At 36.2% G+C, this 72,089-nt stretch overlaps 1 protein-coding gene, 1 long non-coding RNA gene and 1 pseudogene across 2 annotated transcripts in view; 2 read left to right on the top strand and 1 right to left on the bottom strand.

Annotated features, from left to right (window-relative positions):
- LOC130954301 (uncharacterized) overlaps nt 1–818 on the top strand; it is a 1,938-nt gene extending 1,120 nt beyond the window's left edge. Inside the window, exon 3 of the long non-coding RNA XR_009076246.1 lies at nt 585–818. This is a non-coding gene — a long non-coding RNA (uncharacterized LOC130954301). The remainder of the gene's footprint in view (nt 1–584) is intronic.
- Nucleotides 819–34,574: 33,756 nt separating this feature from the next.
- LOC130956889 (uncharacterized) lies at nt 34,575–35,387 on the top strand. Its single transcript, XM_057883833.1, has one exon. It carries the CDS (start codon nt 34,575–34,577, stop codon nt 35,385–35,387), a length of 813 nt encoding a protein of 270 aa, XP_057739816.1.
- A 13,599-nt stretch (nt 35,388–48,986) lies between these two features.
- Nucleotides 48,987–63,004, bottom strand: LOC130956887 (pentatricopeptide repeat-containing protein At4g33990-like; annotated as a pseudogene).
- Nucleotides 63,005–72,089: the final 9,085 nt, after the last annotated feature.

The raw sequence follows: 72,089 nt of genomic DNA, 5'->3' as shown, positions 1-72,089 counted from the left end.
GTAAGTGTGACCGGGCACTATATAAATTCCCGGGAATGTTACCCCCATTGAGCAATATTGATTATTTGAGATAAAGCTATGCATAGACTCTTGGGGATGCACGTCGGGGGACAGTCTAAGGACAATTCAGACTTGTCGGGTTGGCTGGATAACCGACAGATGAGCCTCATCAGCCATAGGACAGGCATGCATCATATGCATACTATTTGAACTACTTGCTTGTGCATTAACTGGGTGTGCCTGAATGTATCTGCCATGCTAAATGTATATTTGTTACTTGCAGTACTTGTAACCTTCATGTGCTTGCTTTATCTGTTTGTTTGTTTGTGAAATCCTGATGGAGATGGAGGTTTGGAGGAATGGCAATATGAGATTTAGGTTTAAGATTAAGTTAAATCAGGTTTACATATTCTTAGAAAACCACCTTATATGGCTTCTATTTAATACTTTAAGCTCTATAAACTGAGTGTCGGCGTTCTAGGATTGCCTCTGGCATTCCCAGGACCTTATATATTATGTGTGTGGCACCTTTACCATACTGAGAACCTCTGGTTCTCATTCCATACTATGTTGTTGTTTTTCAGATGCAGGTCGAGAGGCATCTCGTTAGGCGTCTGGACTCTTGAAGCGGAGTGGTTACTGGGTTATTTTGTTATGTTATGATGTATATATATGTACTTAGCTTTCTCTCCACATAACTTATTCTTTTTGATCCTCCTAGAGGTGTATGGAGAGGCAGAATTTTGTTTATGTACATTTGGGTTTTGGATATGTATATATATGTATATATGTATGTATATTCTCCGGCCAGTCTTGACTTCGCAGGCTGAGTCAGGAGCTTGTTATTTTGTATCTTTGACTCTCTGTTCTTGTTTTGGGTTTCTTTACACTTGACAGCTGTAGCTTTCTTAGCATGCAAGTTAACTCATTTCTCGAGTGTTGCGCTTTTATATTCGCGATTTTTATTTCCTCTATTCTTCAAGGCTCCTAGCATATTATAATTCTTCTGCTATTATAAATATACATTTTATTTTAGAGGTCGTAATACCACACCACCTCTGCTTTACGACTTAAGCGTAAAGCTTAGTGTGGTAGGGTGTTACAATTTTCAATTCTCCATTCGTTACTAATAAATCACCCAACGCTTTCTCAATCTCTTTCCAACAATTTTAAATGCAAGTATTCCTTACTTTAGAAATATAAATCAAACCTTTTAATATAAAATTATTTTTTTATATGTGTAAATATATAAACCTACTATTTTCTCAACATAGAAACATTTCTCAAAATAAGCTTATAAGTCAAATTTTCAAATCAAAATCACCTTTTTGTATATCTTTATAAAAACTTGAACAGGACCTCCCTTAATATTCTAATTCACCACTCTTACGGGCTCCTTCATTCTCTCAACAATTCTCAAATCATTGCAACAGTACTTACTATTATCAAACAAATCTCAATCATCAATCAAGCTAAGAAATTAACATGACTAGAAATTCCAGCAACATTTACAGCCTCAATCCAAAATCAATTAATATCTCAGTTTAACAAACAACACCAATTAAACACCATTCACAATCACAATTCAACAAATTCACATCAATTAGTAATATTAGATACTCGTAAATTATTTGCAATTATTCAATAAGTTTTATAGGCACTCTTAAATTAAAAAAATTAACTTTAAAAACAAACCCCCTACCTTCGTATGAAATCAAAATCAACGATAGCTTTGGAGAAGCTTTCTGACCGAGTTGCTGAAGAAGAAAACGTCAGAAATCATCTGTACCTTCTAAAACTCCAATTGACCGAACTTAAGGGAAAGAGGAATTACATCACCGTCAACTTCTACCGGACAAAAATAACACCAATGTGTAGAGGAGAAAGATACGAATATTTCTACCGAACTGAATTTTTAATTGGAGTTACGAATCTCAAGAAATCGAAACCAGAAGTTTTACGGTGCCATAGTTTCTCTCATTCTCTCTCACGGTTTTCTTTCTCTCTCGGTGCTTTCTTTTCTTTCTTAACGCTAAAAGGGAGAAATGAGATTCTGAAGATGATGATTAATGAAGATTAGGAAGCTTAGGTATCGTTAGTTTATATATATATATAAACAAATATGTGTCATAGAAGGAATATCATTGGTTTTATAATATACATGTATGCATGCATAAGCCATGTGTTGGCTTTTCTTAACTTTACTTTATTAATGGCTTCGGTCATTAATAATAATAATAATAATAATAATAATAATAATAATAATAATAATAATAATAATAATAATAATAATAATAATAATAATTTATCTTTATTTTTTTAAAAAAAATATTTTATGTTAATAAAAATTATTTAAAAATTTTAATAGATTTTAAATTTAAAGTATTATAAAATTTAATTTAATTACTTTTAAAAGAATAATTTTCTTTAAATAAAATAATAAATTATAAATAACTACTTATTTAGTTTTTCAAAAACTCGGGGTGTTATAGCAGCTAGCAGATTACTCAGAGGTTTGGCGATTTTTGAAAAATCCTTTATAAACCTCCTATAAAATTCTGCATGCCCCAGAAAGCTTCTGATTGCCTTAACATTGGCAGGTGGTGGTAATTTTTCAATTACCTCTACCTTAGCTTGATCCACTTCTATTCCTTTGTTCAAAATTTTGTGCCCAAGGACAATTTCTTCAGTCACCATAAAGTGACATTTCTCCCAGTTTAAAACCAGGTTAGTCTCTTGGCACCTCTTTAGAACAAGTGCTAGATGGTCAAGACAGGAGCTGAATGAGTCTCCAAATACTGAAAAGTCATCCATGAAGACTTTCAGAAATTTTTCCACCATATCAGAGAAAATTGAGAGCATGCACCTTTGAAAGGTTGTAGGTGCATTGCACAAACCAAATGGCATCCTTCTGTATGCAAATACTTCAGATGGACATGTGAATGCAGTTTTCTCTTGATCCCAGGGATCTACTGCAATTTGATTATAACCTGAATATCCATCCAGGAAGCAGTAGTATTCATGACCTGCTAATCTTTCTAGCATCTGGTCTATGAAGGGTAAAGGAAAATGATCCTTTCTGGTAGCTATATTGAGCCTTCTATAATCAATACACATATGCCACCCTGTAACTGTTCTTGTAGGAACTAGTTAATTTTTTTCATTATGAATCACTGTCATGTCACCCTTCTTAGGGACGACTTGGACAGGACTTACCCAGGGACTATCAGAAATAGGATAAATAATCCCAGCCTCTAGTAATTTAGTGACCTCTTTCTGCACCACCTCCTTCATAGCTGGATTTAGCCGCCTCTGTGGTTGAACCACTGGCTTAGCGTCACCTTCCAATAGGATTTTGTGCATGCATCTGGCTGGGCTAATGCCCTTAAGATCACTAATGGACCACCCAAGGGCTGTCTTGTGTGTCCTTAGCACTTGAATTAGTGCTTCCTCTTCCTGTGGCTCTAAGGTAGAGCTTATGATCATAGGAAAGGTATCACCTTCTCCCAGAAATGCATATTTCAGGGATGGTGGTAATGGTTTGAGCTCGGGTTTAGGGGGTTTCTCCTCTTCCTAAGGGATTTTCAGAGGTTCTATTATTCTCTCTGATTCCTCCAGATTAGGCTAAACATCTTTAAAGATATCCTCTAGCTCTGATTCGAGACTCTCAGTCATATTGACCTCTTTTACCAAAGAGTCAATAATATCAATGCTCATGCAGTCATTTGGGGTGTCTGGATGTTGCATAGCTGGTGCACGAAATTGTGATCATCAATGGCGCCATCAACATGGTACGCTCAATTGCAATCTCAACCCTTTATCACAACTTCGCACAACTAACCAGCAAGTGTACTGGGTTGTCCAAGTAATAAACCTTACGCGAGTAAGGGTCGATCCCACGGAGATTGTTGGTATAAAGCAAGCTATGGTCATCTTGTAAATCTCAGTCAGGCGAATTCAAATTGTTATGGATGATTTATGAATAAAACATAAAATAAAGATAGAGATACTTATGTAATTCATTGGTGAGAATTTCAGATAAGCGTATGGAGATGCTTTGTCCCTTCTTTCTCTCTGCTTTCCTACTGTCTTCATCCAATCCTTCTTACTCCTTTCCATGGCAAGCTATATGTTGGGCATCACCGTTGTCAATGGCTACAGTCCCGTCCTCTCAGTGAAAATGTTCAACGCGCTCTGTCACAGCACGGCTATTCAGCTGTCGGTTCTCGATCATGTCGGAATAGAATCCAGTGATTCTTTTGCGTCTGTCACTAACGCCCCACAATCGCGAGTTTGAAGCTCGTCACAGTCATTCAATCCTTGAATCCTACTCAGAATACCACAGATAAGGTTTAGACTTTCCGGATTCCCAAGAATGCCGCCATCAATTCTAGTTTATACCACGAAGATTCTGATTAAGGAATCCAATAGATAAACATTCAAGCCTTGTTTGCTTGTAGAACGGAAGTGGTTGTCAGGCACGCGTTCATAAGTGAGAATGATGATGAGCGTCACATAATCATCACATTCATCATGTTCTTGGGTGCGAATGAATATCTTAGAACAAAAATAAGCTGAATGAATAGAAGAACAATAGTAATTGCATTAATACTCGAGGTACAGCAGAGCTCCACACCTTAATCTATGGTGTGTAGAAACTCCACCGTTGAAAATACACAAGTGATAATGGTGATCATTGGCTTCGGCCCCAGAGAGAGAACCAGAAGAACCAAGATGAAAATACAATAGCAAAAGGTCCTATTTGTAGAGAACTAGTAGCTTAGGGTTTACAAAGATGAGTAAATGACATAAAAATCCACTTCCGGGCCCACTTGGTGTGTGCTTGGGCTGAGCATTGAAGCTTTCATGTGTAGAGACTTTTCTTGGAGTTAAACGCCAGCTTTTGTGCCAGTTTGGGCGTTTAACTCCCATTCTTGTGCCAGTTCCGGCGTTAAACGCCAGAATTCTTGAGCTGACTTGGAACGCCTGTTTGGGCCATCAAATCTCGGGAAAAGCCCAGGATGTCTACTTTCCAACGCAATTGAGAGCGAGCCAATTGGGCTTCTGTAGCTCCAGAAAGTTTACTTCGAGTGCAGGGAGGTCAGAATCCAACAGCATCTGCAGTCCTTTTCAGCCTCTGAATCAGATTTTTGCTCAGGTCCCTCAATTTCAGCCAGAAAATACCTGAAATCACAGAAAAACACACAAACTCATAGTAAAATCCAGAAAAGTGAATTTTAACTAAAAACTAATAAAAATATAATAAAAACTAACTAAAACATACTAAAAACATACTAAAAACAATGCCAAAAAGCGTATAAATTATCCGTTCATCACAACACCAAACTTAAATTGTTGCTTGTCCCCAAGCAACTGAAAATCAAATAAGATAAAGAGAAGAAAATATGCAATGAATTCCAAAAACATCTGTGAAGATCAGTATTAATTAGATGAGCAGGGCTTTTAGCTTTTTGCCTCTGAACAGTTTTGGCATCTCACTTTATCCTTTGAAATTCAGAATAATTGGCTTCTATAGGAACTCAGAATCCAGATAGTGTTATTGATTCTCCTAGTTAAGTATGATGATTCTTGAACACAGCTACTTTATGAGTCTTGGCCGTGGCCCAAAGCACTCTGTCTTCCAGTATTACCACCGGATACATACATGCCACAGACACATAACTGGGTGAACCTTTTCAGATTGTGACTCAGCTTTGCTAGAGTCTCCAATTAGAGGTGTCCAGGGTTCTTAAGCACACTCTTTTTCCCTTGAATCACAACTTCATTATTTTTTTTTCTTTTTCTTTTTCCCCCTTTTTTTCATTTTTTTTTTCACTGCTTTTTCTTGCTTTAAGAATCATTTTTATGATTTTTCAGATCCTCAGTAACATGTCTCCTTTTTCATCATTCTTTCAAGAGCCAACATTCATGAACAAAAAATTCAAAAGACATATGCACTGTTTAAGCATACATTCAGAAGTCAAAGTATTGCCACCACATCAAAATAATTAATCTGTTATAAAATTCAAAATTCATGCAATTCTTCTCTTTTTCAATTAAGAACATTTTTCATTTAAGAAAGGTGATGGATTCATAGGACATTCATAACTTTAAGGCATAGACACTAAGACACTAATGATCATAAGACACAAACATAGATAAACATAAGCGTGAAAATTCGAAAAACAAAAAAATAAAGAACAAGGAGATTAAAGAATGGGTCCACCTTAGTGATGATGGCTTGTTCTTCCTCTTGAAGATCTTATGGAGTGCTTGAGCTCCTCAATGTCTCTTCCTTGCCTTTGTTGCTTCTCTCTCATGATTCTTTGATCTTCTCTAATTTCATGGAGGAGAATGGAATGTTCTTGGTGCTCCACCCTTAGTTGTCCCATGTTGGAACTCAATTCTCCTAGGGAGGTGTTGATTTGATCCCAGTAGTTTTATGGAGGAAAGTGCATCCCTTGAGGCATCTCAGGGATTTCATGATGAGTGAGATCTCTTGTTTGCTCCATCCTTTTCTTAGTGATGGGCTTGTCCTCATCAATGAGGATGTCTCCCTCTATGTCAATTCCAACTGAATAACAGAGGTGACAAATGAGATGAGGAAAGGCTAACCTTGCCAAGGTAGAGGACTTGGTCCAACCTTTGATCAAAGCTGACCCTTTTTGAGTTTGAAAGGGACCTCGGGGATCACCTTCTTCTTGGCCACAACTTTATAGAAGTGGTCTTGATGCACCCTTGAGATGAATCTCTCCATCTCCCATGACTCAGAGGTGGAAGCTTTTGCCTTCCCTTTCCTCTTTCTAGAGGTTTCTCCGGCCTTAGATGCCATAAATGGTTATGGAAAAACAAAAAGCAATGCTTTTACCACACCAAATATAGAAGGTTTGCTCGTCCTCGAGCAAAAGAAGAAAGAAAAAAGTAGAAGAAGAAGAAAATGGAGGAGATGGAGGGGGCTTTTATGGTTCGGCTGAGGGGGAGAAGTAGTGTTTAGGTTGTGTGAAAATGAAGGAGTGAAGAGGAGTTTATATAGGGGTAGAGAGGGGGTGTATGGGTCGGCCATTATGGGTGGGTTTAGGAGGGAAAGTGGTTTAAATTTGAATGGTAGGGTAGGTGGGGTTTTATGAAGGATGGATGTGAGTGGTGAAGAGAATAGTAGGATTTGATAGGTGAGGGGTTTTTGGGGAAGAGGTGTTGAGGTGATTGGTGAATGGGTGAAAAAGAGAGAGAGATTGTGGGGAACCTGTGGGGTCCACAGATCCTGAGGTGTCAAGGATAGTTTATCCCTGCATCAAGTGGCGAGCAAAATTGCTCTTTCTGCCAATCCTGGCGTTAAACGCCGGGCTGGTGCCCATTTCTGGCGTTTAACGCCAGCTTGATGCCCATTCCTGGCGTTAAACGCCAGTCTGGTGCCCTTTTCTGGCGTTAAATGCCCAGAATGGTGCCAGATTGGGCATTAAACGCCCAATTGCTGCCCTTACTGGCGTTTAAACGCCAGCAAGATTTTCCTCCAGGGTGTGCTATTTTTCTTTCTGTTTTTCATTCTGTTTTCGCTTTTTCAATTGATTTTGTGACTTCCCATGATCATCAACTAACCTATAGAAAACATAAAATAACAAAGGAAAATAGATAAATATAACATTGGGTTACCTCCCAACAAGCGCTTCTTTAATGTCAGTAGCTTGACAGTGGGCTCTTATGGAGCCTCACAGATGCTCAGAGCAATGTTGGAACCTCCCAACACCAAACTTAGAGTTTGACTGTGGGAACTCTGTTTGACTCTGTTTTGAGAGAAGCTCTTCATGCTTCCTCTCCATGGTTATAGAGGGATATCCTTGAGCCTTAAACACTACGGATTCTTCATTCACTTGAATGATCAATTCTCCTCTGTCCACATCAATCACAGCCTTTGCTGTGGCTAGGAAGGGTCTGCCAAGGATGATGGATTCATCCATGCACTTCCCAGTCTCTAGGACTATGAAATCAGCAGGGATGTAATGGTCTTCAACCTTTACCAGAACATCCTCTACAAGTCCATAAGCTTGTTTTCTTGAATTGTCTGCCATCTCTAGTGAGATTCTTGTAGCTTGCACCTCAAAGATCCCTAGCTTCTCCATTATAGAGAGAGGCATAAGGTTTATGCTTGACCCCAGGTCACACAGAGCCTTCTTAAAGGTCATGGTGCCTATGGTACAAGGTATCGAGAACTTTCCAGGGTCCTGTCTCTTTTGAGGTAATTTCTGCCTAGACAAGTCATCCAGTTCTTTGGTGAGCAAAGGGGGTTCATCCTCCCAAGTCTCATTACCAAATAACTTGTCATTTAGCTTCATGATTGCTCGAAGGTATTTAGCAACTTGCTCTTTAGTGACATCTTCATCCTCTTCAGAGGAAGATTACTCATCCGAGCTCATGAATGGCAGAAGTAAATCCAATGGAATCTCTATGGTCTCATTATGAGCCTTAGATTCCCATGGTTCCTCATTAGGGAACTCATTGGAGGCCAGTGGACGTCCATTGAAGTCTTCCTCAATGGCGTTCACTGCCTCTTCCTCCTCTCCAAGTTCGGCCATGTGGGTCATGTTAATGGCCTTGCATTCTCCTTTTGGATTCTCTTCTGTATTGCTTGGAAGAGTACTAGGAGGGAGTTCAGTAACTTTCTTACTCAGCTAACCCACTTGTGCCTCCAAGTTTCTAATGGAGGACCTAGTTTCAATCATAAAACTTTGAGTGGTTTTGATTAGATCAGAGACCATGGTTGCTAAGTCAGAGTGGCTCTGCTTAGAATTCTCTGTCTGTTGCTGAGAAGATGATGGAAAAGGCTTGCCATTGCTAAACCTGTTTCTTCCACCATTATTGTTGTTGAAACCTTGTTGAGGTCTCTGTTGATCCTTCCATGAGAGATTTGGATGATTTCTCCATGAAGGATTATAGGTGTTTCCATAGGGTTCTCCCATGTAATTCACCTCTTCCATTGAAGGGTTCTCAGGATCATAAGCTTCTTCTTCAGATGAAGTGTCCTTAGTACTGCCTGGTGCAGCTTGCATTCCAGACAGACTTTGAGAAATCATATTGACTTGCTGAGTCAATATTTTGTTCTGGGCCAATATGACATTCAGAGTATCAATTTCAAGAACTCCTTTCTTCTGATTCGTCCCATTGTTCACAGGATTCCTTTCAGAAATGTACATGAATTGGTTATTTGTAACCATTTCAATGAGTTCTTGAGCTTCTGCAGGCGTCTTCTTCAGATGAAGAGATCCTCCAGCAGAGCTGTCCAATGACATCTTGGACAGTTCAGACAGACCATCATAGAAGATACCTATGATGCTCTATTCAGAAAGCATGTCAGAGGGACACTTTCTGATCAATTGTTTGTATCTTTCCCAAGCTTCATAGAGGGATTCACCTTCCTTCTGTCTGAAGGTTTGGACTTCCACTCTAAGCTTACTCAATTTTTGAGGTGGAAAGAACTTTGCCAAGAAGGCATTGACTAGCTTTTCTCAAGAGTTCAGGCTTTCTTTAGGTTGTGAGTCCAACCATGTCCTAGCTCTGTCTCTTATAGCAAAAGGGAATAGCATAAGCCTGTAGACCTCAGGGTCAACCCCATTAGTCTTGACGGTGTCACAGATTTGTAAGAACTCAGCTAAAAACTGATGAGGATCTTCCAATGGAAGTCCATGGAACTTGCAATTCTGTTGCATTAGAGAAACTAATTGAGGCTTAAGCTCAAAGTTGTTTGCTCCAATGGCAGGGATAGAGATGCTTCTCCCATAGAAGTCGGGAGTAGGTGCAGTAAAGTCACCCGGTACCTTCCTTGCATTGTTGACATTATTGTTGTTTTCAGCTGCCATGGGTTTTTCTTCTTTGAAGATTTCTGTTAGGTCCTCTACAGAGAGTTGTGCTTTAGCTTCTCTTAGCTTTCGCTTCAAGGTCCTTTCAGGTTCAAGGTCAGCCTCAACAAGAATGCTTTTGTCTTTGCTCCTGCTCATATGAAAGAGAAGAGAACAAGAAAATATGGAATCCTCTATGTCACAGTATAGAGATTCCTTGAGGTGTCAGAGGAAAAGAAAAATAGAAGGAAGAGGTAGAATAATTCGAACTTATCAAGAAAGATAGAGTTCGAATTGTGCATTGAGGAGGAGTGTTAGTCCATAAATAGAAGGATGTGAAAAGAGGGGAAGAAATTTTAGAAAATTAAAGTGAATTAATTAAAAGAAATTTTGAAAAAAAAAATAGTAATTGATTTTCAAAAATTAAGACTGGGAAAGAAGTTAAGTGATTTTTGAAAAAGATTTTGAAATTAGAAATCAAAAAGATATGATTGAAAACTATTTTGAAAAAAATGTGATTAAGAGATATGATTGAAAAGATATAGTTTTAAAAAGATATGATTGAGAAGATGTGATTTGAAAAACAATTTAAAAAGATTTGATTTTGAAAAATTGATGACCTGCCTAACAAGAAAGATATGATTCAGACATTAAACCTTTCTCAACAGAAAAGGCAACATACTTGAAATGTTGAATCAAATCATCAATTGTTAGTAAGTATTTTTGAAGATGGAAAGAAATTGATTTTGAAAATATATGATTGAAAAGATATGATTTGAAAAAGATTTGATTTTGAAAAAATTTTGAAAACTTAAAAAAAATTTGAATTAAAAACAAAATCTTCCCTCTTGTGCCATCCTGGCGTTAAACGCCCAGAATGGTATACATTCTGGCGTTTAACCCCAAAACTCACCCCTTTTGGGCATTAAACGCCCAACCAGGCGCCCTGGCTGGCGTTTAAACGCCAGTTTTCCTTCTTCACTGGGCGTTTTGAACGCCCAGCTTTTTCTGTGTAATTTCTCTGCTGTATGTTCTGAATCTTCAATTCTCTGTATTATTGACTTGAAAAGACACAAATTAAAAATTTTTTGGATTTTTAATAATGAGGAATAGTCAAAATGCAACTAAAATCAAATAAACAATGCATGCAAGATACCAAACTTAGAAGTTTGTATACTATCGACACTAACAAAATGAGAATGCATATGAGAAACAACAAAACACTCAAGACAAGAGAATTTAAAGATCAGAACAAGGAAATCATCAAGAACAACTTAAAGATCAATTAAGACACATGAATGAATTCGAAAAATGCAAGAAGAAAAGAAACATGCAATTGACACCAAACTTAAAATGAGACACTAGACTCAACAAGAAACATAAAATATTTTTGGTTTTTATGATTTTGTAATTTTTTTAGATTTTTTTTTTGAAAATTGAGTGAAAAAGAAAATAAGGATATCAAAATTCTTAATGAGAATTCCAGGAATCATGCAATGTTAGTCTAAAGCTTTAGTCTAAAGAAATTAGACATGGCTAGCCAAGCTTCAGCAGGACATTACATTCAAGAGCTAAATTGATGAGAATCAATCAGCTTTGGTGATGATAAGAACATCACATTGAAACACTAGAATTCATTCTTAAGAACTCTGAAGAAAAATACCTAATCTAAGTAACAAGATAAACCGTCAGTTGTCCAAACTCAAACAATCCCCGGAAACGGCGCCAAAAACTTGGTGCACGAAATTGTGATCATCAATGGCACCATCAACATGGTACGCTCAATTGCAATCTCAACTCTTTATCACAACATCGCACAACTAACCAGCAAGTGTACTAGGTCGTCCAAGTAATAAACCTTACGTGAGTAAGGGTCGATCCCATAGAGATTGTTGGTATGAAGCAAGCTATGGTCATCTTGTAAATCTCAGTCAGGCGAATTCAAATGGTTATGGATGATTTATGAATAAAACATAAAATAAAGATAGAGATACTTATGTAATTCATTAGTGAGAATTTCAGATAAGCGTATGGAGATGCTTTGTCCTTTCCGTCTCTCTACTTTCCTACTGTCTTCATCCAATCCTTCTTACTCCTTTCCATGGCAAGCTGTATGTTGGGCATCACCGTTGTCAATGGCTACAGTCCCGTCCTCTCAGTGAAAATGTTCAACGCGCTCTGTCACAGCATGGCTATTCAGCTGTCGGTTCTCGATCATGTCGGAATAGAATCCAGTGATTCTTTTGCGTCTGTCACTAACGCCCCACAATCGTGAGTTTGAAGCTCGTCACAGTCATTCAAACCTTGAATCCTACTCGGAATACCACAGACAAGGTTTAGACTTTCAGGATTCTCAAGAATGCCGCCATCAATTCTAGCTTATACCACGAAGATTCTGATTAAGGAATCCAAGAGATAAACATTCAAGCCTTGTTTGCTTGTAGAACGGAAGTGGTTGTCAGGCACGCGGTCATAAGTGAGAATGATGATGAGCGTTACATAATCATCACATTCATCATGTTCTTGGGTGCGAATGAATATCTTAGAACAAGAATAAGCTGAATTGAATAGAAGAACAATAGTAATTGCATTAATACTCGAGGTACAGCAGAGCTCCACACCTTAATCTATGGTGTGTAGAAACTCCACCGTTGAAAATACATAAGTGATAATGGTGATCATTGGCTTCGGCCCCAGAGAGGGAACCAGAAGAACCAAGATGAAAATACAATAGCAAAAGGTCCTATTTATAGAGAACTAGTAGCTTAGGGTTTACAAAGATGAGTAAATGACATAAAAATCCACTTCCGGGCCCACTTGGTGTGTGCTTGTGCTGAGCATTGAAGCTTTCATGTGTAGAGACTTTTCTTGGAGTTAAACGCCAGCTTTTGTGCCAGTTTGGGCGTTTAACTCCCATTCTTGTGCCAGTTCCAGCGTTAAACGCCAGAATTCTTGAGCTGACTTGGAACGCCTGTTTGGGCCATCAAATCTCAGGCAAAGTATGGACTATTACATATTGCTGGAAAGCCCAGGATGTCTACTTTCTAACGCATTTGAGAGCACGCAATTGGGCTTCTGTAGCTCCAAAAAATCCACTTCGAGTGCAGGGAGGTCAGAATCCAACAGCATCTGCAGTCCTTTTCAGCCTCTAAATCAGATTTTTGCTCAGGTCCCTAAATTTCAGCCAGAAAATACATGAAATCACAGAAAAACACACAAACTCATAGTAAAGTCCAAAAAAGTGAATTTTAACTAAAAATTAATAAAAATATAATTAAAACTAACTAAAACATACTAAAAACATACTAAAAACAATGCCAAAAAGCGTATAAATTATCCGCTCATCAATAGCTTTGACAACATTCAACTTGAACTCATCCTCATTGACTCTCAGTGTTTCTTCCCCTTTTTGAACGTCAATAAGGGTTCGGCCAGTTGCTAGGAAAGGTCTTCCTAGAATGAGAGTTGCACTCTTGTGCTCCTCAATTATGCCTGATGGGTATTTAATGGAGCCATCAGCATTTTGGAGACATATCCGGGTTGGTTTGACTTCTTCAGTCAAACCAAGCTTTCTGATAGTAGATGCAGGTATTAGGTTGTTACTTGCCCCAAGGTCACATAGAGCTTGCTTGGTACAAGTACCCTCTAATGTGCATGGTATCATAAAGCTTCCGGGATCTTTAAGCTTTTTTGGGAAGCTTTTTAGAATGACTACACTGCATTCTTTAGTGAGGAAAACTTTTTCAGTTTCTCTCCAGTCCTTCTTATGACTTAAGATTTCTTTCATAAACTTAGCATAAGAGGGTATTTGCTCAAGTGCCTCTGCAAACGGAATCTTTATTTCAAGAGTCCTGAGATAGTCTGCAAAGCGGGCAAATTGCTTATCCTGTTTCGCTTGGTGGAGTTTCTGAGGATAAGGCATTTTGGCTTTGTATTCCTCAACCTTAGTTACTGCAGTTTTATTACCTACAGATGTGGGTTGAGAAGCCTTTTTAGAGGGGTTACTATCAGTACTTGTATGTGTGTGATCTCCCACTGGCGTTTGAATGCCAGGGGTGGAAGCTGGAGTGGCGTTAGACGCCAACTCCTCACCTGTTTCTGGCGTCTGAACGCCAGAACTGTGCTTCCTTTGGGAGTTCAACGCCAATTCCTTGCTTGTTTCTGGCGTTGAACGCCAGGATTGAGCATGGTTTGGGCGTTCAACGCCAGCTTTCCACCCATTTTCTGGCGTTTGAGCGCCAGAATTATTCCTCTCTGGGCTCTTACTATCCTCAGATGGATTTTGGGTAGTTTTCTCATTTCTTGGCTTCCTGCTATCTTGAAGTGAGGTATTTAATATTTTTCCACTTCTTAATTGAACTGCTTGGCACTCTTCTATTATTTGTTTTGATAACTGCTGTTTTGTTTGCTTCAACTGGACTTCCATATTCATATTAGCCATTCTTGTTTCTTGTAATATCTCCTTGAATTCGGCTGACTGTTTTGTTAGAAAATCTAATTGCTGATTGAATTCAGTAGCTTGATCTGCAGGACTGAGTTCAGCAGTTACTGTTTTAGCCTCTTCGTTGATGGAAGGTTCACTGCTTAGGTACAGATGCTGATTTCTGGAAACTGTATCAATAAGCTCTTGAGCTTCTTCAATTGTCTTTCTCATGTGTATAGATCCACCAGATGAGTGGTCTAGAGAAATCTGAGCTTTCTCTGTAAGCCCATAATAAAATATGTCTAACTGCACCCACTCTGAAAACATTTCAGAGGGACATTTTCTTAGCATCTCTCTGTATCTCTCCCATGCATCATAAAGGGATTCATTATCTCCTTGTTTGAAGCCTTGGATGCTCAGCCTTAGCTGTGTCATCCGTTTTGGAGAAAAATAGTGATTCAGAAATTTTTCTGACAGCTGTTTCTATGTCTTTATGATGTCCTTAGGTTGGTTATTTAACCACCTCTTAGCTTGGTCTTTTACAGCAAATAGAAATAGTAACAATCTGTAGACATCCTGATCTACTTCCTTATCATGTACTGTGTCAGCAATTTGTAAAAACTGTGCCAGAAACTCTGTAGGTTCTTCCCGTGGAAGACCGGAATACTGAGCACTTTGCTGCACCATGATAATGAGCTGAGGGTTCAACTCAAAACTACTAACTCCAATGGAGGATATACAGATACTACTCCCGTATGAAGCAGTAGTGGGGTTAGCATATGACCCCAGAGTCTTTCTGGACTGTTCATTTCCACTTAAGTCCATAATGGAGAAAGGGGGATGATGTGAATTTATTTTATTTATTTTATTATATATAAAAATTTTGAAATAATAAAATAAAATAAAATAAAATAAAGACGACAATAAAATTAAAAATAAATAAAAATAAAAATAAAATAAAAAAGGAATTAAAAAATATTTTATGAAGATTTTCGAAAAAGTGAGGAGAGAGAAAGTGGTTGGGATATTTTCGAAAAAGATATAAATTTTTTTTAAGAGGATAAGATTTTGAAAATTTTTGAAATTGAAATCTGAATTTTTATAGAAAATTTCAAAAAATTTGCTTGAAAATAGTTTGAGAAGATAATAATTTTTTTTTTAATTTTGAATTTTATGATGAAAGAGAAAAACACACAAAAGACATAAGACGTAAAATTTTTAGATCTAATGCTCCTTGTTTTTGAAAATTTTGGAGGGAAAACACCAAGGAACACCAAACTTAAAAATTTTAAGATCAAAACACAAAGAAGACTCAAGAACACCTTGAAGACTCACAAGAACAACAAGAACAAAAGATAGAACACCAAACTTAAAATTTTTAGAAGACCACAATAAAATTTTCGAAAATTTAAAGAAAGATTAACAAGAAAACACCAAACTTAAAGTTTGGCACAAGATTTAATCAAAGAAAATTATTTTTAAAAAAGTTTTAAAAAGAAGATACCCAATTGCCAAGAACATAAGCCAACGCTCTAGCCAACTGAGCTATAAATGTAACGCGTTTTAATATTGTATATAAAAAATATATTTTTGAAAACTAATATTTTGAAAAAGCACAAGGAACACACGAAAAATACACAAAATAGGAAAAATCAAAGATCAAACAAGAAAATTTGACAAGAACAATTTGAAGATCAAGGAAAAATAAAGAACACAAATTCGAAAATTTAAAGGAAAATATAAAATATGCAATTGACACTAAACTTAAAATATAAAACTAAACTCACATAAAAATTAAAAATTAATAAGGAAAAATAATATTTTTGAAAAAAAATCTTTGAAAAGAAAATAAAGGACTCAGATTTAATGACTCTATAGCAACAAAAATAAATTATTCCTAATCTAAACAACAAAATAAACCTTTAGTTGTTCAAACTCGAACAATCCCCAGCAACGGCGCCAAAAACTTGGTGCACGAAATTGCAATCACACCTTTGCAATCCGCACAACTAACCAGCAAGTGCACTGGGTCATCCAAGTAATACCTTACGTGAGTAAGGGTCGATCCCACGGAGATTATTGGTATGAAGCGAGCTATGGTTATCTTATTAATCTTAGTCAGGATGCCAATAAGGTTCTTTGAATTTAATTGTAAAAAGTGAAAGTGTTTGGAATAAGTAATTGTTACTCAATAATGGAGAATATGTTGGAGTTTTGGAGATGCTTTGTCCTCTAAATTTCAGCTTTTCTCTTGTCCTCCTCTTCACACACGCAAGGCTCCTTCCATGGAAAACTGTATGTAGGGCGTCACTGTTGTCAATGGCTACTTCCCATCCTCTCAGTGAAAATGGTCCAAATGCTCTGTCACAGCACGACTAATCATCTGTTGGTTCTCGATCATGTCGGATTAGGATCCATTGATCCTTTTGCGTCTGTCACTACGCCCAACAATCACGAGTTTAAAGCTCGTCACAGCCATTCAATCATTGAATCCTACTCGGAATAACACAGACAAGGTTTAGACTTTCTGGATTCTCATGAATGTCGCCATAAATTCTAGCTTATACCACGAAGATTCTGATTAAGAAATCTAAGAGATACTCATTCAATCTTATGTAGAACGGAGGTGGTTGTTAGGCACACGTTCATAGATTGAGGAAGGTGATGAGTGTCACGGATCATCACCTTCTTCATAGTGAAGCGCGAATGAACATCTTAGATAGGAACAAGCATGTTTGAATAGAAAACAGAAATAATTGCATTAATTCATCGAGACACTGCAGAGCTCCTCACCCCCAACAATGGAGTTTAGAGACTCATGCCGTCAAAGAATATAAAAATTTAGATCTAAAAATGTCATGAGATATAAAATAAGTCTCTAAAAGTTGTTTAAATACTAAACTAGTAACCTAGGTTTACAGAAAATGAGTAAACTAAGATGCATAGTGCAGAAATTCACTTCTGGGGCCCACTTGGTGTGTGCTGGGGCTGAGACTTAAGTTTTTCACGTGACTGGGCTATTTTTGGAGTTGAACGCCAGGTTGTAACCTGTTTCTGGCGTTGAACTCTAACTTGCAACATGTTTCTGGCGCTGAACGCCAGACTGCAATATGGAACTGGCGTTCAATGCCAGTTTATGTCATCTATCTTCGCGCAAAGTATGGACTATTATATATTGCTTGAAAGCCCTGGATGTCTAATTTCCAACCCAATTGAGAACGCGCCAATTAGATTCCTGTAGCCCCAAAAAATCTATTCCGAGTGCAGGGAGGTTAGAATCCAACAGCATCAGCAGTCCTTTTTCAGCCTAAATCAGATTTTTGCTCAGCTCCCTCAATTTCAGTCAGAAAATACCTAAAATCACAGAAAAACACACAAACTCATAGTAAAGTCCAGAAATATGATTTTTGCTTAAAAACTAATAAAATTCTATTAAAATCTAACTAAAACATACTAAAATCTACATGAAATTATCCCCAAAAAGCGTATAAAATATCCGCTCATCAGGAACCATATTCGGAGTTCACTCTGAGTAACGTCGGATTGTGGGTAGACAACCGACTCATGAGTTCATGGCTTGCACTAGGAAAAGGCATGCACCATGAATTATTTGCACATTTGCATTTGATTGTGTTTGATTATCTTGTTTCTCTGTGATTGTGATGTTTGTCTTATTGAAAATTATTTGTGTGTTGATCTATTTCTTGTACTATTAGTTGGAGTATTGAGGTGACTGAGAACTGAGGTTGTGATTGAGATTTGTTTTATGTTCGAAAAGTTAAAGAAGGTAATTAATTATATGAAGTAAAAGTAAAAAGTATTTCCAAAGGTTTAACAAAATAGTTTTATTGAGTAAGTTAACTATTTGTATTATATCCATTACTTTTATGGCATTCCTATTCCCTACTGAAAATATATGGTTTGTTCTCACCCCCAAAATCTTTCACCCTTTCAGTGACACAGGTTCGAAGACTCAATTTGAAGCTGCGGGCGATTATTAGTCTTATTTGAATTAAGTTTATGTGTTGAATTGCTTTCATAAAATTCCCTCGCTTTTGATATTTAAGATTTTATTTTATACAGAGGGATAGAAATTGTATCTGAGTTTTCTTTGAATTCTTTCGTATAATATTTATTAATATTAATAATTATGTGATTATTATTACTTGGTGTTCTTTGATATATGATTTTAATTAATAGAAACAAAATTTTCCAGCATTTTCTTAAAAAATTGAAACGCGGTATCGAACTAAAGGCTCAATATTAAATAGTAAATAAGGAAAAACGGGTAGTAACACCTCACTTTTGGTACGATCATGACGTGCTAAAATTAGGATGTTACATACACAACCCTAATACACATATATCATACATACATACTCAAAATTCAATATTTAGCATATTAAATTCAAGAATTGGCTAGGGTTAGTGATCCTCACTGCACCCATAGACCAAGAAAGTCAAAATCAACAAATTCTCAACTTGGATACTCACAATTTTTGAAATTTAAGGGATAGAGAAACTGGGATGATAGAGTGGCTTACCTATGAAATTGTTCCGATAGATTTGTAGAGCTTGACACGGTGGTCGCGTGGCCACAAACAATGCGACGATCAGAGTTCGGAGCGAAAAGTTGTGGTGGTTTGAATTTCGGTGTTAGCGTTTATCTTTTTTCTCCCTCACCTTGTATTGCTTCTATAAGATCCCAACTTTTAAAAATTAAATAATGAGTAATTTACGATTTATTATTTTTATTGAAAATTTTATTTAAAAAAATTATTTTCTTAAAAGTAATTAAATTAAATTTTATGCTACTCTGAATTTAAAATCTGTTACAATTTTTAAATAATTTTTATTATAATAAGATATTTTAAAAAAATAAATTATTATTATTATTATTATTATTATTAGAATTTAAAAGAAAAAAAAAAAAAAAGTGGCCGAAGCCATTTAAGGAAAGAAAGAAATGAAAAATGAATTATATAGAGGAAGTCTAGTGCGCCATGCCTGTGAACCATTAAGATATAATATAAAATAGGAAAACTTTCACATGTGCCAGACAACTTTATTGGTACATTGCTATGTCATAATGCAGAGCCGTTGAGATATATATTAAAAAATTATAAGGGTGGAGATGGATTAGTAGAGTTATGCGGTAGAGTAAGGAGATAGAGGGTGTTGGCTGGTCTTCTAACAGGTTGAAGCGGGAACCAAATTAGAGTTGGTGAAAATTACATGGTGGGCAGTTGAATGCATTTTTTTGTCTTTTTATGAAGCCATTGTTTGGAACCAAGTCGCGGGAGTGCATGGGAGCCGATGCAAAGATTGGGTCAAGGAGTAACACTATTACTATATACCAGCAAGAATGTGAGATGGACCATTAAATGTATGTGGCAACAATAATATAATGTGACTATTTTAACAAATAAAATTTATATTCCAGCCAAAAAACAAATAAAATTTATATTAAGATATTTTTTTATTGCAACAAATAAAATATAAAATAAATAAATTTTATATTAATTCGCGATATATGATAAATTATTTCATATAACTATTAAAAATATGTTAAATAACTATATTTGTTAAAAATATTATTAAAATAGATTTTTATTTAAAATATTACATGTATAATTATATACAGAAATTGATCCTTTTTATGAAAAAAAAAAACAGTAAAACTTTTTAGTTGTTTCATTTATACCTAAGATTAGTAATAGAAATAAAAAATAAATAATATTATTATTTTTTTAAAATTTTTAAATATAAAAAAAATTAGGTACGTCAAAATGATATGTATCTAACGGTATATACATATATATCTCATAATGAATTTATAATTATGTTATTTTTTATTTGTTTATAAGAGCAGGTAAAAAAAAAGTGAATTTCACTTGATGAATTCGAATTATTTTTAATATATATAAATAAAATAATTATTTTTTATTATTATTTTATATGTTACTTATTTATTTATATTTTAATATATTCTATTATTAAGAATTTGAATAATTTTTTAAAAAAATATATTTATATTTATTAAAATTCAATGATTTATAAAATGTGCTACCTTCAATGTGCACAAGTTATTTTGACTCATTTAGACACTCGTTGCTTATAATTTGTCTTAATCGAATCAATTGATTATCAACTTAATTTTTTTAAGTATTTGAATTTGGTAGAAATTATACACTCTAAATTTAACTTATTCAAAAGAATTGTTCATAAGATTAAATGCTAAGTCGATACTAAAATGAATCGAATTTAAAAACCTTTGTTTACATCAACAAAGACTTGCAAAAACATGTCTGCCACACGAAGTTAATATGTTTCGTGTTGCTCATAAGTGAGTATTCAAGTCGAAATAAATGTGGTGTTAATTGTATAATATTATTGTAAAATTCAATTTATTTGAATTTGTAGAAGTTTATAAGTTGATCAGAAACAATATTAGGATAGTTTTTGTTCATACCCTAACCCAAAACATAAGTTAGACCCAATAAAGTTAAAAGGGCCAATCAAGAAGAGTGGCCTTATCCACTTATCCAACCTCTTTTAAGAGGTCGGAACAGACTGAAGCAGGCAGCTCATACTTATCTAAGTGAGTAACTGCTTCCGTAAATCTCTACCCCATTTCTAGAAGGGAGACCTCAACAACCCCTAGATAAAAGGGACGGTTATCCACTAATGATTTTCAGTGGCTAAGAGAAGGGGGTTGAATCTTAGCCCCTTTTCGCTTAGTTACACTTGCTGGTCTTTGAGGAGACTTTTTTATTTTTGTCTCGTCCCTAGCCACGAGACTTTTATTTTTGTCTCGTCACTTGGCACGAGATATTTTTCAGTTTTAGCTCCTGTGCAGTAGAAACAGAAATGGAGTAGAAAAAAGAGAATATTACACCCAGATATATCCTGGTTCAGCTGCTAAGTGTAGTGCAGCCTACATCCAGTCTCCATCACAACAATGATGGAATTTCACTATACATAACTCGGACGGAGGCTCCCAGACGTAAAACAAGTCGGAGGCCACCATCCTTTAGCGCTTGAGCCTTACAAACAAGCCCAACCACCATCCTGCTCTAGGTAAGCCCCGGAACAGTTCTCCATCTGATGATGATGAACGTACAGATTTTTATATATTCTTAAATAAAAAATGTTATTTATACATTTACACGAGCTATTATGTATTTTTTATATTTTTATCCATATAAAGATCGAATACAAATCAACCTCTCTTATTCGGATTTGGATCTTCTAAATTTTGAATTTTACTTTAGATGATAAAATATGATCTATCACCATTTATTTTATAGGTGGGATCAAGAAAAAACATAAGAGAAAAAACATTCAATAATAAAAGATCTCACTTTATTTTAGAGAATCCAAATTTTTTTTATTCGATCTCTCTCTTCATCGAACACCAGTGGCGGAACCGAGGAGCCCAGCGTGGACCATGGTCTCCTTTCCAAAAAAAAAACTTTTAATTACATATGTGTGTTAAATTATTAATTATTTATTTCTAAATTTTTTAATTTATTAAACAGTTTTAGTAAAAATGTATATTGTAATTTTATCGATTATACCAATTTTTTAATGAGTGATTGAATAATTATTATATAAAATATAGAGTAAAGTATCAGTTTTTTTCTCAACGTTTGGGATAAGTTTTAAAGTTGTCCCTAATGTTTTAATTGTGTCCTATTTAAGTCCCTAACGTTTTAAAATTGACTCAATGTTGTTCTGCCCGTTAGGGACCGTTAACAGAATTGACGGCGAGACAAAATTGAGACAATTTTGAAACATTAGAGACTTAAATAGGACAAAAACGTTGGGAACAAAAATAATACATAAAAATAAATTTTAGTTTTATCCTTCAACAATATCAATTTTTTACTATACATAGTATTCAATTATTTTTTAATCACATCTAAGTAAATTACACTTAATCATATTACTTTCATTCTAAATAACTTTGTTTTTTTTTTATAATTTTACACTTAAAGTTATAAGTTAATATAAAAATATAAAAAAAATTATTTGGAATGAAAGTAGTGTGATTAAGTGTAATTTACTTAGATGTGATTAAAAATAATTAAATATTATATACAGTAAAAAATTGAAATTATTGAAAGATAAAATTAAAATTTATTCCTATCTATCGTTTTTGTCCCCAACATTTTCGTTCTATTTAAGTATCTAACGTTTCAAAATCGTCTCAATTTGTCCCGCCGTCAATTCTGTTAACGGATCTCTAACGGTAGGTTAACGTTGAGCCAATTTTGAAACGTTAGGGATTTAAATATGACGATTCAAAACAACTTTAGAACTTACCCTAAACGTTGGAAACAAAAATAATACTTTACTCTAAAATATATTATTTTGTTTTTGTCAATTTTTAAAATAAGATTAAGTACTCTTCTTTGTTTTATGTATGCAAAAAACATTTTAATTAAAATTGGACAAAAAATATATTTCATTAAAAGTTATCGAAAATATAATTTATTTTATATTTTTAATGTGTTAAATACATAAAAAATTAATATTTTTATTATTATACGAATATAAAGTGCTCTTAGAATAAGTTCATTATAATAAAAAATTAAAATTAAAAATATTATAGATTTAATATATTAATTATAAGTAGTACCAAAATTTTAATTTTTTGTCATTTACTGCACCTTGGCTCTATGAAGGCACAGTCCAGTAACTTTGATCCTCTCCATCTTAGCTACCTATCCTAGCGGCTACTATTTCTGAGTATTTTCTTCTTTTCATCCACCATTTTAAGGGTTCTTTTGTAATTCTCATGCTTGCTACAAGACAAACTATAAACCTACTAAGTGTGTGTTTGGATTTCAGTTTGCAAACGAGAGTTTGCATAAAAGTGATTTTGCAAACTTGTTTTTGATGAAAAGTAAGTTTGTGTTAACGTGATTTATGTTTGACAATTTTTATATCAAAATTGATTGTAGTAAAATAAATGTTGTTTGGGTTATACTATTTAAAATCACTTTTAGATGAAAAATTACTAAAAGAGACATCAATTAAAATAATTTTTTATATTATTCTATTATTTTTATTTTAAATATTTGAATGTATCTTATTAATTTATTTTATAATAAAGTTAATATTTACTTATTAATTCATTGTTATTCATTATTCTATTAAAAAAAATATAAATTATATATATATATATATATATATATATATATATATATATATATATATATATATAAGAGTATTTAATCAAATATGTTACCTTTTTATATCATACTTTCAATAATTTTATTTTTATAAGACTTTTTTGACATCCAACATTCATAATTTTATTAATACTTATGAATATTTTTTATTTAGTTTGTCTTTTTTTATGGGATCAATAATCTATATTATAAAAAAAGTTACAATAAAATATAATATCTGAAAATTATAATTATAAATTTTACATAGTTGAATAAAAAATAAAAAATTTCAGCCAAAACAAAAATAAAGTATAATAAAATATAAAACGAGAATTCATGTATAAAAATTCATAAGAACAATATATATAAAACCAACAATATATATCATATGAATAAAAGAAATATAATAAAAGAGAAAAAATAAAATTCATATGAACAATATATATCAACGATATATATCATATAAAACCAACAATATAAATACAGGGCATAAAAAAAAGAAAAATAAAATTTATATGAACAAGAAATAAAAAAAATATCACAAAAAAATATCATATGAACTAAAAAATAATAAGAAATAAAAATATAAAAAAAAGTACTATACATTTTATAATGTTAAACAAGAAGAAAAGATTTTATAATTTATTTTAGTTCTGTGAGTACTATTTAATTTAATATATTTTGGACTATAAATTTTTATTATTTATGACTCTTTTATTACTTATAATTACTATATAATAAAAACAAATAAAGTACAATAAAAATAAAAGACAAAAACAAAAAAAAAATTATACAAACATAGTATATAATAATTACAACCAACAATATATATCATATGAACAAAAAAATTATAATAAAAAGTAAATAAAATTTATATGAATATAATCAAATAAAAAAATAAAAAATTTTATACATAACATAAATATAGTACAATAAAGAATAGAAAAAATAATTTATATAAACAAAACATAATAAAAATTAATAAAAATAAAATTTATATCAACAATAGTTGTCATATAAATAAAAAAATAAAAATATAACAATAGAAAATTAAAAAAATAACATCAGAACACTAAAAAAATAATATAAAAAATATTTATCATATAAATAAAAAATACAATAAAAAACATAAAAATTAAAATATGAAAGAAAGAACTAAAAAATATTAAAAAGAAAATTAAAATCTTTACCTTGGCAGTGATAGAAACAAATCTGAAAAAGAGTTTGATAAAAAAAAATTTCTGTAACGAAAAACATAGAGAGAACTACTACTGTGTGAAATTATGTGGTTATAGACATCCTTTTTATAGAAGAAAGAAGGGTACAATTGGTAGATATAAAATAGATTTGTTACTTAACTCTTGCAATGTCATTAATTTTCCTAACGTGAACGCAGAAGCTTGAATTTTTAGCTTCTCATGAACGTACGTTCACAGGTGAAAGCAATTCTGGGTTAGAGGTTACAAAAAATTGCCAAACATAACAATGTAGCGTTCAAGACGTTCAAACGAGCTTTTTTGTTCCTCAACGTGAACCCCAAACACACCCGCCGTACATGGCATAGCAATGTGACAGTAAAGTTGCCTGGTACATGTGAAAGTCTTCCTATAACTTATTAATGCCCTTAGTTTTATATGTTTTGCCTTAGTTTTATATGTTTCTGAACTTACAAATTAGTTTTTTTTTTTACTTACATAGGTTACGATCTTTCTTATTTTTCAGGTATAAAAATTTAATTTTAATGTATTGTCAGTGTAAAGTAGTTTTATACGTATATTCAATTACATAACACTACATCGATAAAAATAATTATCTTTCATATTAATCACGTAAATAATCATCCAAAATAACGAATGTAATTACATAACTGTATAAAACTCTTTTACACAATTGGTGTATTAAAATTAAACTCTTAGTATAAAGTTATGACTATAGTGATTAAGTTAACCATAATTATAATAGCTAAGAGTTTATCTACTAATAAAAAATTGGATAGATTTTATAGTCTAAAATAAGGGTGTTCATGGATTGGATCCGATCCGCATATCCACTGTGTTTATCCAAATTCGATCCGAAAATTGTGGATATGAATCTAATCCGCAAGTCTATCGAATCGGATCAGATTGCGGATTTTGTATAGATATCCGCATATCCGCGTATCCGCAAAAATAAAGAAATAAATAAATAAATATTCTTTTTATGTTTTATTTCAACTAATAATTATCATATATGTTGTATTATTTTAATTTATTATTTAAGAAAAATATGTTTAATATTATTTTAAGAGTAAACATATTTAAAAAAATAGAAAAAATGAATTTTATTGATATTTTTTAATAAAAATAAACTTTTAAAAATATTTTTGTGTTTTAAAAATAAACTCTTTTCCTTGCACTAACCTCCCTCCATGGACCATTTCATCACGGGCTTCAGTTTCTTTTCCTAACTGCATCACTATAACCATCACCATTCCAACAATCCAACAATAATAAAAAGGCCCATAATAGAAAATCAATCCAAAATTTAATACAAGCCTAAATTCAGCCAATTATATTCTTGCGGACCCAAAGGATACAACTTTTCATCCAAGTGGCTCAGCTGCAACTTAGCTTCCTTTATGCTTTAAGCTGATCATGGATCACTGTCCCTATCTTCAATTTTTACTTTATTGCAGGGATATTTACGATATTTCACTGCATGCTACAAGACAAAAATAACACCTGTTACCTTACCGTACATGGATCATCAGAGTTCTAAAAAAGTGGTATGCACCATTTGAAAACTTTCCTATAAAATATATAAAGAAATGAGATCATGGGAGAGAGGAATGTTGTGAAAATGAGATAAATGGGTACATGGTGGACCATTAACCTGTTTTTTTATTTTTTTCATTGTCAAGTTCCTAGGTATGGAAAAAGTCCATAATATCCACTACGGTGTGATGATGTGGACTAGCTTATGACTTATGTCATGTGCCCTGTAGTTGGCTTACAATGAAATGGTGAGCCAAAATTTATTTGGTTGTAATTAAATTGTTAAATAAAAATATTTTTTAATAATTTTTAATATATTTAATAAATTTTTAACAATAAAAATTAAAAAACTTTAAAAATATTTTTTAAATTATAATTTATAATTTTTAAAAATGACTTAAAAAATATTTTAATTTTAATATTATAAATAAATAAAAAATATTTTTATATTATTGTATCAAATAATGAATAAAATATTTTTGCACAAAATATTTATATATAAAATTATTTTTACCTTTTAAAAAAATCACTAAATTTTTTTTTCTAAAAACATACAAAAAGAAAATCTGTAATTTTGTCCATTTAAGCCAATTTTCGATTATATCTATCACAAATTTCATATTCATCTAATTTCCATTACTCTTGCATCTTTACTCAATTTATTATACACATATATTGACAATTTATCAACTAATAATAACACTTTCAATTGATAAACTATTCAAAATTTGCATAACACAATAAAAAAATAACATTGGCTTATATTAGAAAACATTAATTTTAAGACTTTAATTCGTTTATTTATTTTTTAGTAATACTTCAATTGGTTTTTAATAATTTTTGTCTGTACAAAGTAGTTTTTAATAAAAAAAATAAATTAGTTTTTAATCTTTTAGAATACCAAACATCTTAGGAGTTTTTATTTAAAAAAGAATATTTTTTAATTTGTGTTAAAAAGAACAAATTTACTATAGTCTTATGCATATTATTTGTTAATTTTGTGGGTAACTTTATTTAACAAATGGTCTTATTTTGTTGAGATATATTGATAAATTAAAAAATATATATTTCATAAGTAGTATTTTCTGCAAAATTAAAAACCAAAACAAAAAATTCATCTTTATTTCACAGACTATGCATGTAAAATCACATAAAAAAAATTAATTATATTAAAATATTATTTTAAATTAAACATTTATTTTTCATAACTTTTAAAATATAAATATCAATAAAAAAAATATATACTTCTATTTGAATTAAATAAAATATAAAAATAAAATATAATAAAAAGCTAAATTTTTTGTTTTAATTCAAATTCATTAAAAATGATACTTTTTATAAGTTTATCAATTTAAAACAAATTCATAATGATTTTTTAAGTTTTATTATAAATCATCATTTAATTTATCATCATCCATGGAATCATTACCAAAATTTTTTATTTTAAATAGATACACCTAACATATAATACTATATATGACATATAAATTTAAAGTTAAAATTTCTAGAGTTTGAACTAACATATAATAATATCTAAACATTTGTTATACTATATTTATTTTACAAATTAAATAGTAATTTAACTAATGTTATGCTTTAATAATTATTTTCAAAATCATAATTGCATAAATTTAACTAGTATTCTTACTTTATTTTATTATAATTATTTGTTATTCTAAACTCTTAAGTTTAAATTCCCTTGCCACCTTAAAAAATTATATATTATTAGATAAATTATTTTAAAATCAAAATGTGTAATTTAAAGTTATAAATTTATAAAAAAAAAACAATTTTATAAATAAATTTGATTTAAAAAAATAGATTTCAATTTGTATTAGTTTTTACTTTTTTATTTTATTTAAATACAAACGGAAATATTTTTTATTAAAATTTATTATTAGAATATCTTTTACTATATGATTTTACTTACATAACATGCAAAAATAAAAATGATTTCTTTTGTTGTTTTATAATTTTGTAGTTTGTGTTTTTGAAATACTCATTTCTTTCTTAATTTGTTAGTCTGTACAATAAAATTAATAAATAATATAGATAAATATAAATTAACTTTTTATAATACAAATTTAAAAATTAAGATTTTTATTTTAAAAAATAATCTGTTGTAAAATTTTATAAAGTATAAATTAATTCTCATTTTTTAAAAAAAATAATATTATTGAGGAATTAAATTATTTATAATTTTAAAACAAAAAAGATTTTATTTTATTAGAAATAATTTGCTATTTTTCTAATAGAATTTTTTTTATGATAATTTCAATGAAGTGTTATTCTTAATTTAGATATTTTAACGTACAAAAACTTATAGAATTTAACTATTTTAACTATGTTCATTAATCTTAGCATTTAAAAGAAAAAATATAATATTTAAATTACACTACTTAATATTTCATATATAAAATCATTTCGACACTTCTACATTAGTCTTGCTATTTTTATAAAAATATTAATATTAATATAGAAGTAAGATTTTTTTAATTTATTTTTTTATAAGCAAACAATAAATTTTTGTTGGCATAACTCTTTTAAAATCTCTTTTCTCATCATTCTTAATAATAGAGTCTTTTTTTTTTTGTTATTTCCTCTTATAACTAATTATTCATTCAGTGAGAAAATATATATATGAACCTATATATAAATATACATAAATATACAATGGTTAATTTAATAGCTAATTTTTAGTATATACAATAATATTTTTATCTAAATAATGCATAAAAAAATAAATAATAATGGTTCTTCTATTTTTGATAATGTCATTTCACACATAATTTTTTATATTGTATATTTGTATTTTTTTAAATGATATTATTAAAATAAAAATGTTCATATTCATTTTTTTATAGAAAATATAGTTATATATATGAATACTTAAATTTAATACTCAATAAATCTGATAAAAAATAAGGTTCTCAACTTTTTTTTATTTGAATTTAACTAAAATTCACAAATTTTATTTTTCAAAGAAAAACTAAAGAAAAAAAAAAGTATTTTTCCTTTTTTATTCATAGTAGATTTGATGTTGAAATAGATTTTTTTTTCTTTTAAAAAAAATGTGGTGATAAAATAGATGAATTTAAAATTTTTTTCTCTCTCTGTCTCCTATAGCAACTGCCCCCTTATTGTCCTTTTCATTCACTTTTCAAGGATAAACTGGTCATTTCCTGTATCACTCTAAGACAAAATAAAACTTGCAACATAACTGTACTTGGCATAATGATCTTTAAAAAAATACCCTGGAGCACTTGAAACGTTTCCCAACTTATAAACTTTAACCCCACAAATAATTATTCCTCACCGTCAGGACTATTAGGTAGCATTTGGTGGAGAGACATATACTAAAAGACTGAGACTGAGAGATAGAGACTAAGAGACAGAGATGAAAATAAGTTTTAGTATTCTGTTTGGTGCCAAGTGCGAGACAAAAATTGAAACAAGAATAAAATTCTAATTTAATTTGCACAAAGGATAAAATTGGAATTAATTAATTAAAATGAGAGTATTTTAGGTATAAAATGCTATTAAAGTTTCAGTCTCTATTTTTAAAAATATCAGTCCCCTGTGTCCCTACATTTTAGAGGTATTGAAATACTGAAATTTTGGGGACAAAAACAAAAATTTTAGTACCAGTCTCTGAGCCAACAAACATGATACTGTGTCTCAGTCTCTCAGTCTCTGTCCTAATACTGCAAAACAAACGCTACCTTAAGAAAGAAAAAGGAGAAATAAGGAGTGTGGCTAATACGTATACATATGTACATATATAATGGTGGAATCCATTGAAGCAAGACACCTACCCATTTGCTATTATACTAATCGTTATCATCTAGCTTCATTTAAATTCATTGCATGCACGTACTCCGTACTCAGAGAGAATGAGAGAAGGAGAGAGCGAGAACGAGTGTTTGAGGGCGAAACACAGTGAGGATGGCGGCCATGCCGTCGGAAGAGATAAGGGGGAGAGTGTGGGTGGGGGTGCATCCGGTGCCAAGGAGGGTTTTTCACGGGAGGGTTTTTCAAAGTCTACAAAGATCTCCTTTAGAGATAAAGTCATTGGTCCAGAGAAATCGAAAGCCTTTGCACTTGCAGGATCGCTATTTGGGGATAGTATAGCGACAGTGGTGGGCAAGCAGGGTGATCCCCAAACTCCATGTGTAAACTTCACTGAAGAAGCCAAGCTTTGTTTGGCAGAGCCTTATCGAGAAGCTTTGGTGATAAAGGTTCTTGATAAAAATTATAGTTACACAGCTCTTTCACACAAGCATCGGATGGTTTGGCGCATCAAAGGTGGCTTTGATCTGCTTGATGTGGGGTTTGGGTACTTCATGGTAAAATTCGATGCAGGTGAAGATCGTGAGAAGGTCATGCTTGGTGGCCCGTGGTTGATTGAGGGACACTATGTTGCTGTAAAGCCGTGGGATATAGATTTTTGGCCATGTGAGGAATCCTTCGGGTCTACACTTGTATGGGTTCGGATTTCGGGGCTCCCAATCTGGTGCTATCAGGAACAAGCCATGATGCGTATTGCTTCTGCAATAGAAGTTCCCATCAAAGTAGACTTAGCCACTAAGTTGGTTGAGAGAGGACGATATGCCCGAGTATGTGTTCAAATAAATTTAGGACTGCCAGTGATCAAACATATCATTGTGGAAGGCGTAACTCATGTAGTGGAGTATGAAAGTTTAAATTTAATTTGTAACTCTTGTGCACGTTATGGTCACGATATGGCACAGTGCTTGGGTAGAGACTCTAGGGAAGGAAAGAGTGCTGATTTCGATGCCACCAAGCCACGAGACGGTACAAAGGCAGTGCCACATCCTGAGACCAAAATTCACAATTCAAATGAAGTAGAACCTGATGTGGTAGGTGGCGTTACTGGCGAGAATCCTGCACCGAGTTTACAAAAGGATTTAGAGGCTAATAATTTGGAAGGAAATAATGTTGAGGAGGTTTGCATGCATGATGAACCAGGCTGGGAGCAAGTTGTGAGGAAAGGTAAAACCAAGCTGGGCCAGAAGCAATCTAACAAGGTCTAAAGAGGCACTCAATCCAGAACCGATTCGGATAGAGTAATCAGGCCCACCATCCACTTCTCTCACACGAGTAGATCCAGCTCTTATCGTGCCAGGGTCGGGTCACGAGTCAAGGTCGGACACAGTGCTTTCTGTGTTGGTGAGACGTCGATCTCCTCAACCCGACACACCCCAGTGCCTTGCGGGTCCTCTCTCTGGAAACGACCAAGGCCGGGGTCCCTACAGAGCTCGCCAGTTGAGAAGAATGGAGGCACGGTGGTGGAAGCATCGTCATGTCTTCCTGCAACCGTGAAGGAGGATGTTACCGTGGCGGTTCCATTGGTGAAGGAAGGCGCATTGCCGGCTGTTATTGCGTCGGTATGCGGGAATAAGGAGACATTCCATGGAGATCCGGAAAACCTGAAGGTCACGGGAGTCACTTCTGCTGGGCAAGCCTCGGTTTGAGGTTGGTGAAGCACTTTGATTTCCTTGTTTTATAATTTTATATTTTATATTATGGATAGCTTAAATATAATAGTTTGGAATATTAGGGGTGCTTCTAATAAGTTAGCCCGGGTGAATTGTAAAGAGCTGGTTAGGAAATTTAAACCTGTAATTTTTATTGTGGTTGAAACTCATTGTCCTTTTCAACACTTGAAACTGTTTTGGGAAAGACTTGGTTATCACCCTATTGGTATAGTGGAGGCGTCAGGACATAAGCGGGGGTATCTGGTTCCTTTCTGCAATGCAGGGTGTTCACTGCAAATGGGTTGATGCTTTCGATCAGTGTGTTACAGTTGAGGTTCAAGTAAATAATGTGATTTGGAGGTGCAGTGGTATCTATGGTAGTCCTCAATTTAATACCAGAGTTCTGCTTTGGGATTATCTTGTTACTCAGTCTTCGTCTTTCTGCGGACCATGGATTGTTCTTGGTGATTTTAATGAAGTACTATTCTCTCATGAATCTAAGGGTTGCCTCTTCTCGAGTCGTCATGCAGCTCGGCTTGCTACATCTCTAGGGGATAGTAATCTGTTTGACTTGAAGACTATTGGAAGACGGTTTTCTTGGTACAGAAGGGTTAAAAATGGTGTTGAGGTGGCAAAAAAATTTGACCGGGTCTGTATCAATAGTGGCTGGCTATCTCTCTTTACAGAGGCTTACGCAAAAATTTTAAATAGGCTTTAGTCTGATCATTGTCCTATCCTAGTGCGCTGTGCAGGTCGTCCCCAACCAAAAAAGAATAGACCTTTTCGGTTTATTGCGGCTTGGGCAACTCATCCAGAGTACAGAAATATTGTGAACCAGTCATGGTAGGCTGGCTACAGAGAGATGCATGGCAAGCTTTCAGAAGTGCAGAAGAACTCTTTGGAGTTTAATTCTAAAGTATTTGGCAACATTTTCGTTAGGAAATGCAAATTGGAGAGACAGATTAATTTCCTTCAGAAGCGACTTGAAGTAATGGAGGATTTGTCTATGCGGCAAAAAGAAAAACAACTGATTGAGGAATTTAATAACACGCTTGTGCAGGAGGAACTTCTATGATTTCAAAAATCCAGAGAGCAGTGGGTAAAATTTGGGGATAGAAATACCAAATTCTTTCATGTCCAGACTCTTGTGCGGAGAAAACATAATAAGATTCATGGTCTCTTTCTTCAAGATGGGGTATGGGAAACGGACCCGGATGTCCTTAGAAGGGAAGTTGAATCCTTTTATAAACACCTATTCTGCCAGTCGGAGGATGTAGACTTAGGTTATCTTGGTGATGTGCCGCTACCTTCCCTGAATGATGAAGCCTGTTGTAGCCTCACAGCGCCAGTTACTCTCGGCCGTTTTCAGTATGCATTCTTTTAAGGCGCCGGGCCCTGATGGGTTTCAAGCTTTATTCTTTAAAGAATACTGGGAGATTGTTGGTTTTGATGTTTGGACTATGGTTCGTCATGCGTTCTCTGGTTTGGATATGGATCCAAGGATGATGGAAACTCTTGTGGTTCTTATTCCGAAGGTAGAAAACCCGGTTTCCTTGAAGGATTTCCGACCAATTAGTCTCTGTAATGTGGTTTACAAAGTTATAACGAAGGTTCTGGTCAATAGACTTCGTCCCCATCTCAAAGAGATTATTGGGCCCCTTCAAGGAGGGTTTATCCCGGGGAGAGGAACCCCAGACAACATCATTGTAGCACAAGAGGTTCTCCATTTCATGAAGAAGACAAAGTCAAAGAAAGGCACCTTGGCCTTTAAGATTGATCTGGAGAAAGCGTACGATAGAGTGGATTGCGGATTCCTGAAACAAACCCTGGTGAGTTTTGGCTTTCCTCCTCCGACAGTCAATCTGATTATGCGTTGTGTCACTGCTTCCTTACTGTCTATCCTCTGGAATGGGGATAGATTAAATAGCTTCACTCCGAGCAGGGGTCTTAGGCAAGGAGATCCTATATCACCGTATCTGTTTGTGCTGTGTATGGAGAGATTGTCTTGTTCTATTAATCAGCAAGTTGATAAGGGCTTGTGGAAGCCGGTTGCGGTTTCTAGAGGGGGTCCAAGAATTTCTCATTTGATGTTTGCCGATGATTTGCTTCTTTTCTGTAAAGCTGAAAAATAGCAAGTTCAAACTGTAATGGTAGCTTTGGAAAATTTCTGCAGAGCCTCTGGGATGAAGGTTAATGTGGAGAAATCTAAAGCGCTATGCTCTAGGAATGTTTCAACAACAAGAAAAGAGATTTTCACTGGAGTCTCCTCCATCAGATTTGTCCAGAACTTGGGCAAGTATTTAGGGGTGAACCTTAATCACTCTCGGGTGACACGCACAACTTTCAATGATGTTCTGGACAAGATTCGGGGAAGGCTAGCCAGTTGGAAAGGGAGATTGCTTAATAAGGCAGGTAGACTCTGTTTGCTCAACTCGGTAGTGACTGCGATTCCTACTTATCGTATGCAAGTATCTCTCTTCCCTAAAGGGGTAACTAATAAGATAGAATCCATGATGCAAAACTTTCTATGGAAGGGTCAAGCTGATGGTAGAGGCCTGAATCTAGTTAACTAGAAAGTGTTGGTCACCCCTAAGAAGTTTGGAGGTCTGGGAATTAGAGATCCTTTTTGTGCCAATATTGCTCTTCTTGGAAAACTAGTTTGGCAACTTTTTCACCATCCCGATAAGCTATGGGTTCAACTGTTGACAGAGAAATACCATTCTTCTAAGGATGATTGTCTTAGTCGGTCTCGAGAAAGGGGATCTTATGTTTAGAAGAGTATATGTCGAGCTTGGGATATCCTGAAGGAAGGTTTTATTTGGTGCATTGGGGATTTGGAACAGAACTTTTGGTTTTCTAAATGGAGAAGAGAGGGGCGACTGTGTCAGGAGATGGATTATGTTCACATTTCTGATTCGGATCTCAGGATCTTGGACCTTTGGTCATCTGGACAGTGGAACCTTGAGAATATCTATTCTCCTCTGAATCAGTCTCTGCAGAGCAACATTAATTCTTACAACCCAGATGTTCAAGCTGGTTCAGAGGTCGGTTGGTGTTGGACTGGTGCGGTTTCAAAGGTTTATAATGCTCATAGTGGTTATTTGTGGCTCAGTAAGAAGATGTTTAGTTGGGAGGATAGGGGTAATTGGCTTTGGCTTTGGCGTCAACATGTTCTGGAAAAGCACAAATTTTTGGCCTGGCTATGTCTTCGGGAGGCTCTTCCTACTGCTGCATTTCGTTTTAGGAGGGGCATTTCGCACACGAATAGCTGTCCACGATGCTTCTCAGGTCAGGAATCGGTATTACATTGTATTCGGGATTGTCCAAAAGCCCAACTTGTTTGGCAAGCTTTAGAGATCTCTGATCAACCAGTGGATTTGATGAGTTGGTTCTTACATAATAGCAAACAGCGCCCCTTTAGATTCTTTTCTGGTCTCTGGTGGATTTGGCGTTCGAGGAATAACGAGATCTTTCATCCTCACGACCATTGGACCACAGACAAGGTGATTGGTATGGCTTTGTCCTTGGAAAAGGAGCTCCGAAATATTTTTGAGTTGCAACGACTGTCTATCCCCTCAACCATTAGTGGCTCTTGGATTCCCCCCTCAGTGGGTACCTTTAAGATTAATTGTGATGCTAGCTATCCTGGCAGTGGTGATCGAGTTGATTTTGCTTGTGTTAGCAGAGATTGGAAAGGAAGGTAGAAACGAGGCTGTCTGGGAACAATTGAGAGTCGTAGCATTTTGCAAGGAGAGTTGTTTGCTATTTGGAGAGGCTTTCTTTTAGCATGGGACTCGGGACAAAGAGACATTATATGTGAGACAGATTGTGTGGAGGCTTTTACTATTGTCAATAATTTACAAGATTGCTCTGGGTTTATTGATCATTTGGTGTTAAAAATTCGAGATATCATGTCTTGGAAATGGCATGCTGATCTTCGGTTGATCTTGAGAGATGCAAATACAGTAGCAGACATCATGGCAAAGACCGCAATGAGGACCCTTTCTCCCCAAGTGGAGCTTCCGTTGCCTTGGAAAGAATTTGAGAGTAGTATTCAGCGAGATTGCCTTTCTTAAGCAGTTTCTTATTTTTTTTCTTGTTCTTAGTTTTTGTTTATTTTCTTTTAAGTCACCAAAAAAAATTCATTGCATGCACGATGAGAAAGAAGAAAAAAAAGAGAAGTGACCGAGAGAGAAAGAGAGAGAACCGTACCTTTTTTGATCTTCGAGTTCGATTTCTTGATATTTCTAACTCTAATTAAAAATCTAATTTAATAAAAGTGTTATCTTTTCTTTACACATTGGTATTACTTTTGTTCAATAAAAATTGACGGTAACGTAGCTCTTCTTTTCCTTGAGTTCATTCAATTAGAGTTCTAGGAGGTACAGAAAATTTTTGATGTTTTTCTCTCCAGTAGTTCAGTCAGAAAATTTCTTTAAAATTTTCGCTGATTCTGATTTCGTACGGATGTAGGGGGTTCGTTTTAAAATTATAAGTTCTTAATGTATGAATGCTCAAAAGCTTAATGAATAATTGCAAATAATTTATGATTGTCTGGACTGGCTGAATGACGAATTTGTGTTGAATTTATGACTATGAAAATAATTGAATTTGATGAATACATGTTTGATTTTCTGAATGTTCGAGAATACTAAAGATTCTGATTTATAGCTAGTTGTGATGAGAATTGTCGAAACTGTGGCTGTGAATAAACTATGTGTATGTTTGAGTAAAATGATGTAAGAATTGAGAATAGTGTATGGATAGAGATAAGTCAAGGAATGATGAAAGTGAAGGAGCACATGAGGGTGGTGAAGTCTATTTTAAGGAGAAGTTCTGCCAAGTTTTTGTAAACTATACAAAAAAGTGATTTTATTTTGGAAACCTGATTTACAAGCTTATTTTAAAAAATGACTCTATGTTAGAGAAAGATTTGATTTACATATTTACTCATAATTGAGAAAAGTGTTTTTGTATTAAAAATTTCACTTATTGGAAGTGATTTTTGAGAATTGTAAATGGATTTATAATATTGAATTTGATTTGTTTGAATTATCAAGAAGGGGTTTTTGAGAATTGAATATGGTTTGGCAGGAACCCTTGAAGGGTGGCAAAGTCTGGATTTTAGAGGAAATATTACAAAAATTTTTATAAAACTCCGAGGCTTGTTTAAAGCGTTATCTAAAGGAGAGTTGAATTTAAAAACTATATTATTTATTTTCGATTTGTTAAGAAAAGAATAAATTATGCTATGATTTTAAATTGTGAGGAAAAGAATTTTGTTTTGAGATCTTTATTATGGAACTGAATTTTTCTTTAATTAAACATTAAAGAAGTTTGGGTATATGAAAATTAAAGATTTTAATGCTAAGACTGGTATACCTATGTGGTGATGTGGAGGTAAGAGTGATTGATTATTTGGTGATGCAGAGGTATGTGTAATTAAGCGGTGATGCGGAGGTATGTTTAATAATGTAGGTGATGCGGATGCATAATAAAGAGAAAGAGAATGAAAAGTGCTAATGCGGGAATGTCCGCCTAACTGATAGCATATTGCATAATTGAATGGGCCTTTGTACCAAATTGTTAATGCGAAAGTGCCCGCCTAACTGATAGCTTAAGGTTGCTAATGCGGGAATGTTCGCCTAACTGATAGCCTGTTTCTACCGTGATGCTAAGATATCCTAATTGACATACCCATGATGATACTTGTGCCTAACTGACACGGTAAAGAAACCATATTCAGGGTTCACCTCGAGTAACATTGGGTTGCAAGTAGCCAACCGACGCGTGTGCTCATAGCCTGTTTAGGACAGACATGCATCATATTATTTGCATATTTGCATTTGGTTGTGTTTTGCTTGTTGTATTTTCTATGTGACTGTGATAGTTGTCTTATTCTGTCTTGCTTGTGTGTTCAATTGGATCTCTGGTACTATTAGTTTACGTATTAAAGTGTTTAAGAATTATTGTTGTAAATGAATTTTATTTTAAGTTCAGAAATTTTAATGAAAGTAATTAATTGTCTAAAGTAAAATTAAAAAATATTTTCAAAGGCTTGAGAAAAGAATAGTTTTACCGAGTAAAGTCAATTATTCGCATTTTGTTCATTACTTTTACGGCATTCACTTTTTCTACTGAGAACAAGCGAGGACGACGTTCTCACCCCCTACAGATTTTTCTTTCAGCAACAGGTTCAGGAATCCTTGGCATGGAGCTGTAACTGAACATCAGAGCTATATGTAAATATGTATCCGTATTTTCTGTAGTTGGTTTAGCCTTAGACTTTTCCCTCGCCATTTATTGTTTTTGAATTTTTTTAAAGGGGTAGGACTTTTATTTGAGAATCTTGGAATAAGTCTATATATATATATATATATATATATATATATATATTGCTATGTGAGTATATATTTTGTGATTAAGAGTTTTAAAGTAAACACCTTTCAATTTCTTGACTAAAATTCTGGTTCGTGTTTGCGAAGGCTCAATATTAAATAAAGATAATATAAAATAAAAATGTTTAGAGGTAAGTAACGCCTAAAATTTTAGTACGATCATGAGGTGCTAAAAGTTAGGTGTTACAGCTTCAACGTATTTATGCTGAATGAGGGAAAGAAGAATGCTTCTTCTTAAGTGGTTTTGGGATAACTTGTTGGGCTTGAGCCAAAATCTTTAAAATTAGTGTCAAAATTCTCCTATTAATGAGCTCTTTCCTATTTTACTATAAAATTTACATTTCTAATTTTCTTTATTAAAATTTAATTTATACATTAAGTATTCGCTAATTTAACGGGGTTTACATCCTACCCACCTAACAGAGAATTTTACCCTCAAAATTTAGATTTAGTTACCTGAAAAGAGGTGTGGGTAGTCCTTCCATATATCCGATTCGAGCTCCCAAATATTCTCTTCAATACCAGCTCGACTCCAAGCGACTTTCACTAATGATACCTCCTTCCCGCGTGATGATTGGATTTTTGACGGTTTAGAATTTACAAATGAATTCTCGTTGCAAGTATAGTTTCTAAACCAATCACTAATCCTTTCATACAAAAAGTTGTTTGTCACTAAAACAAAACCCTAAAATTTATAAACCGAAGTATTCAAACCTCGGGTCGTTCTCCCTAGGAATTACAATAAAGTGTCTTGTTATTGGTTATGAGTTATTTTGGGGTTTTGGATAAGAAGCATGAAAAGTAAATGGCAATGAAAATAAACTAACAACTATAAAAGGCTCTTGGCAAGGTATGAAAATTAGAAGTCCTATCCTAGTTATCCTTCTCAATTGTGATGAGCATTGTTCATTACTACCACTTAGTTAACCCTTACTAAATAAAGGAAAGTCAAGTGGATGAATTGACTTGAGCCACAAGTCTTAGCCAACTCCCAAAGAAAGACTAGCTTTAGTGCACTCCAAACCAATTAGCAATCTCTCCAATTATCAATCAACAAAGGAATTAGATAACTCAAGTGTCACTAATTACTCTACCTAGGCCAAGAGGAACAAAATCTACACTAAAACTAAAAGAGACATTTCAACAAACACATAAAGTGCAATAGAAGTAAACATTATTAAATGCAAGAATTAAAGGAATCTACAACTACAAAAACAAGAGATCAACAATAGAAAAGCAAAGAAGACACATTTAGTATGAATTACCTCTTATTGAATTGGAAGAATGTAGAAGGAACAATACTAGATCTACAACAAAATATAAGAACAACATAAAGAAAATTACAACAAAAGAGTAGAAGAAGAATGAATGTAACTACAAGGAATTGAGATGTAGAAGTAGAAGAAAGCAAAGATTAAAATCTAGATCTAAGAACCAAACCTAATCCTAATCCTAATTCTAGAGAGAAGAGAGAGCTTCTCTCTCTAGAAACTACTTCTAAACTAATCCTAATGTGTGGAAATGAACTAATGGTAACTAACATATGTTTTCCTCTTCACTCCTTGGGTTAAATAGCATCAGAAATGAGTTGGATTGGGCCCACAAGGCTTTAGAATTCGCTGGCCACGTTTTGCTTTAAGTGAACCAGGTGGCAGCAACGGCGCGTGCACGTACTATGCGCGTGCGCGCTACCATACGTGTAGCAACTATGACAAATCTTATATCGTTTCGAAGCCCCGGATGTTAGCTTTCTAACCCAACTGGAACCGCATCATTTGGACCTCTGTAGCTCAAGTTATGGTCGTTTAAGTGCGAAGAGGTCGGCTTGACAGCTTTCCGGTTCTTTCATTTCTTCATGAGTTCTCCAACTTTTCATGCTTTCTTTCTTCATTCCCTTGATCCAATCTTTGCCTCCTAAATCTGAAATCACTTAACAAACATATCAAGGCATCTAATGGAATCAAGGTAAATTACATTTATCTATTTTAAGACCTAAAAAGCATGTTTTCACTCTTAAGCACAATTAAAGGAGAATATACAAAACCATGCTATTTCATTGAATAAATGTGGGTAAAAGGTGATAAAATCCCCTAAATTCAATACAAGATAAGCCCTACAAATGGGGTTTATCACCGTGCAAACGCTTGATGCTAGTGTCGTCGATCCTAACCGTGATTATTGGTAATGTTAGATCTTCCTTCAATTGAACTAATTCTGCCTCCAGAACATGGCTTGCATCAGGAGTATATTTATGAAGCTGTGATACGTGAAATACATCGTGTAGGTTCGATAGGTGCAGCCGTAAAGCAATTTTATAAGCCACCGGTCCAATCCTCTTCAAAATCTCAAAGGGTCCGATGTAACGGGGATTAAGTTTCTTCGTTTTAATGGCTCTTCCCACTTCGGTTGTTGGAGTAACCTTCAGAAACACATGTTCACTTTCTTTAAATTCTAAAGGCTTCCACCTTTGGTCTGCATAGCTCTTCTGACGACTCTGAGCAACAAGCATTCGGCTTTGGATCTTTTTTATTTGTTCAGTGGTCTCAACTATCATCTCAGGCCCTAACAAGCTCTTCTCTCCAGCTTCATACCAGCACAATGGAGATTGATACTTTCTACCATACAGAGCCTCATACAGAGTCACTCCGAAACTCGCATATAGCTATTGTTATAAGCAAATTCCACTAGAGGCATATACCGATCCCAGCTCGTCGGCTGGTCCAAAACACAAGCCGTCAGCATATCCTCCAAAATTTGGATAGTTCTCTCTAACTGACCATCTGTTTGAGGGTGATGTGCAATGCTCAAGCTCAACTGAGTCCCAAATTCTCGCTAAAAGGCTCCCCAAAACCTTAATGTGAACCGATGATCCCTGTCGAATATAATGGTAGATGGCACACCATGCAACCTTACAATCTCTTTAATGTACATTTGAGCTAACTCTTCCATCATGCAACTCATCCGAATGGGGAGAAAGTGAGCCGACTTAGTCAGTCGATCCATAATCACCCAAACGGCATCACAACCCATTCGAGTCCTAGGTAAGCCCGACACAAAGTCCATTGCAATACTTTTCCACTTCCATTGTAGAATCTCTAAAGGCTGGAGAGTTCTTGATGGTATCTGATGCTCAATTTTAACTTTCTACAAGTTAAACACTTGGAAACGTGCAAAGCCACATCATTCTTCATTCTCGGCCATCAGAACATCATTTTCAGATCTTGATACATCTTGGTGTCTCTCGAATGGATTGAAAACCCATTTTTGTGAGCCTCCTTCAAGATACTCTGTCGTAAGTCTCTGACATTCAGCACAATGATTCGGCCCTTGATCCTCCAGAATCCGTCCTTATCCTCTGACACTCTCCACCGCTTTTCTTGCTCAATAGCCGACAATACTTTCTGTAAATCTTTATCATCTTGATGAGCTTTTAGGAGTTCAACTTTAAAATCACTCGAAACTTGCAACTGACTTAAACACAGAGTCCCGGAATCTTCTCTAACTCCTAGTTTCAAACCTTAGAATGCTTTTAGCAGCTCTTTCTCTCGCAGCATCATCCAAGCAGCATATAGAGATTTTCGACTCAAGGCATCTGCCACAACATTTGCCTTTCCAGGGTGGTAATTCAACTCGAAGTCATAGTCCTTTAGAAGCTCCATCCACCTCCTCTGACGCATATTCAACTCCTTTTGCTCAAAGAGGTACTTCAAGCTTTTGTGGTCTGAGAAGACTTCAAACCTGACACTATAAAGGTAATGTCTCCAAATCTTCAGAGCAAACACAACGGAAGTAAGTTCCAAGTCATGAATTGGATAATTCATCTCATGCGGCCTTAACTACAGTGAGGCGTATTCTACGACCTTACGGTGCTACATTAGCACGCACCCCAGGCCCTTCAGAAATTTATCACAGTACACTTCAAATGGTTCACTCGGCTCAGGCAACACCAACACAGGTGCAGTGGTCAACCTCGGCTTCAATGCTTGAAAACTCTCCTCACACTGAGGAGTCCAGACAAAAGGTGCATCCTTCCTAGTCAACTTGGTTAAAAGGCGAGTTGTGAGAACCCTTTAACAAATCTCTGATAATAACTTGCCAAACCTAAGAAACTCCTAATCTCTATCACAGAAGTTGGTTGCTTCCAATTCATCACTGCCTCCACCTTAGTAGGATCCACAGCTATTCCTTGCTTGCTCACCACGTGGCCAAGAAACTTCACCTCATTCTTCCAGAACTTGCATTTAGATAACTTGGCATATAGTTTTCTTTCCTTTAAAATTTGCAGCAGAATCCGTAAGTGATCCACATGCTCTTCTTCTGTCTTGGAGTAAATAAGAATGCCATCAATGAAGACACAACAAACTTATCTTGGTACGGCCGGAAAATTCTATTCATGTAGTCCATAAATATTGCCGGAGCATTAGTTAACCCAAAAGACATCATTGTGTACTCATAGTGACCATAATGCATTCTGAAAGCAGATTTTAAAATGTCCTCACCTCTAACTCTTATCTGATGATACCCAGATCGCAAGTCAATCTTAGAAAATATGTCGGCTCCTTGTAGTTGATCCATTAGATCATCAATCCTTGGTAGTGTGGGTGAGTGTGGCGCTAAACTTGAAAAATCCCACGAGTGAGGGTCGTACCAAGTAATACCTGAGGTGAGTAAGGGTCGATCCCATGAGGATTGATGGATCAAGCAACAATGATTGAGTGATTGGCTTAGTCAGACAAGCAAAAAATGATGTCGAGAGTTCAATTGCATAGAAATAGTAAATTCAGAAAATTAGAAAGCAAGCAGTAAACAGGTTGTGAAATATATATGAGAAAACAGTTAAGGTTTCAGAGTTGTTTATCTTTCGAATTAACTTTTCTTACCAACTATTTTAATCATGAAAGATTCAATGCATGGTAAACTATATATGATTAAACCCTAATTCCTTAGTGATTTAGTCTTCTCTAACCTAGTTAACTGCCAATTCCTTGGTCTCTTAAGTTCAATTAGAGGGTTAAGTTCAATTCTAGTTTATATGCCACAAAAACCCTAATTACCCAAATATAAGAGGATCATATGTCACATATCCCGTTGAGTCTAGATAATTAGAGGTTTAGGAGAATCTGTTTTCAAGTTGTTGTTTAGGTAAATTGCTTTTCCAAGGTTTACAGGAACTCAAATAGAATAAGGGTTATTCTTCCGATCTACCCATATCCTTAAGATGAAAAATGAAAACAAATTCTTGAAATTGAAATCAAAATAGTAATTCAAATAGAAGAGTAATAGTATCAATTCATACAATAAATAGAACTCCTAACCTTAATAGTGGAGGTTTTGTTGCTCATGACTCAAAGAGAAAACTAGGATTCAGAAAAACTGTAAAGTGCAAAATGAGGTCTGTAAAAAAGATAAGAGTCCGAAGGGCTGAATCTTTTACCTTTTATATCTTATCCTAATTAATGTAAAATATTTTCTAAAACTAAATAATTTTTTTCCTATTTGTAAATAAAATAAAAGTTTTAATCAAAATAAATAAATTCATCTCGTGTTGCTCCTTGGACGAATGGGGACCACCAAATTCACTAAGGGTGGTGCCAAACTTGGGCTGGGCCAAGTTTGGCGCTACCATGCCCATATGCAATCTTCAAGGTTCTTCATCATTGGCACCAAACTTGAAACCTCTCAAGTTTGGCATCACTTTAATGCCATGCAATTCCTGGAGGTGGGTGAGTGTGGCCCCAAACTTGAAAATTCCTAAGTTTGGCGCCACCAAGACAGTGATTCCAGAAAAAAAGTATAAACTATTATATATCGCTGGAAAGTTCTGAAAGTTAGCTTTCCAATGCTATTAGAACCGTGTCAATTGGACCTTTATAGGTCAAGTTATGTCTGTTGGAGTGTAAGGAGGTCAAGGTTGACAGTATCATCCACTTTCTTCCGTTTCTTCTACACAAACTTATCAAATCCGCCTGAATGCTACCTGAAATAAACCAAATTGTACACAACTCAAAGCATTATTCATAGTGGCTAAAAATTATTTAAATCTTGATTAAACTTAATGAATTCAAATGCAAATTCACTAGGAAAAGATAGGAAAGATGCTCACGCATTACTTAGAGGGGGTGCCACGGCCTTCTCGGTCTAGGAACTAGGTTAGTTTTCCCTTTTCATCTTCCTATTTTACCCGTAGCTTGTAAGCTCACTGTGGTGGTGGTTCCCCCAATTTATAGGTATGGTGCGGAGGAGATCCAAACCTCAAAGGAGGCTCATGTTTCCGGTTGCGGGTTTCCCAGTCATATTTTTGGTGTAACAATGATGTGATGGGAATCCCCTCGAGTCTTGGTGAGGAGGATTTCTAAGAACTTTGGGATGCCGACGCGATTTGTGGTGGGGTTACCGTAGAGGAGAATTACGAACTCTCTCTGCCCGATCTTCAGTAATGGGTTTGCTATGTTAATATAGAGGCTCCTTAGGTTTCCGATTGGATGTGGGCTTACAAACCTATCTTTGATGTCGTTGATGTTCGATTCCCATTTTTGGACTCCGTCATTGGATTTTTGAACCGGTGTAGCATTGCTCCCTTGCAACTCCATCCTAATAGCTGGGTGACTATTAGGTGTTTTAAACTTGTGTGTGAGTACTTAGAGATATCGGCCATGGTAGAGATCTTTTTATACTTCTTCCTTCTAACCGTGCCTTATCGGGAGGATAAGCACAAAAAAAGGTACATGTCTTTCTGAACCATTCAAGGTCGGAAGATTGTTGGCCTCTTTGAAGACTCATTTCATGGGTTTAAAGAGGAGTATTTTAAGGTTAAGCCAGCGAGAAGTCACCATTCCTTTTGGCTCACTTTGGAGGGGGGAACGCAAGTTCCCAACTTATTGGAAGTATGAGGCTGCAAGTCAGGAGAGTAAGAATATTGTTGAGGTATTGACGATCATTTTTGGGCATAGGCCGTTGAATCCTTGTCATGTGATGGGTGGCCGGGAGCCAGTCGTTAATATGTTGGTAGAAACTTGATGAGTCTGTATTTGATGATAATTTTTTACTTGAATTGGATGAATTTCATTATATAAACTTACACTTAATCACCAAACTAGCATACTTTTGTGATTTCTCTCTAATTTAAACCTAAATGTGAAAACATGTGTTTTTGTGTTTAAATTGATCATTTTAATTCCACTTTTATTCCATTCGATGTCGTGATAGGTTTTGTTAAGTGATTTCAGATCAATTAAGCAAGAATGGCTAGGAAAAAGTAGAAGAAAGCATGCAAAATGGGAGATTTCATGAAGAAAACAAAGAAAAAGCACACAGACAAGTGTGCATACGCACATATATGTGTGCATACGCACAGGTGCAGAAATCAGCAAGCACAAGTCCCAACGCATGACTTTATTAATGAAGCACGTGGCTCGTGAATTTGGGGCTCTCTTAGCCCAATTTTTGGAGTTGCTGAAGCCATTTGGAGTGCTATATCAAGGGAACATCATTCCATATCAAAGGGGAGGTCACTTTTAGATAAAAAAAAACACATAATTAGGAGTAGGAGTAGTGTAGTTTAGAAAATTCTCTCTTAGGGTTTTATTTAGGGTTCATTATAGAATTTTATAGTTTCAATTTTGATCTTGAATTTTTCTAATCTCATTGTAAGTACTCTTCAATTTCCTCTTTAATTACACTACCCTTGTTATATTTTACTCATAGTTTAAGTTACTTTGTTAATATATAAAATTTTGATTTCTTGAATCTTTTGTTTATGAATTTGATGTTTTATGATTCCTATATACTTGATGGAGTTTCTATTGTTGATATTGCGAATAATTTGGTTATAGTTTTTATTTTTCTTTACAATTTACATGTTTTGCTTTTATGCCCACAAGGTGTTTGTGAAAATGCCAATTATGGATTTTGAGTAGATTTTCACATCTTGGCTTGGGAAATGAGTTCCTAGGATATTGGAGTCATAATGTTCGACATTTAGTGGTAATTCTTGGGTTGTTAGTTGACTCTTTTTTTCATTGGCGCTAGCTTTTTATAAAGAAATTAGTAAGTTAACTAGGACTTATGGATTAAGGTCAATTATGCTTGCTTGACTTACTTCTCGATGTTAGGGGTTGATGAAGTGAGATTACCTCATTATATTTGCCACATTTGTGGTTATGACGATGATAGAATTGAGGTAATTTGATCAAGAAGTGGATTCCATCATCAATGATTTTTTTTTCAGCTTGGTCAATCCCCTTAATGATCTTGATGAACTATTTTCCTTTGAGTTTGAGGGAGATATGGAAGTAGACTTCACACAACCTCCTAAGTATAAATTAAATGATAGTAGAAAAAACTTAGAGGAGGTTGGTGAGGAAGAGCTAGAAAAGGGTGGTGAGGAAGAGGTAGACCCCCAAGAAGTGGAAGCATTCATGCAAGAGTCCAAGAGAGCAATTCCATTCCAAGGAAAATTTGAGTGGGTAACCATATCCTCAATGAGCTTCATAGGCCCACATCAATTTGCTATCTTAGAAACAGATCAATAACTTAAGATCCATCTTGAAGTGTTCAACAATGAAGAAATGGTTGTTGGTTGCCAAGGGAGTTCAAGGCTCACCAAGAAAGCCAAATCAAGAAGAGGAATTCAAAAGTGGTGCAAGGTTCAATTAGGAGGATTCCAAGATTTATTTGGGTGCTTCAAAGGTGATTTTGGAGTTTGTTCATCCAAGCACAAGAGCAAAGATCAATAAGGGGATGAACGGGAAACTAAAGTATGGGATCCAGGCATATACTTCTACAACCAACAATCTTGGGTCCCATTTGTTTGCTTGAGGTTGCTTGAGAGATTGATGTACATCGTTTGGGATCTCAAAGGATTTTGGAAAACCAAACATGTGTGGCAACTTAAGGATGAGTGGAAGTATAAGCTACCGTGACACAAGCTTTACTCAAAAAGTCCAACTTAAGGATTTTAAATAAAAGTGCTAGGTGAGAGGCACCCCACCATGGTAACACCCTTCTAACTCTTCCCTTTTTGATTTTGCTCATTGAATTTTGTTCCTTTGGTTAGTGTTAGTTTAATTGGACCCTAGGCTTAATTTAATTGCATTTTAGTTTTGATAATGTATTTTTGATGAATAATATGTTTTGGGGTTGAAAACCTTTGATAGATATCATGTTTGATATCTTAGCACTTTTAAATTTTTTGCAGAAACAGAACATTGTGCGTATGCACACTACCCCTACTTTTCGCCCTACGTGCGTACGCACAGCCTTGTGCGTACACACACCCATTAGCACCCTTTCTGTTGGGAGCATTCGCACATGCTTGTGTACTCGCATCCCAATTCTTTTTCCGTCTATGCGTACATATGGATCTGTGTGCGGATCTATATGCACACGCACATATGATCGATTTCTTGAAAAAAAAATATTTCTGTGCATACGCACAGGCAGTGTGCGTCACACCGCTCAATTCCCTTTCTGCTCAATGCGCTCGCACACACTTATGCGTAAGCATACCTTCCATTTTTCACCTAGTGTGCATATGCACACATGTATGTGCATACGCACAAGTCCTGTTTTGGGTATATTTTTTATTACACTTTGAATTAAGTCCTAACACACTTCTGCCCCTTCCATCCCTCTCTTTTCTTGCTTTTGCCCTGTTTTTCTACTTATTCTAGTTAGTTTTAGTTGCATCTCATTTTGGTTTTAGTAATTATATTTAGGTTTTTTTTTTGTTAAATTAATAAGTTGCAAGTGTCTGCTTGATATTGATTGGGTTGCTTCTTACTTGAAATTTGGCATAATTTTTTATGAATATGTGCACTAAGCATTAAGTCTTTGTTTAATTGCCTAAATGAATTTTGAGTTTGATTCATATGTTGTAGCTACCATATGCGTTAAACTATATCCTTGTTTGGCAACTTATTCACGAGTTGTTCACCTTAGATGATCGTTGATGTTATTTAAGATTGAATTTCATCAATGCACTTATACTTTGCCTTAATTTACTAGTATCTAGTGGGTTTGAATATTCATGTTTTGATGGCATCCTAGGACAAATTACTTATAAGTGCATATTGAATTAAGTGAATTGGATTGAATTGCTTGTTCATCATGGTTTTTAAATCAATATAATCATATAACAAGGTCTTGTTTCTTTTTAATGCTTTGCATTTGTTTGAGTTGACTTGACTTGATTCTTATCAAGCTTATCACTTTTTGTAACAAGCACCTTATCCATGTGATTATTTCATTATCTTGAAGATGAATAACTATTTTTCTTCTCATCAATGAATTGGTTATTGTGTGTTGTGCTAATTTTTATTAATCTTGTGCTTTCACTTGCATAATTTCAATATCCAATATTCCCTAAATTCAATTCACTCTTGTTGTAATTGCTTAAGCTTTCTTGTCTTTAATTATTGCCCATTCATTGCTTGTATTTTAGGCCGTTTAATTGAGGAACTCATGCTTACTTTTTGATTGTGTGGATGCCATTTTAACCGGCCATTGTGTGTATTCTAACTGCGCGCATAATTGGGATACGCACCCAGCTTATTTTTATCATACTACACCACTATGCAAAGTTCCTCAATTAAATGTTTGTGTGTTATTATTCTTTTGGCTCCAAATATACACTGTATTTGCTTCCTCCTTTGATTTTTTATGCCACTTGCCCTATGATTCTTTTGACTCCAATTATCTCTTAGGGTTTTATTTAGGGTTCATTGTATAATTTTATAGTTTCAATTTTGATCTTAAATTTTGCTTATCTCATTGTAAGTACTCTTCAATTTCCTCTTTAATTACACTACTCTTGTTACATTTTGCTCATAGTTCAAGTTACTTTGTTAATATATGCATTTTTTATTTTTTGAATCTTTTATTTATGAATTTGATGTTTTATGATTCCTATATGCTTGATTGAATTAAATCAAAGCAACGTTCGCCCTCATTCACTAAACCAGAATGACTACATGCCAACAACAAATATATGAATGTGATATGATCTAGATCTACCCCTTCAGCTAGCATATCCTTGAAAAGTTAGAGTGATACTTCTCTATCTCCATGAATTCCAAGAGACGATATTATAGCATTCTAAGGAACTAAAGTTCCTGTGAAATTTCATTGAATAATGACATTCTATCAACTAACCTCCCACATTTTCTGTACATGTCAATTAGGCTAGTAGCCACAAAGACATCTTTGTAGAGACAATTCTTAATTAACGTTCCATGAATTTTCATTCTTTGTTGCAAAACCCCAACATGTGAATATGCTGGGAGAATGCTCACCCATGTCCCTTAGTTGGAGATTATTGGTGCACGAATTTGTGATCCGCACAACTAACCAGCAAGTGCACTGGGTCGTCCAAGTAATACCTTACGTGAGTAAGGGTCGATCCCACGGAGATTATTGGTTTGAAGCAAGCTATGTTTATTTTATTATTCTTAGTCAGGATATTAATTAAAATTATCAGTTGGAATTATTAGATTGGAAAAATAAAAGAGAATAAAAGCGTTACTTGTTGTGCAGTAATGAGAAATATGTTGGAGTTTTGGAGATGCTTTGTCCTCTGAATTTCTGCAATGTAATATTCAACTCAATTGTTTGTAAGGCACGTCTACGGCAAGCTGTATGTAGGGTGTCACCATTGTCAGTGGCTACCTCCCATCCTCTCAGTGAAAATGTTCCTATGCTCTGTCACAGCACGGCTAATCAGTTGTTGGTTCTCGATCATGTTGGAATAGGATCCATTGATCCTTTTGCGTTTGTCATCACGCCCAGCAATCGCGAGTTTGAAGCGCGTCATAGCCATTCAATCCTTGAATCCTACTTGGAATACCACAAACAAGGTTTAGACCTTCCGGATTCTCAAGAGTGGCCGCCATCAATTCTAGCTTATACCGCGGAGATTCTGATTAAGGAATCTAAGAGAAGCTCATTCAGTCTGATGTAGAACGGAGGTGTTTGTCAGGCACACGTTCATGGATTGAGGGAGGTGATGAGTGTCACGGATCATCACCTCCTTCACAATTAAGCGCAAATAAACATCTTAGATCGGACCAAACACACGTTTGAGTGAAATAGAAACAATTGTATTAATTCATCGAGACGCTGCAGAGCTCCTCACCCCCAACAATGGAGTTTAGAGACTCATGCCGTCAAAAAGTATGTAGTTCAGATCTGAAAATGTCATGAGGTACAAAGTTAATCTCTAAAAGTTGTTTAAATAGTAAACTAGTAACCTAGGTTTACAGAATATGAGTAAACTAAGATAATTGGTGCAGAAATCCACTTCTGGGGCCCACTAGGTGTGTGCTGGGGTTGAGACTAAAGCTATCCACGAGCTGAGGCTTTTCTTGGAGTTGAACTCCAAGTTATAATGTGTTTTGGGCGTTCAACTCCGGATCATGACGTGTTTCTGGCGTTTAACTCCAGACAGCAGCATGTACTTGGCGTTCAATGCCAAGTTACGTCATCTTTCTTCGCGCAAAGTATGAACTATTATATATTGCTGGAAAGCCCTGGATGTATACTTTCCAACGCCGTTGAGAGCGCGCCAATTGGACTTCTGTAGCTCCAGAAAATCCATTTCGAGTGCAGGGAGGTCAGGATCCAACAGCATCAGCAGTCCTTTTTCAGCCTAACTCAGATTTTTGCTCAGCTCCCTCAATTTCAGCCAGAAAATACCTGAAATCACAGAAAAATACACAAACTCATAGTAAAGTCCAGAAATATGATTTTTGCCTAAAAACTAATAAAATTTAACTAAAAACTAATTAAAACATACTAAAATCTACATGAAATTATCCCCAAAAAGCGTATAAAATATCCGCTCATCACAACACCAAACTTAAACTGTTGCTTGTCCTCAAGCAACTAGATAAATAAAATAGGATGAAAAGAAATTAAGAAACAATAATATCTCAGAGTTTCAAGTGAAGCTCAGATTCTAATTAGATGAGCGGGACTAGTAGCTTTTTGCTTCTAAACAGTTTTGGCATCTCACTTTATCCTTTGAAATTCAGAATGGTTGGCATCCATAGGAACTCAGAATTCAGATAGTATTATTGATTCTCCTAGTTTATTATGTTGATTCTTGAACACAGCTACTTTATGAGTCTTGGCCGTGGCCCTAAGCACTTTGTTTTCCAGTATTACCACCGGATACATAAATGCCACAGACACATAATTGGGTGAACCTTTTCAGATTGTGTCTCAGCTTTGCTAGAGTCCCCAATTAGAGGTGTCCAGAGTTCTTAAGCACACTCTTTTGCTTTGGATCACGACTTTAACCACTCAGTCTCAGGCTTTTCACTTGGACCTGCATGCCACAAGCACATGGTTAGGGACAGCTTGATTTAGCCGCTTAGGCCTGGATTTATTTCCTTGGGCCCTCCTATCCATTAATGCTCAAAGCCTTGGATCCTTTTTACCCTTGCCTTTTGGTTTTAAGGGCTATTGGCTTTTTCTGCTTGCTTTTTCTTTCTCTCTTTTTGGCTTTTTTTTTTCCGCAAGAATTTTTTTTTCATATTTTCACTGCTTTTTCTTGCTTCAAGAATCAATTTCATGATTTTTCAGATCATCAATAACATTTCTCTTGTTCATCATTCTTTCAGAAGCCAACAATTTTAACATTCATAAAATTCAATATCAAAAATATGCACTGTTCAAGCATTTATTCAGAAGACAAAAAGTATTGCCACCACATATAAATAATTAGAATTTTCCTTATTAAGAACTCGAAAAAAATTAAATTGCCTCTTTATTCTACAAATCTACTATTTTATTCATGTTTGATGATGATGAGAAAAATAAGTTATAACTTAATTGGAAATAAAGCCAAAATAGATATGCTAATTACTACTACTCCTATATAACTTCTAAGGTAAAATCTTATAATAATACTATCACAGAGTTAAAGCTAGAATTAGAACTTAACAACCTGTATTTTGGGAAGTGGATGTTCTTCTAGTCTGTGGGGTGCCTTCAAGAATTAATTTCTGACGCTTCAGCTCCCTTAAGTTCACATCCTTGCTCTTCCTGTTCCCTTAGGTGCCATGATCTTAATGAGTTTTAGCTCAGTGATCATGGCAAATCACACCAAACTTAGAGATTTGCTTGTCCTCAAGCAAAAGAAAGGAAAGGAGAGGAGTAGAAGGAGAGGCAGTTTCGAAAAAAAAGATAAGATGAGTTGAAAAAGATATGAGAAGAAATTAAAAAGATTTGAAAAAGAATTGGATTGGAAAAAGATTTGTGTTTATGAATTAAGATACATTTGATATTTTTGAAAAAGGGATTTTAGAAATTAGGGTTTTTAGAAATTAGGATTAAAATTTTTGGAATTGAAACATGTTTATGCAAGAAATCATGAATTGAAACATAAAAATTAGAAAATTTGTGAAGAAAAACGAATTTTACCTCCTCCCCACCATTCTGGCGTTAAACGCCCAAATGCTGCATGTTTTGGGCGTTTAACGCCCAAATGTTGCTTCTCCTGGGCGTTCAACGCCCAGCTGATGCATCTTTCTGGCGATGAACGCCAGGAAGTCCTTTGTCACTGGGCGTTTTTCTGAACGCCCAGGATGCTGTCAATCTGGCGTTAAACGCCCAGAAGGTGCTTCTTTCTGGAGTTTAACGCCCAGAAGATGCTCCTTTCTGGCGTTTAACGCCCAGATGGCTACCCTTACTGGCGTTGAACGCCCAGTGGGTGCTTCTTTTGGGCGTTCAATGCCCAAAATGTTTCTTACTGGCTTTTTTTCGCCAGTGAACTTCCAAATTCTCCTATAACTCTGTGAATTTCAAGCAATTGCTATTTTACCTTGAAGATACTTGGACACATACCTGTAAAAAAAAGGAAATTTATTTAATTAGTAAATAAACTTTATAAATGGCTGGGTTGCCTCCCAGCAAGCGCTTCTTTATTGTATTTAGCTGGACTACCACTGAGCTCTAATCAAGTCTCAGTTTTGAGCATTCTTGCTCGAAGTTACTTTCAAGATAATGTTTAATTCTCTGTCCATTAACAATGAACTTTTTGTTGCATTCATTATCCTGAAGCTCTACGTATCCATATGGTGATACGCTTGTAATCACATATGGACCTCTCCACCGGGATTTTAATTTCTCGGGGAATAATTTGAGCCTGGAATTAAATAGCAGAACTTTCTGCCCCGGCTCAAAGACTCTGGATGACAATTTCTTATCATGCCATCTTTTTGCTTTCTCTTTGTAAATTTTTGCATTCTTGAAAGCATTGAGTCTAAATTCCTCTAGCTCATTTAACTGAAGCAATCGTTTTTCTCCAGCTAATTTGGCATCAAGGTTTAGGAATCTGGTTGCCCAGTAGGCCTTATGTTCCAGTTCCACTGGCAAGTGACATGCCTTTCCATACACAAGCTGGTATGGAGAGGTCCCTATAGGGGTCTTGAATGCTGTTCTGTATGCCCACAGAGCATCATCCAAGCTCCTTGCCCAATCCCGTCTACGGTTAATTACAGTCCGTTCCAGGATTCTTTTGAGTTCTCTATTTGAGACTTCAGCTTGCCCATTAGTCTGTGGGTGATATGGAGTAGCTACCTTGTGGCTAACTCCATAACGAACCAAAGCAGAGTAAAGCTGTTTATTGCAGAAATGACTGCCCCCATCACTGATTAATACTCTAGGGGTACCAAATCTACTGAAGATGTGTTTCTGGAGGAATTTTAACACTGTTTTAGTGTCATTGGTGGGTGTTGCAATAGCTTCCACCCATTTGGATACATAATCCACTGCCACCAGAATATAAGTGTTTGAGTATGATGGTGGGAAGGGTCCCATAAAGTCAATACCCCATACATCAAACAACTAAATCTCCAAGATCCCTTGCTGAGGCATGGCATAACTGTGAGGCAGATTGCCAGATCTTTGGCAACTATCACAATTAAGTACAAATGCTCGGGAATCTTTATAGAGAGTAGGCCAGTAGAAGCCACATTGGAGGACTCTTGTGGCTGTTCGCTCACCTCCAAAATGTCCTCCATACTGTGATCCATGGCAGTGCCATAGAATCTTCTGTGCTTCTTCCTTAGGCACACATCTACGGATTACTCCGTCTGCACATCTCTTGAAGAGATATGGTTCATCCCAAAGATAGTACTTTGCATCTGTGATCAATTTCTTTGATTGCAGCCTACTGTACTCTTTGGGTATGAATCTTACTGCCTTGTAGTTTGCGATATCTGCAAACCATGGCACTTCCTGGATGGCAAAGAGTTGTTCATCCGGAAAGGTTTTAGAGATCTCAGTGAGAGGGAGGGATGCCCCTTCTACTGGTTCTATTCGGGACAGGTGATCTGCTACTTGGTTTTCTGTTCCTTTTCTGTCTCTTATCTCTATATCAAACTCTTGCAGAAGCAACACCCATCTTATAAGTCTGGGGTTTGCATCCTGCTTTGTGAGTAAATATTTAAGAGCAGCATGATCAGTGTACACAATCACTTTTGATCCTACTAAATAGGATCTGAATTTATCAATGGCGTAAACCACTGCAAGTAGCTCTTTTTCTGTGGTTGTGTAATTCTTCTGTGCGTCATTTAGAACACGGCTAGCATAGTAAATGACGTGTAGAAGCTTGTCATGCCTTTGTCCCAACACTGCACCAATGGCATGGTCACTGGCATCACACATTAGTTCAAATGGTAATGTCCAGTTTGGTGCAGAGATTATTGGTGCAGTGACCAATTTAGCTTTCAGAGTCTCAAATGCCTGCAGACACTCTTTATCAAAGACAAATGGCGTGTCAGCAGCTAACAGGTTGCTCAGAGGTTTGGCGATTTTCGAAAAATCCTTTATAAACCTCCTATAAAATCCTGTATGCCCCAGAAAGCTTCTGATTGCCTTAACATTGGCAGGTGGTGGTAATTTCTCAATTACCTCTACCTTAGCTTGATCCACCTCTATTCCCTTGTTTGAGATTTTGTGCCCAAGGACAATTCCTTCAGTCACCATAAAGTGGCATTTTTCCCAGTTTAAAACCAGGTTAGTCTCTTGGCATCTCTTTAGAACAAGTGCTAGATGGTCAAGACAGGAGCTGAATGAGTCTCCGAATACTGAAAAGTCATCTATGAAGACTTCCAGAAAATTTTCCACCATATCAGAGAAAATTGAGAGCATGCACCTCTGAAAGGTTGCAGGTGCATTGCACAGGCCAAATGGCATCCTTCTGTATGCAAATACTCCAGATGGACATGTGAATGCCGTTTTCTCTTGATCTTTTGGATCTACTGCAATTTGATTATAACCTGAATATCCATCCAGGAAGCAGTAGTATTCATGACCTGCCAGTCTTTCCAGCATCTGGTCTATGAATGGTAAAGGAAATGATCCTTTCTGGTAGCTGTATTGAGCCTTCTGTAATCAATACACATACGCCACCCAGTAACTGTTCTTGAAAGGAACCAGTTCATTTTTTTCATTATGAACCACTGTCATGCCACCTTTCTTAGGGACGACTTGGACAGGGCTTACCCAGGGGCTATCAGAAATAGGATAAATTATCCCAGCCTCTAGTAACTTAGTGACCTCTTTCTGCACCACCTCCTTCATGGCTGGATTCAGCCGCCTTTGTGGTTGAACCACTGGCCTGGCGTCACCCTCCAGTAAGATCTTGTGCATGCATCTGGCTGGGCTAATGCCCTTGAGATCACTGATGGACCACCCAAGAGCTGTCTTGTGTGTCCTTAGCACTTGAATTAGTGCTTTCTCTTCCTGTGGCTCTAAGGTAGAGCTTATGATAACAGGAAAAGTATCACCTTCTCCCAAGAATGCATATTTTAGGGATGGTGGTAATGGTTTGAGCTCGGGTTTAGGAGGTTTTTCCTCTTCCTGAGGGATTTTTAGAGGTTCTACTATTCTCTCTGATTCCTCCAGATCAGGCTGAACATCTTTAAAGATGTCCTCTAGCTCTGATTCGAGACTCTCAGCCATATTGACCTCTCTTACCAGAGAGTCAATAATATCAATACTCATGCAGTCATTTTGGGTGTCTGGATGTTGCATGGCTTTGACAACATTCAACTTGAACTCCTCCTCATTGACTCTCAAGGTTACTTCCCTTTTTTGGACGTCAATGAGGGTTCGGCCAGTTGCTAGGAAAGGTCTTCCTAGAATGAGAGTTGCACTCTTGTGCTCCTCCATTTCCAGCACCACAAAGTCAGTAGGAAAGGCAAATGGCCCAACCTTGACAATCATGTCTTCAATCACGCCTGATGGGTATTTAATGGAGCCATCAGCAAGTTGAAGACATATCCGGGTTGGTTTGACTTCTTCAGTCAAACCAAGCTTTGTGATAATAGATGCAGGTATTAAGTTGATACTTGCCCCAAGATCACATAGAGCTTGCTTGGTACAATTACCCTCTAATGTGCATGGTATCATAAAGCTCCCGGGGTCTTTAAGCTTCTCAGGTAAGCTTTTCAGAATGACTGCACTGCATTCTTCAGTGAGGTAAACTTTTTCAGTTTCTCTCCAATCCTTCTTATGACTTAAGATCTCTTTCATGAACTTAGCATAAGAGGGTATTTGCTCAAGTGCTTCTACAAACGGAATCTTTATTTCAAGACTCCTGAGATAGTCTGCAAAGCGGGCAAATTACTTATCCTGTTCCGCTTGGCGGAGTTTTTGAGGATAAGGCATTTTGGCTTTATATTCCTCAACCTTAGTTGCTGCAGGTTTATTACCTACAGAAGTGGGTTGGGAAGCCTTTTTAGAAGGGTTGTTATCAGCACTTGTATGTGACTGATCCCCCACTGGCATTTGAATGCCAGGGGTGGAAGCTGGAGTGGCGTTAGACGCCAACTCCTTATCTGTTACTGGCGCCTGAACGCCAGAACTGTGCTTCCTTTGGGCGTTCAACGCCGGATTCATGCTTGTTTCTGGCGTTGAACGCCAGGAATGAGCATGGTCTGGGCGTTCAGCGCCAGCATTATTCCTCTCTAGGCTCTGATTGTCCTCAGAGGGATTTTGAGTACCCATTTGCTCATTTCTTGGCTTCCTACTGCTTTGAAGTGAGGTATTTAATGTTTTCCCACTTCTTAATTGAACTGCTTGGCATTCTTCTGCTATTTGTTTTGACAGTTGCTTTTCTGTTTGCTTTAACTGTACTTCCATATTCCTGTTGGCCATTCTTGTTTCCTGTAGTATTTCTTTGAATTCGGCTAGCTGCTGAGTTAGAAAGTCTAATTGCTGATTGAACTCATTAGCCTGATCTACAGGACTGAGCTCAGCAGTTACTGTTTTAGCTTCTTCTTTCATAGAAGATTCACTGTTTAGGTACAGATGCTGATTTCTGGCAACTGTATCAATAAGCTCTTGAGCTTCTTCAATTGTTTTTCTCATACGTATAGATCCACCAGCTGAGTGGTCTAGAGAAATCTGAGCTTTTTCTGTAAGCCCATAGTAGAAGATGTCTAATTGCACCCACTCTGAAAACATTTCAGAGGGGCATTTTGTTAGCATCTCTCTGTATCTCTCCCAGGCATCATAAAGGGATTCATTATCTCCTTGTTTGAAGCCTTGGATGCTTAGCCTTAGCTGTGTCATCCGTTTTGGAGGGAAATAGTGATTCAGGAATTTTTCTGACAGCTGTTTCCATGTTTTTATGCTGTTTTTAGGCTGGTTATTTAACCATCTCTTAGCTTGATCTTTTACAGCAAACGGAAACAGTAATAATCTATAGACATCCTGATCTACTTCCTTATCATGTACTGTGTCAGCAGTTTGTAAAAATTGTGCCAGAAACTCTGTAGGTTCTTCCTGTGGAAGACCGGAATACTGGCAGTTTTGCTGCACCATGATAATGAGCTGAGGATTCAACTCAAAGCTACTAACTCCAATGGAGGGTATACAGATACTACTCCCATATGAAGCAGTAGTGGGGTTAGCATATGACCCCAGAGTCCTCCTGGACTGTTCATTTCCACTTAATTCCATGATGGAACAAGGGAGATGATATGTATGTTGATATTATTTATTTTATAGAAGTGGAGTAAATAAAAACGGAATATATAAAAAATTTGAAAATATTTTGTGAAAATATTTCGAAAAATTTTGAAATTGAAATCTGAATTTTATATAAAAATTTCGAAAATGTAGTTTTAAAATTAGTTAGAAAAGATATATTTTTTTTTTGAATTTTGAATTTTATGATGAAAGAGAAAAACACATAAAAGACACAAGACTTAAAATTTTTAGATCTAATGTTCCTTATTTTCGAAAATTTTGGAGGGAAAACACCAAGAAACACCAAACTTAAAAATTTTAAGATCAAGACATAAGAAAAACTCAAGAACACCAAGAACAAAAGAAAGAACACCAAACTTAAAATTTTTAGAAAACTTTAATAAAATTTTCGAAAATTATGAAAAGATTAACAAGAAAACACCAAACTTAAAGTTTGGCACAAGATTAAATCAAGAAAATTTATTTTTGAAAAAGATTTTCAAAAGAACTGGTGCCCAATCATCAAGAATATAAACCAATGCTCTAGCCAATTGGGAGTAAATGTAACACTTGTTCTAAATAGGTATATTCCTTTTGAAAGATTAATGCTTTAAAAAGAACACAAGTGAAACAAGAAAAGACATAGAACAAGAAAAAGTAAAGATCAAACAAGGAAAATAGACAAGAACAACTTGAAGATCAAGGAAGAACAAAGAACACTAATACAAAAATTTTAAAGAAAAATATAAAAGATGCAATTGACACCAAACTTAGAACAAGACACTAAACTCACGAAATACTTAAAAATTGATAAAGAAAAATAATATTTTTGAAAATTTTTTTTAAAAAAAAGGATAATAAAAGATGCAATTCTAGTAAAAATAGAGGATAAATTCTTCCTAATCTAAGCAACAAAATAAACCTTTAGTTGTTCAAACTCGAATAATCCCCGGCAACGGCGCCAAAAACTTGGTGCACGAATTTGTGATCCGCACAACTAACCAGCAAGTGCACTGGGTCGTCCAAGTAATACCTTACGTGAGTAAGGGTCGATCCCACGGAGATTATTGGTTTGAAGCAAGCTATGTTTATTTTATTATTCTTAGTCAGGATATTAATTAAAATTATCAGTTGGAATTATTAGATTGGAAAAATAAAAGAGAATAAAAGCGTTACTTGTTGTGCAGTAATGAGAAATATGTTGGAGTTTTGGAGATGCTTTGTCCTCTGAATTTCTGCAATGTAATATTCAACTCAATTGTTTGTAAGGCACGTCTACGGCAAGCTGTATGTAGGGTGTCACCATTGTCAGTGGCTACCTCCCATCCTCTCAGTGAAAACGTTCCTATGCTCTGTCACAGCACGGCTAATCAGTTGTTGGTTCTCGATCATGTTGGAATAGGATCCATTGATCCTTTTGCGTTTGTCATCACGCCCAGCAATCGCGAGTTTGAAGCGCGTCATAGCCATTCAATCCTTGAATCCTACTTGGAATACCACAAACAAGGTTTAGACCTTCCGGATTCTCAAGAGTGGCCGCCATCAATTCTAGCTTATACCGCGGAGATTCTGATTAAGGAATCTAAGAGAAGCTCATTCAGTCTGATGTAGAACGGAGGTGTTTGTCAGGCACACGTTCATGGATTGAGGGAGGTGATGAGTGTCACGGATCATCACCTCCTTCACAATTAAGCGCAAATAAACATCTTAGATCGGACCAAACACACGTTTGAGTGAAATAGAAACAATTGTATTAATTCATCGAGACGCTGCAGAGCTCCTCACCCCCAACAATGGAGTTTAGAGACTCATGCCGTCAAAAAGTATGTAGTTCAGATCTGAAAATGTCATGAGGTACAAAGTTAATCTCTAAAAGTTGTTTAAATAGTAAACTAGTAACCTAGGTTTACAGAATATGAGTAAACTAAGATAATTGGTGCAGAAATCCACTTCTGGGGCCCACTAGGTGTGTGCTGGGGTTGAGACTAAAGCTATCCACGAGCTGAGGCTTTTCTTGGAGTTGAACTCCAAGTTATAACGTGTTTTGGGCGTTCAACTCCGGATCATGACGTGTTTCTGGCGTTTAACTCCAGACAGCAGCATGTACTTGGCGTTCAATGCCAAGTTACGTCATCTTTCTTCGCGCAAAGTATGAACTATTATATATTGCTGGAAAGCCCTAGATGTATACTTTCCAACGCCATTGAGAGCGCGCCAATTGGACTTCTGTAGCTCCAGAAAATCCATTTCGAGTGCAGGGAGGTCAGGATCCAACAGCATCAGCAGTCCTTTTTCAGCCTAACTCAGATTTTTGCTCAGCTCCCTCAATTTCAGCCAGAAAATACCTGAAATCACAGAAAAATACACAAACTCATAGTAAAGTCCAGAAATATGATTTTTGCCTAAAAACTAATAAAATTTAACTAAAAACTAATTAAAACATACTAAAATCTACATGAAATTATCCCCAAAAAGCGTATAAAATATCCGCTCATCAATTATCTTTGTACAATCTTTTATCATGTTGAAAGCATCAATTGCCTCACTTGTAAGACCATTTTGTGTGTAACCTGTGATCAAAGTGTTCCATGAAATTATATCTTTAACAAAAAATTGTTCAAAAATCGTGCGAGCACAATCTATGGCACCCAATTTTGCATACATATTCACAAGTGCATTTCCAATCATAACATCCTTTTCAAGCCATCCATGCCTAATAATGAATCCATGAAATGAATCGCTTATCCTTCGATCACTTAACTAACCAAATATTGAAGCCAAACTCATAATTATCAACAAGTAAAGCTAAATTCCTACAAACTACATTTCTTTAAGCAATCTGAGTGTAGTAGATGCATCATCATTATACACGTATGCAACAATTATGGAATTCCAAGATACCAGATTCCTAACTTTCATGTGATAAAAAACCTTTTGTACATTCCCAAGCCTCTCAAACTTAGAATACACATTGATCAAAACATTTGATACAAACACGTCTATGTGCAAAAATGCTTTATCACATACAAATGAATCAACATCGCACTAGAAATATCACCTAACTGCACACAAACAGGAAGTACACTCAACACAGTAACAGGATCCATCTTCATCCCCTCATTTTTCATCATATTCAAGACATCTAATGCCTTGACAGCATTCCCATTTTGACAAAACGAGAAAATCATTGCATTTCAAGTACCAACATCTCAATTAGGCATTTCATCAAACACCTCATATGCAACATCTAAAGCACAAAACCGCGAATACAAATTGATCAATGAGGCAGCCACAAATACATCCCGTTCAAAATCCAACTTCAAAACATAGCAATGTATCTTCTTGCCATCAATTAGACCCACACAGGCTTTCAGCACAGGCGAGCAGGTATAAAAATTAGGCCTCAAACTAGATACTAACAAGAATTCATTGAAATAACTCAATGCCCATGGTGCCAACAGCTACAAACATAAGCAGCCACCATTGAGTTCCAGGCAAAGAGATTCTTTCTCTGAAGCTAGTTGAAAGTGGAGTGAGAGAATGTGATGCCCCAAAATATGCATACAAATTAACCATCTTTGTTGACAAAACAACATCTTGAGCTTTTCCCAATACAATGAGAAGAGTGTTAAATTTCTTAGCGATGTTGATGTCCCTACAAAGTCGGATTAGAATGTCAAAATCGAAATCAAAACCGAAAGTGGAAGTTCCAAGTTGTTGTTCTTATTGAAGTGTAGGGGAATTACAGGGGAATGATGAACCCATCTCCGCAATGGCAGAACCTTGGAAATGAGGTTGAGTTTGCGAATAGGGACAAATTTAAGAACTGAAAACATATAGAGGAGTGAAGAGTGACATGAGATGAGGGAGACAAAGTGTCAAATCTTCACTTAATGGCAAACTAACAAATTCCAACACCCGAACTATAATATGAAAGAAGAGATAGAGACTATTAAAATTGAGAGTAGAAAGATTGTTAGGTAAAACATAATTTTGATATGTGTTCCGAACATGGCATCCAAATTCTTAACGGGACCAATACAACCGGCCTAAAAACATCCTTGCCATCCTAATGGCACGGGACTAACTTTACCTCCTAACCACCATCTAAAATTATATAAAGTGGAACCCCTTCCCACAAAGATAAGACAACCTGGTAAAGCCTATAAAAAGAGAGTCTCATCACTCCTCCAGGTATAATCATTCAACCTTATACATTTATCCGCTACCTCTTTGGCTCTCTGACTTGGGCATCGAAGTGTCTTTGTAGGTACCACCACCACGCTCCTCGGATTCAGCCTCGCCATCCTACTGGACTGATGGGTGCCCGATCCCTCTTCACCTAAACAAGCACTCTTTGAACCTTTAGGTATCGTTTGAATATTGGCATCGTCTGTGGGGATCGTCGAGATCCCATCAGCATGACAGACATCCGTGAGCCTCAGAACCATGGCGACCCCCAAGGCCACGAGAGGGTGGACAGCGTGGTCCACAACCACGCGACACGCACTCAACAAGAAGATTTCCAGTCTAACAGAAGCAGGCCATTTGACATCATAGGAAAAGATACAAACTATATAATCTAAGAGCTTTGCCACTGAGTTCAAACCCTAGAAAGTAGGATCGCCACAAAAGAATGCTACCAATGAAAGCACGCGAGTGAATCGATCTCTCGAACTGCCTCCAGAAGGGAGTACATAACGAGAACCTCGGATTGACATCACGAAAAGCATAGGAATCGTAGTAGATCCCGAGATTCTGACCGAGAGGACCATAGAAAAAGACACCAGAGATTCCAAGCGAAGGTGACACGAATGGGTGGTAATGGGAGCAACCCCATTCACCGAGGAAGTCCTAAGAGTAAGGTTACCAAAAGGATTTGATAAGCCAACCGACATGAAGTACGACGGTACCAAAGACCCCCATGAACACATAACGGCCATTGAGGCTAATATGAACCTGGAAGGAACGATCAACGTTGTCTGAGGTCGGGTCTTTCCGATAACCCTAGCCAGCCCGGTTTTCAAGTGGTTCAATGTGCTCCCGAACAACTCAATCTCATGCTTTAGTGACATCTCCTGGAAATTCATGGCACAATTCACCACACATATAGCCTAAGGAAAGCACCCAATCAGCCTCCTAGGCATCACTCAACACCCTAAATGAGTTTACAAGAAAATATCTCGATAAATTCAATGACGAATACCTAACCATAGGCGGACTAACCAACTCGGTGACTAACCTGTTCCAAACTAACGGCCTAATGAATGAATACTTTGGAAAGCACCTCACAACGATGCCCGTTTGGTCGATGCATGGACCCAGAGCATGGCAAGGGAATACATAATGACGAAAAAGTGAGCAAGGTCGTGGCTGCCAATAAAAGATACTACGACAACACAACACCCCGAAATAACCCTCCACTTAAAGACACAAACGAGAAATGGTTTAAGCCAAACACTCAAAATCGACCACCATAGGAATCTTCCTCGCCGATCTAGACGCACAACAAGATGACTTGCCGAGACCAGAACCATAGGGAGACTTAGAGAAGCTACAAATAGGGCAATCCAAAAAGGAAGTCACTTACATAAACAATAATTGGTAACTTATCTTTTAGCATATTTTTCTTTTTGAATATTTTGTTTTCCTTTATCACTTTTAAAGGGCACTCTTTCCTACCCAAAGTAGTGGGAGGTTTTAACGAGGCCCTCACCTTGTAAAGATTTTTCATTTAAGTAAAGTTTTTCTTTTTTATTTGAGTAAATCTAAAACATTAAATAAAACTTAACAAAATGGCTACCTCGGGGATTGATCACCCTGAGGCCAATGAAATAGATATCTAAAGTTAACGAAACTAAAATATCAAAACGGCCCACCAAAAGGCCCAAAAATTTTTAAAATATAAATTAATATTTTGCTTTCTCATGCGAGATTCAGGATCTCTCGAACCACGGAGAACCGAACTAAATCAACATGAAGACTAAGCAAGCTTACCCTCACGCTTTGGGGACAACTGTTTTGGACCTGGCATCCAGATTCTTAATGGGCCCAATAAAACCGGCCCAAAAATATTCCTGTCATCCTAGTGTTCCGAGACTATCTTTACCATCTAACCACCTTCCAAAATTATATGAAGCATGACCCCTCCCATAAAGATAAGATAACCTGGCAAAGCCTATAAAAAGGGAGTCACATTACTCTCCCAGGTATGATCATTCAACCCTATACATTTATCAGCTACCTCTTTAGCTCTCTGACTTGGGCGTTTGAGTGCCTTTGCAGGTACTGGTGTACGAAATTGCAATCACACTTTTGCAATCCCGCACAACTAACCAGCAAGTGCAATGGGTCGTCCAAGTAATACCTTACGTGAGTAAGGGTCGATCCCACGGAGATTGTCGGCTTGAAGCAAGCTATGGTTATCTTGTAACTCTTAGTCAGGATATCAATAATTATCAGGGTTGATTGTAAAAAGCAAAAGAACATGAAATAAGTACTTGTTTTGCAGTAATGGGGAACAGGTTGAGGTTTTGGAGATGCTCTATCTTCTGAATCTCTGCTTTCCTACTGTCTTCTTCAAGCACGCAACGCTCCTTCCATGGCAAGCTTTATGTAGGGTTTCACCGTTGTCAATGGCTACCTCCCATCCTCTCAGTGAAAATGTTCAACGTGCTCTGTCACAGCACGGCTAATCATCTGTCGGTTCTCAATCAGGTTGGAATAGAATCCAATGATTCTTTTGCGTCTGTCACTAACGCCCAGACTTTAGGAATTTGAAGCTCGTCACAGTCATTCAATCCTTGAATCTTACTCAGAATACGACAGACAAGGTTTAGACCTTCTGGATTCTCTTGAATGCCGCCATCAATTCTAGCTTATACCACGAAGATTCTGATTAAGGAATCCAAGAGATATCTACTCAATCTAAGGTAGAACGGAGGTGGTTGTCAGGCACATGTTCATAGGTGAGAATGATGATGAGTGTCATGGATCATCACATTCATCAGGTTTAGGAACAAGTGATATCTTAGAATAGAAGCAATCGTGATTGAATGAAAAAACAATAGTAATTGCATTAATCCATCAAGACACAGCAGAGCTCCTCACCCCCAACCATGGGGTTTAGAGACTCATGCTGTAGAAGATACAATGAGAAACGTGTAAAGTGTCATGAGGTCGAGATACAATATCAAAAGGTCCTATTAATAGTGAACTAGTAACCTAGGGTATACAGAAATGAGTAAATGACGTAAAAATCCACTTCCGGGGTCCACTTGGTGTATGTTTGGGCTGAGCATTGAAGCTTCCATGTGTAGAGACTTTTTCTGGAGTTAAACGCCAGCTTTTATGCCAGTTTGGGCGTTTAACCCCAATTTTTGTGCCAGTTCCGGCGTTTAACGCCGGGATTTCTGAAGCTGATTTGCAACGCCGGTTTGGGCCATCAAATCTCGGGAAAAGTATGGACTATTATACATTGTTGGAAAGCCCAAAATGTCTAATTTTTAACGCAATTAAGAGCGCGCCAATTGGGCTTCTGTAGCTCCAGAAAATCTACTTTGAGTGCAGGGAGGTCAGAATCCAATAGCATCTACAGTCCTTTTCAGCCTCTGAATCAGATTTTTGCTCAGGTCCCTCAATTTCATCCAGAAAATACCTGAAATCATAGAAAAACACACAAACTCATAGTAAAGCCCAGAAAAGTGAATTTTAACTAAAAACTAATGAAAATGTAATAGAAACTAACTAAAATATACTAAAAATATACTAAAAACAATGCCAAAAAGCGTATAAATTATCTGCTCATCACAACACCAAACTTAAATTGTTGCTTGTCCCCAAGCAACTGAAAATCAAAATAGAATAAAAAGAAGAGAATATACTATAGACTCCAAAATATCAAAGAAACTTAGCTCCAATTAGATGAGCGGGACTAGTAGCTTTTTGCTTCTGAACAGTTTTGGCATCTCACTTTATCCTTTGAAGTTTAGAATGATTGGCATCTATAGGAACTCAGAACTCAGATAGTGTTATTGATTCTCCTAGTTAAGTATGATGATTCTTGAACATAGCTACTTTATGAGTCTTGGCTGTGGCCCAAAGCACTCTGTCTTCCAGTATTACCACCGGATACATATATGCCACAGACACATACTTGGGTGAACCTTTTCAGATTGTGACTCAGCTTTGCTAAAGTCCCCAATTAGAGGTGTCCAGGGTTCTTAAGCACACTCATTTTACCTTGGATCACAACTTTATTATTATTTTTTTTCTTTTTCCTCTTCTCTCTTTTTTTCATTTTTCTTTTTTTTTCAATACTTTTTTTATATATATTCACTGCTTTTTCTTGTTTCAAGAATCAATTTGATGATTTTTCAGATCCTCAATAACATTTCTCCTTTTCCATCATTCTTTCAAGAGCCAACAATTTTAACATTCTTAAAACAACAAATTCAAAAGACATATGCACTGTTCAAGCATTCATTCAGAAAACAAAAAGTATTGTCACCACATCAAACTAATTCAACTAGTTTCAAAGATGAATTCGAAATCCTGTACTTCTTGTTCTTTTGTGATTAAAGCATTTTTCATTTAAGAGAGGTGATGGATTCATAGGACATTCATAGCTTTAAGACATGAACCTTAAATTTTTATTAATCATGAATTAAGAACAAGACTCAAAAATAGATATAAGATAAGACTAATAGTAATAGAAAACAAAAATTTTAAATAGACTCCTAATGATAGAGGTTATCACAGAGTTAGGACTCAACAACCTTGATTTTGAGAAGTGGGTGCTCCCTCAACTTGTGGGGTATTTGACCCTTCAAGGGAGAGCTTTTGGCGCTTCAACTCCTGTAGCTCAAGCCCCTGCTTCTCTTGTTCCTTCAGCAATTTGCAGAGCATGCAGTTTTGATTATGCTGTTCTTCTTTAATTTATTCCATAGCTTCTTGTAGCTTGGCAACAGATGCTTCTAGACGAGTCCAGTAGTCAATTTCAGAAAGTTTAGGGAGGAACTCCTGCGCCCTCCTTTTGATAGAGTTATCTTGCATTTTTCCTTCCATTGACCTCTTGGTGATTGGGTGCTCAATTGGGATGAATTCATCTACTCCCATCCTCACCCCAGCATCTTTACATAGCAAAGAGATTAAGCTTGGGTAAGCCAGTTTGGCTTCAGTGGAGTTCTTGTTTGCAATTGTGTTAATCTCACAAGCAATCAGATGATGAATCTCCACTTCTTTTCCCAGCATAAGACAATGAATCATCACTGCTCTCTTGATAGTAACCTCAGAACAGTTACTAGTGGGCAAGATAGAATGCCCTATAAAGTCCAACCAGCCTCTTGCAACTGGTTTGAGATCTCCCCTCTTGAGTTGGTTTGGGACACCTTTTAAATTGATCATCCACTTGGTTCCAGGGAGGCGTATGTCCTCTAGAACTTGATCCAACCCCTTATCTACTCTCACCATTCTCCTATTAAAGGATTCAGGATCATCTTGTAGTTGAGGTAATTTGAAGACCTCTCTTATTTTGTCTAGATGGAAGTAAATAATTCTCCCTCTGACCATGGTTCTGTAGGTATGAAAAGCGGTTCCAGTCATTCTCTGCTTATCTGTCAGCCACAGATTTGAGTAGAATTCCTGAACCATATTTCTCCCAACCTTTGTCTCAGGGTTGGTTAGAACATCCCATCATCTGTTTCGAATTTGCTCTTGGATCTCCGGATATTCATCTTCTTTCAGATCAAATTTAACTTCCGGGATCACTGACCTTAGACCCATTATTTTGTGGTAATGGTCTGCATGTTCTTTGGTTAAGAACTTCTCTTGACTCCAAAGGTCTTTTGGAGCATTCTCTTTCTTGCCTCTTGAGTTGGTTTGTTTTCCTTTGGGGGCCATGATCTTGATGAGCCTTAACTTAGTGATCACGGAAAAACACACCAAACTTAGAGGTTTGCTTGTCCTCAAGCAAAATAAAGGAAAGAGGAGAGAGAGGAAGAGAGCAAATTCGAATGGTGGGGAAGAGGGGTGTGGCCGAACATATATTTATAAGGAAGGGAGAGAGAGTTCGAAAATTTTGAAGGAGATTTGAGAAGATATGGAAAGAAATTGAGAGATATTTGAGTTTTTTGAAGAAGATTTGGAAAGGATTTGAAAGAGATTTGAAGAATGATTGAAATTTTGAAAATTTGAAGGTGAATGATGAAAGTTTGAAATGTATTTATGTAGAAAATTATGGATCAAAATAGGAAAGTTTGAAAAAATTTGAAATGGAAAGCAAAATCTCTGTCTCCCACCTTTCTGGCGTTAAACGCCCAGAATGGTATCCATTCTGGCGTTTAATGCCCAGCCAGGTACCCTGGCTGGCGTTAAACGCCAGAAACCCCTTCATCACTGGGCGTTTTGCTAAACGCCCAGGATGCTGCACACCTGGCGTTAAACGCCCGGTATGGGCACCATTCTGAGCGTTTAACGCCCAAAATGGCACCTTTACTGGCGTTAAACGCCCAAAATGGAGCCCATTCTGGTGTTTAACGCCCAAAGTACCCCTTACTGGCATTTTTTCGCCAGCAAGCTCCTTTTCTCTGCTTTTTGCACTGAATCCTTCTGTAACTCTGTGAATTCCTTCAATTTTGATGATTGCCCTTTGAAAATATCTATCAAACTTTGATTAAACAAAACAGATAACCTGCTAATGACTGGGTTGCCTCCCAGCAAGCGCTTCTTTAATGTCTTTAGCTGGACCTTCACTGAGAATCATTCAAGCCTCAGTTTTGAGCATTCTTGCTCAAAATTGCTTTCAAGATAATGCTTGATCCTATGTCCATTAACAATGAACTTTTTGTCAGAATCAGTATCCTGAAGCTCAACATATCCATATGGTGACACTCCTGTAATCACATACGGACCCCTCCACCGGGATTTAAGTTTTCCTGGGAACAGTCTGAGTCTAGAGTTGAAGAGCAAAACTTTTTGTCCTGGCTCAAAGACTCTGGATGACAACTTCTTGTCATGCCACTTCTTTGCCTTTTCCTTATAAATTTTCGCATTTTCAAAGGCACTAAGTCTAAATTCATCTAGCTCATTTAGCTGGAGTAATCTTTTTTCACCAGCTAACTTAGCATCCAGGTTTAGGAATCTGGTTGCCCAGTAGGCTTTATGTTCCAGTTCCACGGGCAGATGACAGGCCTTTCCATACACAAGTTGGTATGGAGAGGTTCCTATTGGAGTCTTGAATGCTGTTCTGTATGCCCACAGAGCATCATCCAAGCTCTTTGCCCAATCCTTTCTACGGGCAATTACAGTCCGTTCTAGGATTGTTTTTAGCTCTCTGTTAGAGACTTCAGCTTGCCCATTTGTCTGTGGATGATATGGGGTTGCCACTTTGTGGCTAATTCTATATCGGACCATAGCAGAGTACAGCTGCTTATTGCAGAAATGAGTGCCTCCATCACTGATTAGTACTCTGGGAACACCAAACCTGCTGAAGATGTGTTTCTGGAGGAATTTCAGCACGGTCTTAGTATCATTAGTGGGTGTAGCAATTGCTTCTACCCATTTAGATACATAGTCCACTGCCACCAGAATGTAAGTGTTTGAGTATGATGGTGGGAACGGACCCATAAAGTCAATACCCTATACATCAAACAATTCAATCTCTAGGATCCCTTGTTAAGGCATGGCGTATCCATGAGGCAAGTTACCAGCTCTTTGGCAACTATCACAGTTACGCACAAACTCTCGGGCATCTCTATAGAGAATAGGCCAGTAGAAGCCACATTGGAGGACCTTAGTGGCTGTTCGCTCACTTTCGAAATGTCCCCCATACTGTGATCCATGGCAGTGCCATAGGATCCTTTGTGCTTCCTCTCTGGGTACACATCTGCGGATCATTCCGTCTGCACATCTCTTAAAGAGATATGGCTCATCCCATAGGTAGTACTTGGCATCTGAAAGTAATTTCTTTCTTTGCACCCTGCTGTACTCCTGGGGTATGAACCTCACAGCTTTGTAATTTGCAATATCTGCAAACCATGGAGCTTCCTGAATGGCAAAAAGTTGCTCATCTGGGAAGGTCTCAGAGATCTCAGTAGAAGGGAGAGACGCCCCAGCTACTGGTTCTATTCGGGACAGATGATCAGCTACTTGGTTCTCTATCCCTTTTCTGTCTCTTATTTTTATATCAAACTCTTGCAGAAGCAACACCCATCTTATGAGCCTGGGTTTTGAATCCTGCTTTATGAGTAAGTACTTAAGAGCAGCATGGTCAGTGTACACAATCACCTTTGATCCCACTAGATAGGATCTAAACTTGTCAATGGCATAGACCACTGCAAGTAACTCTTTTTCTGTGGTTGTGTAATTCTTCTGTACATCATTTAGAACATGGCTGGCATAATAAATGACGTGCAGAAGCTTGTTATGCCTCTGTCCCAACACTGCACCAATGGCATGGTCACTGGCATCACACATTAGTTTAAATGGTAATATCCAGTCTGGTACAGAGATGACTGGTGCTGTGACCAGCTTGGCTTTCAGGGTCTCAAATGCCTGCAGACACTGTGTGTCAAACACAAATGGTGTGTCAGCAGCTAGCAGGTGGCTCAGAGGTTTTGCAATTTTCGAAAAATCCTTTATAAACCTTCTGTAGAATCCTGTATGCCCCAGAAAGCTTCTGATTGCCTTAACATTGGCAGGTGGTGGTAATTTTTCAATTACCTCTACCTTTGCCTTATCCACCTCTATTCCCTTGCTTGAAATTTTGTGCCCAAGGACAATTCCTTCAGTCACCATAAAGTGACAATTCTCCCAGTTTAAAACCAGGTTAGTCTCTTGGCACCTTTTCAGGACAAGGGCTAGGTAGTTAAGACAGGAGCTGAATGAGTCTCCATATACTGAGAAGTCATCCATGAAGACTTCCAGGAATTTCTCCACCATATCAGAGAAGATGGATAGCATGCATCTCTGAAAAGTTGCAGGAGCATTACACAGACCAAAAGGCATTCTCCTGTAAACAAACACGCCAGAAGGGCAAGTGAATGATGTTTTCTCTTGGTCTTGAGGATCTACTGCAATTTGGTTGTAACCTGAATAGCCATCCAAAAAGCAGTAATAATCATGACCAGCTAGTCTTTCTAGCATTTGGTCTATGAATAGTAAAGGAAAATGATCCTTTCTGGTGGCTGTATTGAGCCTTCTGTAGTCAATACACATACACCACCCTGTAATTGTTCTTGTAGGAACCAGTTCATTTTTTTCATTATGAACCACTGTCAGGCCTCCCTTCTTGGGGACAACTTGGACAGGGCTCACCCAGGGGCTATCAGAAATAGGATAAATAATCCCAGCCTCCAGTAATTTAGTGACCTCTTTCTGCACCACCTCCTTCATGGCTAGATTTAGCTGCCTTTGTGGTTGAACCACTGGTTTGGCATTATCCTCCAATAGGATCTTGTGCATGCATCTTGCTGGGCTAATGCCCTTAAGATCACTTATGGACCACCCAAGAGCTGTCTTGTGTGTCCTTAGCACTTGAATCAGTGCTTCCTCTTCCTGTGGATTTAAAGCAGAGCTTATGATCACGGGAAAAGTGTCACCCTCTCCCAGGAATGCATACTTTAGGGATGGTGATAGTGGTTTGAGCTCAGGTTTGGGAGGCTTATCCTCTTCCTGAGGAATTTTCAAAAATTCTTTTGTTTCCTCTAGTTCTTCCTGATCAGGCTGAACATCCTTGAAGATGTCCTCTAGTTCTGATTCTAGACTTTCAGTCATATTGATCTCTTCCACCAAAGAGTCAATAATGTCAGCACCCATGCAGTCATTTGATGTGTCTGGATGCTGCATAGCTTTTACAGCATTCAACTTGAACTCATCCTCATTGACTCTCAGGGTTACTTCCCCTTTTTGTACGTCAATAAGAGTTCGTCCAGTTGCTAGGAAAGGTCTTCCTAGAATGAGAGTTGCACTCTTGTGCTCCTCCATTTCCAGCACTACAAAGTCAGTTGGAAAGGCGAATGGCCCAACCTT

The sequence above is a fragment of the Arachis stenosperma genome, chromosome 10 (genome assembly GCF_014773155.1).
Source record: "Arachis stenosperma cultivar V10309 chromosome 10, arast.V10309.gnm1.PFL2, whole genome shotgun sequence".
Classification (NCBI taxonomy): Eukaryota; Viridiplantae; Streptophyta; class Magnoliopsida; order Fabales; family Fabaceae; genus Arachis; species Arachis stenosperma.
The sequence above is the reverse complement of the archived record's forward strand: the minus strand, read 5'-3'. Positions and strand labels throughout refer to the sequence as shown.

Bases quoted from the DNA above. Each gene is read 5' to 3' on its own strand.
- LOC130956889 (XM_057883833.1), top strand. From the start codon at position 34,575: ATGGATTATGTTCACATTTCTGATTCGGATCTCAGGATCTTGGACCTT.